The following is a 72,089-nucleotide window of genomic DNA, read 5'->3' as shown; positions in this document are numbered from 1 at the left end:
ACTCCCTAAATTTTCCTACCTATAGTGAAAATCTCTGCTCCTTTGTCATGCCATTTGTCTCTCAGCTACATTCACTCATTTTTGTACAAAATATATCATCTTCCACGCTCTCCACTCCTATATCTTTCTCACTACCATTGATGATCCTTTGGCTAACCTGTCTATTGCCCCAGCTTCACAGTTCCTTGACTTCCTCTACTCCCAAATCATCCACCCACTGAACCTTGTCATCATCCAGAACTACTCTTCCTCTGAAATCTTAAGATCCACTATGCTACTCTGACCACAATTTGTCTGCCATTCCACCTTTTTAACAGCCACGCTTTAAGCTCTGAAATCTCTATACAACTTTCCCTGCACACACCCACATATTCACACAGCTTCTCTTTCTCTAGTTCCAAAAATCCTCCTGAAAATATACTCTTCCCTGGTTAGACTAAATCCCATGGTTTATAACCTGAATAAATTTCATCAGTAATCTCACAACCCACTTAGCCCCTCAAACCTTCCACTACTCAACAATCATTACCACCACATTCAAAGATCTAATGACAAATCCAGTGTGTGTGTTCCTTGCTCTCACTTCTTGGCAGCTGAGCACACCTGGAAAAAAATAAAACTGAAAAGTAAAAACACTGTATTTTCAAGTTAGATCAGTGATCACTACTGCCCATCAACCTCCTCTCAGTCTCTAATGAAGGTTACAACCTTCCTCCTGTTTCTTCTGGTCCCTGGCCCCTCTCACTCCAGAATGCCCTTACTGCCTTATTCACAGAGAATAGATGGAAACCAATACAGAAACTCAATTTCCTGCCTTTCCAAAACCTCAAAAACATGCCTTTCTAACCAGCCTTAACTCTGATATCAGAAATGATGCCCCTTCTCTTGTTCATGCCCAGTCCTTCCACACATTCTCTATAGCACCCCTTGCTTCCCCATTTATCCCTTTTCTCTCCTATATTTTCAACCTGTTGTTATCAGCTCCTCCCCTGCAGACAAAATAAACATGTTCAAATCTCTCATCCTAAAAATATACATGTACCACCTGTTATCTATTCTACTTTACACCAACAAGATCTTTGACATAATAGTGGACACTCAGGTTATCAACACTTTCACCAATTACATTACTGGCCCTCTGCACTTTACCCTACATGATTATACACTTAGTATACACTAAACCATACCTACTGCCCTGGTTTCCCTTAAATTCCTAATCTAACAGAACCCTCTAAGTCTGTATCTGATATAACCACATAAAGAAATTTCATATATTTATTAAAAGACAAATGCAATACATGTTCATTAGTATACAGTAGTTCGTGGCAGAGAGAAACACCAAAAAGGAGATAAGCATCTTCAATCATCATTCCACTCTCCCAGAGATAACTATTAAATCTATATTCTAAGCTCCAGAAGAAGCCAAGCAATCATCTCGCTACCTCTCATACTCCTAAATCTTCAAAAGAAGAGGAATAAGAGGAATTCTCAGATTACTCAGGGATACACAACTGGGCCTCAGTGTCAACTGGTGGAGCTTTTCAGAAGAGCAAAGCTCAAAAAAATTTTGTAGTGACAAAAATTTTGGTGTGGCCTGTTGAAGAAAATATTATTATGACAGTGGTTAAAATGGTAAGAAAAGACTATTATAAAGGACAATTGTGATCGGTACCATAGGTGTCAAGATTACTGTGGTACGGAAGAGAGACTGGACTCACTATAAACACAGTAGTGACAGCTGGGGATCTACAGCAAAGATTGGGGGGCAGGAAACCAGTGGATAAAACTTTCAAAGAGTGGGCATAAAGGATAGGAGGATTCCTGCTAAACTGACTTAGGATTCTTGCTGAAGGCAGCCCAAAGTGATCACATATCAGGGAGATGGGTAGATTCTTGCTAAAATTATTTAGCAGGATTTTTTTGAAAACTGGACTAGGCAGGCCAAAGACAATGACCGAGGATGAAATCTAGCTGAAAAGAAGGCTCAAAGGAGCATGACTAAAGTTGGTCAAGGATAGAGTCTTTATTAGCCCTCTCTCACTCTTCAGCTCTCCTTGAGGAATGTTCTCCACTGAAATATTCTCTATTTTAGACTTGTGGAAAATGATAATATATGCACATATGGAATTACAGATATGCAACACTATATATATGATGTCATGTTATACTGCACCCTATGTATGCGAATGGTGTGTGGGAGAGTTGTGCACATAAATATATATATTTTACAATAGGTTATAATATATGTAAAACACACGCACACAAACACAGGGTGCAATGTAACATGACATTATCTCTTTACTGGACAGCTACACCTCTCTCCTCCTCCTCAGTCTCCTACTGCCCGACTCCCAGCCACCTACCCAGGCCATCATCAGTATTATCACCAGGGTACTGATTATCTCATCTGCTTAAGAGAATTCCATTACTTCTCTATCACAGCCTTCAGAGTGAAATTCTAGTTCCATGACCTGACTTTTGGGGCTGTCAACATCCTGGCCCTTGTCCATGTCTCCAGTTTCATTTCTCCTCCCCTACATAAACTTATCATGGTTATAACCAACTACACATATGCCTTTCCTTAAATACATCAAGACACCCCCACTTCTTCCAGTTTCCTCTGCTGGAACATCCCTCATAGTTCCTCTTCTTTCCTACTTCCTCTACTCATCCAGTATTAAGCATTTTCTCTACTTATCAAAGCATTTTCAGATGCCCCCTCTGTGCGCCCACAGACTGTCACCTCCCAGTTGCCTATGTCCACCATAGTACTGATCATACTCTGTACAGATTGTCTGTGTATTTACTCATATCCTCACTTAATGAATTTTCATCAAGGACAGGAAACCAGTCAAGGATTACCTTCACATTCCTTGTACCAGATACATGGTAGTAAGTGTTCTATATATTTTTGCTGAATGAATGACTATATAAACAAATGAATGCCATGCTTAGCTAATTTTTGATGGACTGCTGGTGGAGTCTCTCAAATGTATTCAAAACAGTGAGGAAAGGCAGCAACAAAAGATAAGGCAACATGACTAAAAAAGTTATAATAATCCCGAGCACTCATCACTTGGTTTCTAAGTATCAGTCTCTACTGAAAGAATACATGATTCCTTACAAAATGGCTGATTCAAGAGTGGGGCAAGGAGTATGCATGATAAGCCTAAAATATCTTTTGTCAGAAAGCAAGGAAGCCACTAACTAATGAAATCATGTGAAAGGAAACAGGAAAGGGCTCCTAGCTTCTAAGATGACACAGTTTCAGCATCAAAAAAATGATCACAATGGATGAATATAAAATACATAAAAATCCATGAATTCTTAATGACATTAAAGAAAACAATGAAGGTCTCCAGGAAACCAACTCACTACTCTAAAAACTGATAAATGAAAAAAGAAGCACTTACCTGACTTACTTTTTATGAAATAAATTTCAGGACAGAAAAATAGCTGATAAAGGAAAGGTCTTCTTTATAATGCCAGCCAATAAATGCAGAAGGACTGATAGAATTAGACCACTATTTTTTAACCTCCATTAAAATAATGAATTTGAACAATTAGCTTTCAATAGTTGCTAAAACCAACAGAAGAAAGGTTGGGTAGGAAATTTTACAATGGAGCTATTGGGCTGAAAGCACAAATCAATCCTAGCATCAGTTAAAAAAAATGAAACCAGGAGAAAGGATTAAAGATGGCAATGTGAGAGGAGAGACAGAGGCTTCCCCCTAAAACTGGATACAATTAGAAAATTTAATTGGCGCAACTAATCCTGAGAGAGGAATGGGAAAGAGGACAGCGTCAGACTGCATACACCTGGAGAAAAGAGCAGACCTCATCAAACGGGGTACCATACCAGAGATGTGGCTCCATGGGACCCGAGCCCCTCCCCCACCCCAGCTCACCGGCGGGAGGAAGAGAAACGGAGCAGGGAGGGAGTGGAAGGCTTGGAACTGCTGAATACCTAGCTCCGGAGATCTGCGCTGGGAGCACAAAACTACATTTCATGGTGCTTTCATGAGACTCACATGACTAACGGGTTGGAAAGTTAATACAGGCAGAGTTCCTGGGGAGACTGGGATTCCGGCTGCTTGTGGAAAGCAGGGATCCATATCTGGCTGCTCTGGGACTAAAATATACCTGTGTGACCGGCCCACTGGCTCAGGCAGTGGAGACAGGCACAGTAGCCAGGAAGCAGAGAACAGCTCTTTCCTCTCCCTCAGGCACTAGTGCCGCTCCCCTGCAACCCCCGACATTGCTTCAGGGGCTGAGCAGCTCCAGAATAGAGCTTCTGGACACTAGAGGGTGCCATATACAAACATGAAACACCAAAGGAACCTTGTCTAGAGTAAAATTATTAATACACCTCCCAAGAAATATTTAACTGATATGGACCTCGTGATTCTTCCTGAAAGGGAGTTCAAAATAAAAATCATCAACATTCTAATGGAGGTATGGAAAGACATCCAAGAACTCAGGAATGAATTCAGGTCGGAGATACAATAGCTGAAGAACACGATGGAGGGTATTAAAAGCAGGTTGGATACGGTGGAGACAATAAATGAAATAGAAACTAGAGAAGAGGAATACAAAGAAGCTGAGGCACAGAGAGAAAAAGGGATTTCTAAAAATGAAAGAATATTGAGAAAACTGTGTGACCAATCCAAGAAGAACAATATTCACATTATAGGGATACCAGAAGGAGAAGTGAGAGAGAAAAGGATAGAAAGTGTCTTTGAGGAGGTAGTTGCTGAAAATTTCCCCAATCTGTGGAAGGAGATAGTGTCTCAGGCCATGGAGATCCACAGATCTCCCAACACAAGGGACCCAAGGAAGACAACGCCGAGACACATAGTAATTAAAACATTTTACTAAAACATAGTAATTAAAATGGGAAAGGTCAAGGGTAAGGACAGTCTGTTAAAAGCAGCCAGAGGCAGAAATAAGATCACATAAAAAGGAAAGCCCATCAGGCTAACATCAGACTTCTCAGCAGAAACCTTACAGGCCAGAAAGGAGTGGCATGATGTATTTAATGCCATGAAGCAGAAGGGCCTGGAACCAAGATTACTTTATCTGGCAAGACTGTCATTTAAATTTGAAGGAAGGATTAAACAATTTCCAGATAAGCAAAAGCTGAGAGAGTTTACCTCCCACAAACCATCTCTGCAGTCTATTTTGGAGGGACTGCTATAGATGGAAGTGTTCCTAGGGTTGGATAGCTGTCACCAGAGGTAGTAAAGTGATGGTAGGGAGGGTGGAGCAGCTGATTGCAAGCCAAATGCAAAATTAAATTGACTATCCCCAAAGTCAATCAAGGGATAGACAAAAAGTACAGAATTTGATACCTAATAATATAAAGAATAAAGGAGGAGAAATAGAAAAGAACCTTTAGATTGTGTTTGTAACAGCATACTAAGTGAGTTTAATTAGACTCTTAGATAGTAAGGAAAGTAACCTGGAACCTTTGGTAACCACGAATCTAAAGCCTGAAATGGCAATAAGTACATATCTTTCAATAATCATCCTAAATGTAAATGGACTGAATGCACCAATCAAAAGACATAGAACGGTTTTTGGCTGATGCTAGAGCCTGAAAGAGAGAAATAGCCCCAGATTGCAGCTTGATGGACTGAATGCGTTCAGGCCATCACAGCCATGACCTTACTGGCGGAAGAGAGCAGGAAATTAACTTGGAAGAACCCTCATGGTCAGGACACCTCACCAGGTTCAGGTCATGCTTACTTAATCAGTGGGCTGGGCACTGGCTAATGGATTCTCAAATTTTAAAATATGAAGCAAGTTTACTTGAAAAAGATGGAATATGTGCTGGCCATGTCTTCTAACGTATCTTCTCTGAAGCTGAAAGGACTCCTCACCAAGACTCCCCCACTTGAGTTCTTCACTCATTGCTTCCAGCATAGAGACCTGGTGTTAGTAAAATCCTGGAAAGAAGATCAACTCCAGCCCAGCTGGGAAGGCCCCTACCAGGCACTCCTGATCACGGAGACTGCAGTGAAGATGGCTGAAAAGGGGTGGACTCATTACACCAGAGTCAAGAAACGGACTGGGGGAACTGGGGACAAAACAGAATTGGCAGGTGCCCCAGGTGGTGAACCAACCCTTAAGGCTGAAACTAAAAAGAACCTAAAAATGTTCATTTTTATCATTCCAACTCTGTATTTCACAGGCAAGTCAGAGGAAGCCCTAGAATGGAAAGGAACTCCTGGTTATCCTGTCAAACTGGTAATCAGTATTACTAAAATCTCAAGCCCCAAACCATTAGGTTTGATGCTTGTCAGGTTCTCTCTTGCAGTGACTTAAATGACCAAAGACAGTTTTCTGGAGATAATAAGTATCTCTGTCCTGAATGGACAAATCTTAATAGAATAAAAAAAGGCAAGTAGGCCCCCATGTCCAAGGTGGAGCAGTGTTTGATGGACTACCCAGTTTCAAGGGTGGACAGCCCCTCATGCAGTAGAAAAATCTTTAAAAAGAAAGCTCTACTTAGCTAAAGGAATTCCTCCTGACAATTGCCAGGATAGACAGGTTTATTAGCCTACATAAACCACAAGACATACTTGGTGCAGATGTCATTGGAGTAGATACTGTGGGAAAGTTTGGTCTTAATTTAATCAAAGGCAAGACTTCACCCATAGTGACCACTCCCAATCCTGAGGGAAATATTGAACCAGAGCTTCTCCAAAATGACACTAGACTAGTTACTGTAACAGATATAAAAGACCTAAAACAGACTCTTGAAATAGAGACAAGTTATGGAGACACCAATGCCTGGGTAGAGTGGGTTAAATTTTCAGTACTCGCTTTGAATAAAAGCGATTGTTACACATGTGCTGCTGGATGGCCACAGGTGCAGGTGGTCCCATTCCCTCTCGGCTGGGACACAGACCCCACTGGGATGAACTGCATGTTGGCCCTGTGTCAGGACAAAGATGCTTGGGGAAATGAGACTTGCAAGGACTTGTCTTTACTCTTTCATGCACTAAAAAATCAGACACGAAGTCAATCCCCTCTTTTTCCATAGAGAAGATGAATCACTCCTCATGCCTCTCTAGGCAAGGGGAAGGTTTCAGAACTCCTGTGGGGAACATACTGACTTGTACCCATGTCCTAAATGTCTCTAAAGAGGAGAACTTCTCAAAATTACACATCCTCCAAGTGGATGTTTGGTGGTACTGTGGAAAAGGGAACCTATGCTACTTGTTGCCACCCAACTGGACTGGGACTTGTGCTTTAGTCCAATTGGCCATTCCATTTACCGTGGCATTTCTCACAATACCCAATGAAAAAAAAATGTCCATAGAAGTCGCAGATCATTACAATTCACCGCTTAAGCTAATGAATTAGTGGAAAACTGGTACCAGTAACCCTTTTATAGACTGGTTGGAAATATGGTTTGAAAAATAGAAAGGTATAGTTGCCTCTGTTTCAACATCCCTTGTTATAGTTGCAAGACTTAACTGCTGTAGGATGCTGTATCATTCCTTGTGTGACAGGCTTGACTCAAAAGCTTATAAAGGCAGCCATAAACAAATACCTATGACCGACACCCAAAATAATCTTAGTAGAAGAAAATTTGAACTATGAGGAAGTAAGTAAAAAGCTATTAAAGAAATTTGAGAAAGGACCAAGCGTAAATTAAAATAAATTACTGGGAACAAAATCAGAAATTCTTAAATAAAAAGAGGGGGTAACGGTTAGGAAAGAGTATAAAATGTAAATGTGATTTATTCCCACTAGGATGTTTAAACATTTTAACAGTAAGGTATTAACAAAGGGCCACGTGGTGGAAGCTGCTCAGGCTGAGAGTGAGGGTGGGGGAATTGATAAGGGCTTGGCTATACCTGTTTGAGTTTTTTAAACCTATGAATAATAATAAGACAAATGTAAAGGAAAGATACAACAGACTTAGGCAACGTCCAGAGAAGACTGTGAACCCTCTAGTACTCAGCCAATGAGGAAACAGGGGAGGGACTCGTGTACTAGGAGATAAATTATTGGCGCCAAACTCCCAAGGGGTGCCTGCCCACCAGACACCCGATCTTGCAAGACCGTCATTAAAGCCTCGCAACGCTGTTTAAAAAAAAAAATGCAGAGTCACTGAATGGATAAAAAAACAAGACTATATGCTGCTTACAAGAGACTCACCTCAAACCCAGAGACATGCACAAACTAAAAGTCAAGGGATGGAAAAAGATATTTCATGCAAACAATAGGGAGAAAAAAGCAGGTGTTGAAGTACTAGTATCAGACAAAATAGACTTCAAAACAAAGAAGATAACAAGACATAAAGATGGACATTACATGATGATAAAGGGCTCAGTTCAACAAGAGGATATAACCATTATAAATATATATGCACCTAACACAGGAGCACCAGCATATGTGAAACAAAAACTAACAGAACTAAAGGAGGAAATAGAATGCAATTCATTCATTTAAGGGGATTTCAACACACCATTCACGCCAAAGGACAGATCCACCAGACAGAAAATAAGTAAGGACACAGAGTCACTGAACAACACACTAGAATAGATGGACCTAATAGACATCTATAGAATTCTACACCCAAAAGCAACAGGATACACATTCTTCTCAAGTGCACATGGAACATTCTTCTGAATATACCACATATTAGGCCACAAAAAGAGCCTCAGTAAATTCAAAAAGATTGAAATTCTACCAACCAACTTTTCAGACCACAAAGGTATAAAACTATAAATAAATTGTACAAAGAAAGCAAAAAGGCTCACAAACACATGGAGGCTTAACAACACACTTCTAAATAGTCAATGGCTCAATGACCAAATTAAAATGGAAATACAGCAATATATGGAAATAAATGACAACAACACAAAGCCCCAACTTCTGTGGGATATAGCGAAAGTAGTCTTAAGAGGAAAGTATATAGCAATCCAGGCATATTTAAAGAAGGAAGAACAAACCCAAATGAATAGTCTAACATCACAATTATCAAAATTGGAAAAAGAAGAACAAAAGAGGCCTAAAGTCAGCAGAAGGAGGGACATAATAAAGATCAGAGAAGAAATAAACAAAATTGAGAAGAATAAATGATAGAAAAAATCAATGAAACCAAGAGCTGGTTCTTTGAGAAAATAAACAAAACAGATAAGCCTCTAGACAGACTTATTAAGAGAAAAAGAGAGTCAACACACATCAACAGAAACAGAAACGAGAAAGGAAACAGCACAATGGACCCAACACAAATACAAAGAAATATTAGAGAATACTATGAAAACCTATATGCTAAGAAGCTGGAAAAACTAGAAGAAATGGACAACTTCCTAGAAAAATACAACTTTCCAAGACTGACCAAGGAAGAAACACAAAATCTAAACACACCAATTACCAGCAAAGAAATTGAAGCGGTAATCAAAACACTACCCAGGGAAAAAACCCCAGGCGAGACGGATTTACCTCAGAATTTTATCAGACATACAGAGAAGATACAATAACCATTCTCCTTAAAGTTTTCCAAAACATAGAAGAGGAGGGAATACTCACAAACTCATTCTATGAAGCCAACATCACCCTAATACCAAAACCAGGCAAAGACCCCACCGCAATAGAAAATGTGAGACCAATATCCCTGATGAACCTAGATGCAAAAATACTCAATAAAATATTAGCAAACTGAATACAAAACTATATCAAAAGGATCATACACGACGACCAAGGGGGATTCATCCCAGGGATGGAAGGATGGTACAACATTCGAAAATCCACCAATATCATGCACCACATAAACAAAAAGAAAGACAAAAACCACATGATCATCTCCACAGATGCTGAAAAAGCATTCGACAAAATTCAACATCCATTCATGATAAAAACTCTCAGCAAAATGGGAATAGAGGGCAAGTACCTCAACACAATAAAGGCCATATATAATAAACCCACAGCCAATATCATACTGAACAGTGAGAGGCTGAAAGCTTTTCCTCTGAGATTGGGAAAAAGTCAGGGATGCACATGCTCCACACTGTTATTTAACATAATACTGGAGATCCTAACCATGGCAATTAGACAAAACAAAGAAATACAAGGAATCCAGATTGGTAAAGAATAAGTCAAACTGTCACTATTTGCAGATGACATGATAGTGTACATAAAAGACCCTAAAGACTCCACTCCAAAACTACTAGAACTGATATTAGAATACAGCAAAGTTGCAGGATACAAAATTAACACAGAAATCTGTGTCTTTCCTATACACTAACAATGAAATAACAGAAAGAGAAATCAGGAAAACAATTCCATTCACAACTGCATCAAAAAGAATAAAATAACTTGGAATAAACCTAACCAAAGAAGTGAAAGACCTATATCCTGAAAACTATGACACTCTTAAGAGAAACTAAAGAGGACACTAACAAATGGAAACTCATCCAATGCTCTTGGCTAGGAAGAATTAATATCGTGAAAATGGCCATCTTGCCCAAAGCAATATACAGATTTGATGCAATCCCTATCAAATTACCAACAACATTCTTCAATGAACTGGAATAAATAGTTCAAAAATTCATATGGAAACACCAAAGACCCTGAATAGCCAAAGCAATCCTGAGAAAGAAGAATAAACTGGGGGGGATCTCACTCCCCAACTTCAAGCTCTACTACAAAGCCATAGTAATCAAGACAATTTGGTACTGGCACAAGAACAAAGCCACAGACCAGTGGAACAGATTAGAGACAGCAGACATTAACCCAAACATATATGGTCAATTCATATATGATAAAGGAGCCATGGACATACAATGGGGAAATGACAGTCTCTTCAATAGATGGTGCTGGCAAAACTGGACAGCTACATGTAAGAGAATGAAACTGGATCACTGTCTAACCTCATACACAAAAGGAAATTTAGAATGGATCAAGACCTGAATGTAAGTCATGAAACCATAAAACTCTTAGAAAAAAACATAGGCAAAAATCTCTTGTACATAAACATTAGCGAATTCTTCATGAACATATCTCCCTGGGCAAAGAAAACAAAAGCAAAAATGAACAAGTGAGACTATATCAAGCTGAAAAGCTTCTGTACAGCAAAGGACACCATCAATAGAACAAACAGGTATCCTACAGTATGGGAGAATATATTCATAAATGACAGATCCGGTAAAGGGTTGACATCCAAAATATATAAAGAGCTCACACACTTCAACAAACAAAAAGCAAATACCCCAATTAAAAAATGGGCAGAGGAGCTGAACTGACAGTTCTCCAAAGAATAAATTCAGATGGCCAACAGACACATGAAAAGATGCTCCACATCGCTTGTCATCAGAGAAATGCAAATTAAAACCACAATGAGATGTCACCTCACACCAGTAAGGATGGCTACCATCCAAAAGACAAACACCAACAAATGTTGGCACAGATGTGGAGAAAGGGAACCCTCCTACACTGCTGGTGGGAATGTAAATTTGTTCAACCATTGTGGAAAGCAGTATGGAGGTTCCTCAAAAAGCTCCAGATAGACTTACCATTTGACCCAGGAATTCCACTTCTAGGAATTTACCCTAAGAATGCAGCACTCCAGTTTGAAAAACACATATGCACCCCTATGTTTATTGCAGCACTATTTACAGTAGCCAAGAAATGGAAGCAACCTAAGTGTCCATCAGTAGATGACTGGATAAAGAAGATGTGGTACATATACACAATGGCATATTACTCAGCCATAAGAAAAAAGCAGATCCTACCATTCGCAACAACATGGATGGAGCTAGAGGGTATTATGCTCAGTGAAAAAAGCCAGGTGGAGAAGGACAAGTACCAAATGATTTCACTCATCTGTGGAGTGTAAGAACAAAGGAAAAACTGAAGGAACAAAACAGCTGCAGAATCACAGAACCCAAGAATGGACTAACAGTTACCAAAGGGAAAGAGACTGGGGAGAATGGGAGGGTAGGGAGGGATAAGGACGAGGAAGCAGAAAGGGGGTATTATGATTAGCATGTATAATGTGGGGGTGGGGGAAAGGGGAGGGCTGTGCAACACAAAGAAGACAAGTAGTGATTCTACATCTTACTATGCTGATGGACAGTGACTGCAATGGAGTTTGTTGGGGGGGGACTTGGGGTAGGGGAGAGCATAGTAAACATTATGTTCTTCATGTAATTGTATATTAATGATAACAAAATAAAAAATTTTAAAAAAGGCAATGACAAGTATTGACAATATTCTAGAGCAACTTAAAACAAGTTTTTCTGTAAGGAATTTTTTAGTACAATCAAACTGGAAAGCTGGTTGGCAATATCTACTAAAGCTATCACATACATAATCTATGATTAAGCAAATCTACTCTTAAGCATATGCCTAACAGAAATGTGTGTACATATCACCAAAAGACATGTACTAGAAGGTTCACAATAATATTTGCAGGCCAAAAAGGGAAACAACCAAAATGCTTTTCTATTGCATATTCACAGAATAGAATATATAGCAAGGAGAATGGATTAGTACTACATTTAATAACAAGGGTGAATCTCAAAAACAAAACTTGTCAGGCACAAAAAAACTACCCACTATATTTTTATAAAATCGAAACAGGCAAAATAATCATACAGTGATAGAAGTCAAGTTTGTGATTAATTTGGAGTTTGGTTGTGACTGGTAGGTGATATATTGAAGGGCTGTTCAGATGCTGATTATGTTCTATTTCTTAACCTTGATGCTGGTTACACAGGTATGTTTGTTGTGAAAATGCTTTTGGCTGTAAACTTATATGTGCACTTTTCTGTGCATATTTAAGTTTAGTTAAAAATAACACCTGCGGGACTCACAGAACCAAAGAATGGACTAACAGTTACCAAAGGAAAAGGGACTGGGGAGGATGGGTGGGAAGGGAGGGATAAGGGGGAAAAAGATGGCATTACTATTAGCAGATATAATGTAGGGGGAGCACAGGAAGGGCGGTACAACACAGAGAAGACAAGTGGTGATTCTATAGCATCTTACTATGCTGATGGACAGTGACTGTAATGGGGTATGTTGGGGGGACTTGATGGAGGGAGTCTAGTAAGTATAATGTTGCCCATGTAATTGTAGATTAAAGTGCCAAGAAAAAAAAATCAGGGGTACTGATATTATTATCAGACAAACTTGAAGTCAAGGTGAAAAGAAATGAAGAGGAAACATTTCATATTGATAAAAGAACTACAATAAGAAGATAAAATGATCAGGAGCTTTTTTACATGTAACAACATAGAATCAAAATATGTAAAGTATAAGGAGACATTGACCACATATATAGTGGGAGATTTCAACATACTTCTCTCAGAAACTAAAATATTAAAGTTAAAAAAGAAAAAAAAATAACACCTGCAAATCTCAAATGGGTTAGCCAGAATAGGTAAATCAAAAAAATGGTAAAAAATAATACCTCAATTTAAAAATATGGGTGAATGGATGGATGGATGGATGGATGGATGGATGGATGAATGGATGGATGGATGCATGGATGGATAGAGAGCAAGTGAATGAACAAATGAACTACTACAGCAAAAATTAACAACTTGAATTTCGGTTCACAGGATAAAAGTGTTCACTGTATTCTTCTTTCAACTTAACGCTTGTTTAAATTTTGTATTAAAAAATCTTCAAGCAAGAAGAGTCATTATGTCTCTCAATTCTCAATATTTATAACTAGGAAGTAATGAAAGCATCTGATATAACCTGACTTTTAAAAGGAAATTTTAGGAAATTTCTACACCCAGATTAGGTCTTATAAAATAATGAAATATAATATTCTATATATTTTCCATTTATTAATAAAAAGAGAGAGACAGACTGACTCACAGACATAGAGAAGAGGAAACCAGGCCAGGATTGACTGACAAACTAACTCCATGAACTCCACCACCATTAGCAAGTTACTATCCACCTCTGAGTCTCAGTTTTATCATTAGTAAAATAATACTGACCTTAGAGGATGGTTTTGAAAAGGGAGCCAATTTAAGAGCTTGTCTGTTACAAACACTGAATTCATTCCAATTTACTATCCCAAACATTTTGTGGGCAACGTAGTATTAATGAGCAGTGAAAGACATAAGCAAATACGTAGGATAGGACACAATCCACAACAAATAATACACTGAGCAAGAGGTGAGGATGGGGAGAAAGATAAGTCTTCCTGGAGAGGCCGATAAGAAGTAATTTACCTAAGTGACAGCAAGATGCTAGTCAGGAGACAGAGAATATGGGGAATTTATGTGAGCAGATTAAATTATTTGAGTACACTGAGTGCTGCATTATGCTATGTAGAAAAGTGAGGGGGAGGCCAGTATAGAAAGCCGAGCAAACAATAAATGTAGAGACACTGACATATATATATATCCTGTTTTCCCACTAATAGCTGTATAATTTGTGCCCTCACTTCCTTTAGGTTTCTGCTCAAATGCCACCTTACCAGGGAGACCTTCCTGACCAACATATCTAAAATAGCACAGACCTTCCCCATCACCACCTTTATTTATTATATATTCACTTATTGCCTGTCTCTCAACTATAGTTTTAAAGACTTTTTGTTTTTATTTTCCACTGTTGTACTCTCAGAGCTTAGGACACTGTCTGGCACATAGAAATTATTCAATAAAAAATTATTGAATAAATAGAAGGATGAATGTGCAATGGGTTGAAGCTAGTGTGATATTTAAATGCTTTGTAATTACATTTGAATAGAGAACAAAGAGTGATCAGCAATACCCTCTGAAAAAGTTCCTAAGTGTTTTAGTATCATGAAATCTCTGCCTCACTGTTTATTCTAAAAGAACTGAAAATTATACCTGGCCTAGAAAAAATAATCACCTATTTTGGCAAAAATAACACACCAGTTATAGGAGAAGGTAATGAATTGTTTATTCAATGAGATCCTTGGTTAAATTCCTTTTCAGAGCCTGAAAATCCCTGACTCTCATAAATTTAATTATCATTTCCCCTTTCTTGGGTAAAGAACTGAAATAATACATTGTGATAACTAACTAATGTTCTCACAAAACAAAACATGAGAAATGGAAAAGAAATACACAGTTCACATAGCAACAAATTTCTAAAAAAAGACAAAATTCACACCTCACCAAATACACAATACAGTTAACCCTTGAACAATGTAGGGGTTAGGGGCTCCCATCCTGACACATGTATGAAAATCCATGTGTAACTTTTGACTCCCCTAAAACTTTAATAGCCTGCTGGACTGGAAGCCTTACCGATAACATAAGCAGTTGATTAACACATGCTCTGCACATCATATATGTCTCACACTCTATTCTTACGATAAAGTAAGCTAGAGAAAAAAAATTTTTCCAAATAGTCTCAAATCTTTAAAAATAATTTCCAATATATTTACTGAAAAAAATCTGTGTATGTGGACCTGTACAGTTGAAACCCGTGTTGTTCAAGGGTCAACTGTTCTTGCAAAGCTCCTACGAAAAATCTTTGAAAAAATTTTCAGCTTGTTCAATGTTGCTACCAGAGACCAGAATTCATATGAAGTAAAATATCTATGATGGACGTAGTACCTGTCAACCATTTCTATTCTATGAAATATTCTAAACAGGATAGGAAAGCTTCCACCCTGTAAAATTGACACCAGGCTATAGGCAAAACCCACTATGTTTACCTCTCTAAAACTTGGGGATTCAGTTCTATACCATTTTTTTAAATGTATCATGGGTAGAGGACTGAAACCAGTGCAATATCTGATGTATAATTTTGTTGAGAGTAAAAACAAAATTTGAAAGGACATAATAATTTGAACAAGTCCTTATTCCTCTTGATTTCTGGGCTTTGTTTTTGTTTTTGTATTTTTATAAGAACAAAAATAGCCTTGACCTTGAAATTAAAGTCACACCTTAATTTGTAAAGTATATAATTCATTTGCCTTTGCATGAGGGGACAGAAGAGAGCAGAAACCTTCAGGCGGAGAAAATACTGGGGTCGGAAGAAAAAAGGGCGAAAGTAGGTTCGTAGCGGGGGAAGGGGGTTGCAAAAGTTCTGAGGCTAAAAGGGAGAGGTATGGAAGGTAGGTGTAAGAGGCAGGAAAGAAATCTGTGGTAGAGGGAATGATCCAAGCTCAGAAAAATAAGGAAAAGGATCAGGGATAAAGAGGAGAGGTGAAGATGACGAGGGGCGAAAGAGTCATAAGAGTCTGAATGGGGAGGGAATGACAGCCAACTACCTCAAAAGGAGTAAAGAGGAGATAGTCGGGAAACCAGAAGCGTCGGAAGTACCCTTCATACACTGACTTTCCGAATGAATTCTCCTTTACACCCCAAGCTGAAGCAAGCAAAACTTCCCTGGGGTGTCTGCGGATTCACTTGCGATAATCACCAGTCCCTTTCTTTACACTCACCTTCGCAAAGAAGGTGACTACGCCACAATGGCGTGACCGGAAGTGCTATTTTCTCTGGTTTGGCGGAAGTTTTATCTTGCCTCTCTAGCAAGCTCACCGACATTAGTGATGTAAACCGGATGGGATTGGGAATCAGTAACTACCAATCCTAGCTCTTGTCTTACCCGGAACTGCAGTATCTCTGTCAAACTCTGCGTATCCAATTTGTCACCTCACCTTGTTGATTTAGCCTTTAAAATATTTCCTTTATCCCTAGTCCCTTAACTCTTTGGATGTCTACAGTTACATATTTACTATTCTGGTTTACTGTTTTCCGGCATACCATTTGAAAATAAAAAGTTCATTTTTATTAGTGGTATACCTCTATTTCAAGATTTTTGAAAAATCTTAAATTGGAGCCATTTTTATCTTGTGATGGTATTAAGATTGAGTTACATGCCATACTCAGATATCCAAATAAAAGTGAAATCATTTAGAAAGTATTCTTGTGTGGGTAAAATTGTAACATTTCCAGATTATCTCGCCTGGCTTTAGGGCCTTTGCATATCCTCATGGGTGGAAAGAAGTTCATCTCCATGTCAATGGGTAATTACCTGGGGAACCAAGGGCGTGTCTGAACCTGAGAGTTTAAAGGGAGGGGCTTGCGTGCTTCTTCCAGAGCACAGAGAGACAGCGCTGGACTGCAGTGTGTAAGCAATAAACAGGTTTTAAACTTTATTTCTCCCTTTGACTGATTTCAGTTTTTAGAGGTATTTTGCCCCGGGATTTCCTTTCGAAACCCAGATTTACACCTGGCGGAAGTCGGTAGGGTTCCTCTGAACCTGAAATCCGTCATAATGGGTGCGACCTTTGGGAGGACTCCTCCTGTGGATGGTGGGGAGGCTCAAGTGGATGCAGCGCCAGAGGGTGCCGCTTGACTTGTCAATATCCCCCCAGCTGTGAGGCTTCCAATTTGGGAACCCCTACTGGGGAATTGGTCTAGGGTAAAGTACCTCCTAGAGGAGTCAGGCATTCTTCAGAACTGGGGTAGGGTGGAAACACTGGAAGCTGCAGAATTAGCCCTCTGTGAGTTGGAAGACTACTTGGAAACCTTAGGGGGCTGTGTAGCGGCTGGCATTGTAGGGTCTCTTTTCATCCAGATAATGGAAAATGTTATAAAAGAGAAAGAGAGGATTATCAAGGGGGTTAGCAAGGAGAGAGAGGGACTTAGGCATGAGAGAGACACACTTGAGCATCACTTGGAGGAGCTGGGCGATAACCTGTGGGATGCTGTTAAAGAAGAGAGACAGTTACTGAAAAGACAGGTCATGCTCCTAGAAGACTCCTTAGCAGCAAGGGGGGAGGCGGCAGGAAAAGCCACGTTGCAGGAGCCCCGGAAATGGTGGAGGAGGAGCCGTTGGTGAAGCCCAAGGGAGAAGAGGAGAAGGCAGGGCCATTGGTGAATCTGCTACCCAGGCCACAGCCAGAAGTACCATCTTCTCCTGTTTTAAAGGCCCACCCAGCTGTAATTAAGAAAATAAAAACAAAACAACCGTGGGCTCCTCAGGGGGAAGAGCAGCCCCCTCCCCAGGTTATGGAGCACTCCATGCTCCACTCCTATACCCAGGATGAGGTGGTGGACATGAGCGTCCAGTATAGGCAGAGGCCATCAGAATCTCTGCCTACATGGCTTTTACATCTCTGGGATATGGGGGTGGAAAACATTGTTGTGTCGGGTACTGAGATGAGTAGAATGGCTTACCTAATGACTCACCCTTCCCACCGGCAGTGGTTGCAAAATGCCCATCACGCTTCAAGGAATCAGATACTCAAGGACTTACTGAAAGCTGCCATCAGGATAGTTTGGCCTAATCAGGTGACTTACCATATTTTCCCAGTAGTTGGAAAACATATGCAGAGCTCCAACAGTTGCTATGGGAATTGGGTATGAAAAATATCATCTATAATATGGACCCCCAGGGCCCTGATGAGGTGTTCACTATAGGAATGAGAATATTGGTGCTGCATACAGCTCCCACATCTGTCTTGGATCCTGAGTGAATCCTCTTACACCCCACCTAGGGCAACCCATAAGTGAGAATACTCATATTTTAGCAGATCTGGGGGAGGTTGAAACAATAGAGCATGGAAGGAAGTATGGGCCACAACTGAAAGAAGTGCAAAAGGACCTGTGAAGGTCTCAAGGACCCAGATATGGCTTGATTTGATAAAGGCTGGGGTGGTGAAAGGAAAACTTGATGGGCAGCCCAATGGGATCTTGTTAGAACTCTGGCACCAATTAAAGCCAGAGCAGCAGTTCCAGCCGCTGAGGTCCAGGACACGGAAACCAGAGTCAAGGCCTCATGCCTGGCCTGTGTTCCTGCAAAACTTCCTGGGAGACAGTACTCAGGCTCTACCTAGGCCGTCACCCCCACAGGAGGATGATTGGGCATCGCCGTTCAACTGAGGGGGGCTTCAAAGTCCCCACCTTGGGGGTACATGGTAGGGACCAGAGGTCACATGTAGAATTAGCAATTCATTGGTCTCCCATGAATGTACAATGCGTCCCGGCGCTGCTGGACACAGGAGCTGAGTGTTCTTTGATTCATGGCAGCCCTGAGCATTTTCCCAGGCCCCCTGCTATGATAGATGGCTATGGGGGTGAGGCTATTAGAGTGAAGAAAGCCCAAATCTCATTGGGGATAGGGTGTTTACCCCCAAAGGAGTATACAGTCTGTGGTTACAGACCTGTGGTTAACAGGCCTGTGGTTACAGACCACTGCAGTTGAGTTCCGACTGAGGGTACGTGTAGTAAAGGCAGTTCTGAGGAGACATGCTAAGCACCCACCTGTAGCTCTGCCTGGACCTTGGTGGGTGACAACTATTAAGCAGTATAAATTGCCTGGGGGGCACAAGGAAATTGGAGAAACTATAAAGGAGTTGGAGAGGGTGGGCATCATAAAGCCCACTCATAGTCCTTTTAATTCCCCAGTGTAGCCAGTGAGAAAGCCAGACAGCTCCTGGCATATAACTGTGGACTACAGGGAATTGAATAAAGCATCACACCCTCTTTGCATGCTGCTGTTCTCTCTATAGCAGACATTCTGGACACCCTCAGCCATGAACTGGGAATGTATCATTATGAAGTAAACCTTGCTAATGCTTTCTTCTCTATTGATATAACACAGGAAAGCCAGGAACAGTTTGCCGTTACATAGGAAGGCCAGCAGTGGACATTCACTGTCCTTCCACAGGGATATCTCCACAGTCCCACCATCTATCATGGACTTGTACCCCAGGACTTGGCCACATGGAAGAAACCACAAACAGTGCGGTTGTATCACTACATTGATGATATTATGCTCACATGTGATTCTCTTTCAGATTTAGAAGGGGCAGTTACTAGACTGTTGCAACATCTACAGGAAAAAGGATGGGCTGTGAACAGCACCAAGGTTCAGGAACCTGGTTTGTCTGTGAAATTCTTGGGGGCCATATGGTCAGGTAAAACTAAAGTTGTTCCTGAAGCATTTATAGACAAGGTCCGGGCTTTCCCCACCCCTACCACTGTGGCAGTATTACAAAAGTTTTGGGGTCTTTGGGGCTACTGGAGTGTGTTTATCCCACACTTGGCACAAATTGTGAAGCCCTTATACTGGTTAGTATGCAAGGGCATCAGGTGGGACTGGGATGAGACATGTGCAGCTGCTTTTACTGCTCTCAAGCAGGCAGTCAAGGCTGTACAGGCCTTGAATGTAATGGACTCATCATGGCCCTGTGAGCTAGATGTTCATGTAACCAAAGATGGTTATGGATGGGGTCTTTGGCAGCAGCTTGAATGGACATGCCAACCTATTGGATTCTGGTCACACCTATGGAAAGGATCAGAGGTCTCGTACACCTTGATAGAGAAGCAACTGGCTGCTGTGTACCACACTTTGCTGGCTACGGAGCCCATCGCCGGAACAGCTCCAACCAAGGTAATAACCACCTATCCCATTGCGGAGTGTGTGCGAGACTGGACCCAAAGGCCGTGGAGTAGTGTGGCACAGACACCTACACTGGCCAAATGGGGTGCATATTGCAGCAGTGCAGCGCCCTCTCTACTAGTCCCTTAAGTGGAGAACTCCAATGCTTATTGGGGCCAGTGACCTATGCCAGTGGAAAGCAGGAAGAACTTGTTTTTGAGCCATTGGTAGCCGAGACTCCTTATCAGGAGGGAAAAGCCCCTATAACTGAAGATGCTTGGTACACAGATGGCTCTAGTTGTGGGCAGCCCCAAAGTGGAGGGCTGTGGCTTTCCATCCTAAGACTGAGACAATATGGATGGAGGATGGAGAGGGGAAGAGCAGTCAATGGGCTGAGTTGTGGACAGTATGGCTTTTGATCACCCGGGAGCCTTCCCCCATAGTTGTCTGCACTGACAGCTGGGCCATTTTTTGGGGCTTGACCCTGTGGCTACCAGCATGGTATCATGCCAACTGGATGGTTGGTCAACAGCCCCATTGGGGGCAAGAGTTTTGGCAAGACCTATGGGCCTCTGGCCAGACTAAGACTGTTACTGTGTATCATGTGACTGGCCAGTTGCCTTTGGCATCCCCAGGGAATGATGAAGCAGACACATTGGCCCAGGTACACTGGCTAGAAGGAAAGCCTTCCTCTGATGTGGCCCAATGGCTACACCAGCGTTTGTTGCACGTGGGGCAAAAGACAATGTGGGCTATAGCCCATAGGTGGGGCTTGCCATTGACCTTTGAAGAAGTCAGCAGATCCCAAAAGGAGTGCCTTGTGTGCCCTAAGAGGGACTTACACCATGTCCCACAGCAACATGGGGCAATAGCTAAGGGGCCAATACCCCTTGTCAGGTGACAAATAGACTATATTTGGCCTCTGCCCATATCAGAAGGATGTCAGTATGCCATGACTTGTGTGGACACAGCTACTGGACTATTGGTTGCTTTTCCTGCATGTCATGCAGATCAGCAAACCATCAAGAGGGGCCTGGAGCAGCTCTTTACAGCCTATGGCTGGCTGCAGGTGATTGAGAGTGATCAAGGCACCCACTTTACTGGACATGCATTACAAGAATGGGTGCAGCAATTAGGAATAAAGTGGAAATTTCATGTACCATATAATCCTACCGGGGTAGGCATGATAGAGAGGTACAACGGTTTGTTGAAATCTGGCCTGAAGTCAGACACTAATAGTCTACAGGGTTGGACTGTTAGCCTATGGACAGTGCTACAGAATTTGAATGAGAAGCCACGTAAAGGAGCTTGCTTTGAGCCCTGTGGATATGCTCACACATCTTGCTGCTTCTCCTATACAACTGTATGTCCAAACCAAAGAAGAGTTGTTGAACCCAGGATATGGCCAGCTGAGCAACCTCCTGCTCCCAGCCCCTACTTCATTAAGTCCTGGAGACACTGTTAAATGGACCTGGCCATGGACATTTTGACACATGGACCAGCGATGGATGGCCCTTCTGGCACCTTGGGGGAAAGGCCTGGAAACTGGCCTCCTGTGTATTCCTGGAATAGCAGCTGAATGGTCCCCAAAGGTCACAGTAGTGTACCCAAAACGTCCAGGAGGTAAGAACATCTTGCGGGGAAGTTTTATTTTATCTTTATGGCCAGTGCATGTACCTCCTGTAGCCTTATATATTGATCCATCTGTAACTCCCACAGGTGGTGGGGGGTGTGTGAAAGTCTGGTATATTAGACGAAATCCCATTCCTGCCACTGTTTTATCACAAGACCACTCTCTTGCATGTATCCTACCTGATGGACAAGATTTCCCTATGCTGTGTCATTAAAATATGTATCTTATTCCCCTTAAGGTTATGTTCTCCTACAGTCCTTGTGGCCTGAATGCACCCCCTGGCTGCAGTTGCCACATGATTGCTGTGAACCTTTAGCTACTGCCTGCCTATGGAATTTATGAGCTGTGGGCTTAATCTGTATAAGACTCTGAACCTAGCTGAATTCTCCAGCCTGAGGATTGTCATAATTTTATTGCTGTTGCTATTGTTATGTCATTAGTCTGGTCACATTGCTCCAGTTTTCTCGCCCAAGGACCATTGTAGAAGAAAGGGAATGAATAGATTGTAAAGTGAGATTTCTGGGGAGGTGTGGCCTGTGGGTAAAATTGTAATGTTTCCAGATTATCTCGCCTGGCTTTAGTATATTTGCATATCCTCAAGGGTAGAGAAAAGTTCATCTCTATGTCAGTGGGTAATTACCTGGGCAACTGAGGGCATGTCTGAATCTAAGAGTTTAAAGGGAAGGGCTGGCTGGCTTGCTTGCTTGCTTCCTCAGGAGCAGGGGGAGAGAGATGGCACTGGACTGCAGTTTGTAAGCAATAAAAGGGTTTTAAACTTTATTTCTCCCTTTGACTGATTTCAGTTTTTAGAGATATTTTGCACTGGGATTTCCTTTCCCCAGACTTACATCTTGTATACTTAAATACACAAGAAACAAAGAAAAGGACAACTGACAAAAAGTTTCAATAAGAATAATAATCTTTTTGTGGTTATATACAAATTTTAGGATTGTTTGCTCTAGTTCAGCAAAAGGGGGTAATTAGTTAACTACTCTTACAGTGGTGAACATTTAATAATGTATATAATTATCAAATTACTATGTTTATCTGAAACTACTATAATGTTGTATATCAGCTATATTCTAACACAAATTTCAAAAAGAATAATCCTTACTCTGGTTAAAAGTTCAGTATTGGATTAACTATTGCCACTGCCTTCAGAAAGCTCTTCTGGGCCCCAAATCTGTACCCTAGTTGTCCTCTTTTGTGGTTATTTTCAGTCAATGCACAAGTATATTCTGAGCATCTACTATATCTCAAACACTATGCTACACCCAGAAGCATCGCACTAGGAACCCACAGCCTATGGGCTAAAGGTGACATCTAAACGCATAAGAGCCTAGCATTAAAAAAAGTGATTATCAAATGTTTGTTAAATGAGTAAATGATCAAAAAGTAGTCAGAGCAGCAGAAAGTATTTACTTTTGCTGGGTTTTTTCTCTTTTTTTACAGTTTATTTCAGTATTTTGACTCATTTTGTCATTCAACAGATTTTGAACAACCACTCAGTGTACGGTTCTGTTCCTGATATTGCTCCTATAAAGAAGAGTAAGACACAGTCTCAGATTTCAAGACTGAGACAGTGGGAGAAATGAACACACAAAGAACCAGCAACACTCTAATGTGACAATAGTAACTGGTAAAAAGGACACAACATAGGAACTATGACTATTGCACTGACTGGTGAATACTAAAAACCTAACATAGACCTTATCTCCCAGAGGGTGCTCAATAAAGACTTGCTTGATGTTGAATGAATGATTGAATGGATAAATAAAAGCAAAGAGTGGCAGTGAAGTTGCAGTAAAGTGTGAAAGGAGCAGTGATGAGAGCTGAAGCTGGATGTAAGAAGAGGCCAGAGAAACAAGGACCTTGCATGCCATGTTATGGAGTGTGAGCTTAATTAATAAGAAAACAGAAAGTTAGAGAAGGATTTTAAGCAAGAAAGTATATAGTCACGTTTCAAACCAGGATATAGAAAATGGGTTGTACTGTTGCAATATGGAGGCAGAGAGATTGGTCTAAAGGATATCGTGGTAATCAGTGAATACAGAAAATTAGAGGCTTATGCTATTAAGAATTAATTGTATTTGGCAATTGAGCTGGAAAAAGTAGCCAATGGATTATCAGAAATCCAGAGGCATTAACACCTGAGCATTTTCCTTAATTCCCTCCACATTCAAAATTTTGATTAACTCATGCAACAAATATTCATGGAACAGTTAATATGCATCTGGCTCTGAAGATAGAATCATAACCAAAATGGATAAAATTTCTGCCCTCACTGGAGTTAAACTCTTGTGTCAGGTAATAAAATACTTAAGAAAATACATGTTAAAAGAGGACAGGTGCTATAAAGAAACAAAATAGATAATTAGGATAGTAATGTACATGGGTGAGGGGAAGGGGGTTGCCCTTATAAAAGGGTTCGCTGTAAGGGTGATGTATGAACAGTATTTATAGACTTCAAACACTTCTCTCAGTCACCAGGACCATTGTTTTAGTTCAGACCCTCCATATTTCTCCTCAAATAACTTCTTACTATGGTGTACAAAAGCCTTGGTAGTCTAACTCTCTCTCTCTCTCTCTCTCTAGCTTCATCTTTTGCCACTCAACCTCTCCCACCCTAGTTTAATTTTCACACAACTGCTTATAATTTGGAAAGTGCACCAAGGTCTTAAATCTCTTTATTTTCACACTCTGCTAACTAATATTCATCTTTCAAAGATCAGCTAACATTTTCTTTCATGAAAGCTTGCTGACGCTTCCTACTATTCTTTAACCTAACCCAGACAGCTGCTCCTTTTCTCAGTTTCTGCCACGTATATCCTCTTCTTGTCACTTTCTTTCATTCACTCAATGAACATTTGTTGGTCAACTGCTGTGTGGTTGTCACTGCTCAAGGCAGTAAAGATGCATGGAGAAATAAAGGAGTGAAAAAAATCCTTGCACTTTTGGAACTTGCATTTTAGTGAGGAAGACTAGCAGTAAACAAAATAATATAGTAAATATGGAATATATAAAATAGTAGTTCTCAACTCTGTGTGCCCCTCAGAATCACCAGGAGAGCATTTGTTCTTTTTTTTTCAATATCTGATCTCTAACCCAACCAAAATTAATCTAAAGTTTAGGGGTGAGGTCAAGTATTTGTATATATCCTTAAATCTCCTTAGACTATTTTTGATGTGATAGGGAAAATTTACAAGGACAGCAACCTAGCTGTTAAAAGACAGCTCCACTCTGTCTCGCACCCCTCCCTCCTCAACATAAACAACACTACAAGGATAGTAATTTACGAGGTGGCTCCCCTCCACCTCGCCCCCCTCCTCAACACAAACAAAAAAACACTGCCTTGGCTTCCCACTCCACCCAGCACCGGTTCCCAAGGTTCACTCCCTAAACTCCCACCCCCTTACCTGCTCGCTTGCTGTGCACGTAGGAATGTTACAGATAAGGAAGCAGAAACATACAAATTGCTCCCTTTTCCTTTGTTCTGGGCTCAGACTTTTTGGGAGATTACTCCCCTCTGAACCACTAGTGTGAAATAAAGCCTCAACACTCTAAGACCTCTGAGTGCCTCTTGGTTTTTCCATCGGTGATCCAGTCCAGGCTTTTTTTCAGCATTTTCTGTAACATTTGGTTCCCTGACCAGGAAACACAACCGCGCTGGCTCTTTTTGCCCCCAGTTTGGCACAATGGTGGGGAGGTGATGGAACAGGATCCTGATCGCAATGGAGAAGGCGCACCCTGCCTGATCTTTTGGCAGTCTCCCGCCCGGTTGCCCTGGGCCAGCCCTGCTCCGCTGTTCCCGCTGGACTCAAGGAAGCTTGGCATGTGAGGACCTGGTTCTGACGTCGAATCCGGTAAGGCCCCGGGGCACCTGACCCAGCCAGTCCCACCCATTGGGGTAGAAGGGAAGCCTGATCACCTCCCAGAGACTTATTAGAAGTCTCACAGGTGGACATTCCCAGGGGGGGAATGTTTAAACTCTGGTCTGCCTCTGTGTGTGTGTGTGTGTGTGTGTGTGTGTGTGTGTGTGTAGGGTGGCTGAAATCATTAAGTCTGCACTGAATCTGTGATTCCATGGCCTGCGCTACGGAATCTGCATGGGCCCTCATCCGCTTTCGTGGTCAACCATCACAGCATATTGATGATTCAGCTTTGGCTGACCTGGCCTGGGACTTATACAGGTGCACCTTAGCCAATGCTGGCTAAAGTCTCTGCGAGGAGGTGAACAGACGGTCATCTGGACCGGTCTCTCTAGATGAGGCACCCCTCCCTTGTCTGTTGTTAAGGCACCGTCCATGGACACGTCATGGGGTCAGGGCATAGTAAACCCACAGTCCTTGAAACTATGATCAAGAATTTCAGAAAGGGATTTTCAGGAAACAACAGAGTAAAATTAACTCCTGGCAGTTTGAAAACCCTGGGTGAATCTGTATTGCCCACCTTTAGTGCAGGGTGGCCTCCAGAAGGAACTGTAGATGTCCAACAATCCACTGAGCCTGGTGGGTCATCCCTAGAGATCCAGGTTGTCCTAATCAGTTCCCATACTTTAACTCCTGGTTAGAAACTACCCAGACTCTTCTCCCTTGGGTGTGATTTGCTTGCAACAGGCAAGGACAGAGTAGGGTCTTAGTTGCCTCAACAAAGAAACCTGCAAAGAATCAACAGAAGCCTGAGCCTCCACAAATTCTTGCTGGTGACCTGGAGGAAGAGCTAATATTGCCCCCGCCTTATGTGCCTCCAAGGACATCAGCACCCAGCCCCTGGTCCCTGATACCACGCAGCCATCAGCCTCCCTGCCAACTCCAGAACCAGTGAACCCACTCTCCCCCAGATCAGCAGCCAGACTGCACCCTCAGCTGAGAGCAGGTGCCCTTCAGATGCCAGTGCAAGAGATGCAGGAGCCCGAAAGACATAATAAGTATGGGACCATCCAGCCCAGCCAGTCCATGTTTTACTATCAGCCCTTCTGCACAACTGACACCCCTTCAGAAAAGCCACAAGCCCTGGTTGATCTTATACAATCTCTTCCAAATCCACCAGTCAAACTAAAAAAAAAACTGTCAACAGCTTCTCTGCACCCTGTTCACAATGGAAGAGAGGAGGCAGCTGGGGTCCTTGGTCGGGGGTGCACAGGCTGAAATTGCTGTCCCCGGGGAGCACCCCAAGAGGGACTTCACCACCCCTGAGGGACAGCCTCAGATCCACCAATATCAGGACACCGTCCTCCAGGGGATCAAAGCTGGGTTGAAAAGCCTATGAACATGACTAAAGTTTTTTCAGTCACTCAACAACCAGGAGAGTTTCCAGGGGACTATTATGAAAGACTGTGTGAAACTTACCACATCTATACTCCTTTCCACCCTGAGTCACCAGGGAGCCAACAGATTGTAAACACCTCATTTGTAGCCCAAGCTGCCCAGACATCAGACTAAAGCTCCAAAAGCTTGAGGGCTTCACTGGGATGAATATCACTAAGCTGATTGAAATTGCCAACAAAGTATACATGAACAGAGAAGTTCAGGCCGACAGAGAGGCAGAAAGAAAAATAAGGAAAAAGGCCAGTCTCCTGGCAGCTGTCCTGAAAGAGAGAGGTGGGCAGAAGGCAGAGAGAAGCCAGCCAACTAGAGGGGGAAAGCCCAGGACCCCTTTAGCCAAAGACCAGTTGGCTTACTGTAAAGAAAAAGGGCATTGGAAGAATGAATGCCCCAACAGAGGCAAAGCCCTGAGGCCGAGTCGCTGCCGGGAGGAGCCACACAGGGAAAAGGCTCACTGGCCTGGCAGGAACAGACTCAGATTGACAAGGACCAGGCTCTCTCACTCTCGGCCCCCATGAGCCCATGGTCAGAACTAAAGTAGGGGGCCAAAACATGAATTTTATAGTTAACACAGAGGCAGAACACTCTGTGTTCACTCTCCCTGTAGCCCCCTTCAGTGAAATAGACTGCAACTATTCTCAGAGCCACAAAGACAGTGGCAGTACCCCCTGTCACAAGAGGTGAGAGCAAGCATCCAGAAACACCTGATCAGACCGAGAGAGGCAGGCATTCTAACCGAGTGTCAGTCACCCTGCAACACCCTGCTTCTACCAGTCAAAAGGCCAGGAGGAGAGTACCAGCCTATTCAAGACCTGCAAGCCATTAAATAGAGTGACTGTTTCTTTACACCCGGTGGTCCCAAACCCGTACACCGTCCTCAGCCAGATCCCAGAGTCTGCCAAATAGTTCACTTGCACAGACATAAAGATGCCTTTTCTGCCTCTGGTTGGCCCCACAAAGCCAGCTCTTATTTGCCTTTGAATGGACTGAACTGGATATGGGGTGGCAGATGCAGTTAACATGAATGCAGCTTCCACAAGAGTTCAAGAACTCACCCACTCTCTTTGGAGAGGCATTGACTGCAGACCCTGCCAGCTTTCTGAGAGATGTCTCATGCTGTGCCCTCCTGAAGTACGTACATGACCTCCTCTTTGCCAATGACACCTAGGAAAATTGTGCAAAAGGCACAAAGGCCTCCTGCAACTCCTGTCAGACTCAGGATACCAAACCTCATAGGAAAAGATGGTACAAATCTGCCAACAGCAAGTCTGGTACTTAGGCTTCCTCCTCATCCAGGGAGAAAGGGCACTAAGGTCAGAGAAGAAAAAGGTCATTAACTCCTTGCCCCAGCCTAGGATGAGGGGGGGCATGTGAGAATTCCTAGGGGCCGCCGGGTTCTGCAAAAATCTGGATTCCCGGGTTCTCAGCAATGGCAAGGTCCCTCTGCAACCTCCTGGGGAGGCCAGACCAAAAGCCCCTGTCTGGACAAAAGAGACAAGAGCCACCTTCCTGGAAATAAAAACTGCTTCAGAACAGGCATCAGCCCTAGGCCTGCCAGATATAAAAAGGCCCTTCAATCTCTTTGTACATAATGAAGGTAGCAATTCTGCACTGCAAAGAACATCAAAAGGAAAACAACCCTATAGCACAGGGGAATCAGATGGCAGATGAAGCTGCCAAAGCAGCAGCCAGTAAGGAGGCAGGGAGAGCTCCTTCCCTCACTATGGCCCTAACACCCCCGGTAGAAGCCCCTCCACCCAGGTAAACTGAAAAGGAGAAAGACTGGGCCATAACTGAAGGAGCCACTGAAAGGGCAAGCTCCCAGATTCTATTTCAGCCAATTGGGACCCAGATCCAACCTCAGCCAATCAGGACCTGGATCCTATTTCACCCAATCGGAGCTTGGTCTCTCTCCTCTCCATTCAGCAAAGAGCTCACACACCACCCTTAGACCCTGCCAATTGACCAGAGCCACGACCTATCACCCCACCAACTACCCCTAGATCCAGCCAATCAGCCGGAGCCACGACCGTCATCCCACCAACTGTCCTAGAACCCCATAAAACCTTTGTGGTATTGAAACTCGCTTTCTCTGGCATCTTGCCACTCGTTGGTGCAGATGAGAGATTGAGATCGAGCTAGCTCGAATAAAGGCTCTTTGCTTTTGCATCGGTGTTGGCTCCTTTGTGGTCTTCGGGGATTCGCGACTTTGGGCACAACACCGCTTTAACTGAAAACGGATGGTGGATGTTGCCAGACAGACATATCTTTGTCCCAACTGCAACCGGGAGGCAACTAGTCAGCAAATAACACCAGCTCACCCACCTAGGAAAAACTTCATTGGAGGCCCTCCTCAAAAAGCAATACTACATCAGCCAGTTGCCAGCACTATGCCAAGCAGTGAGTGAACAGTGTGTAACTTGTGCCAGAAATAATGCTCGGTCTGCGCCACGACTCCCACCTGGTGTCCAAAGAACGGGAGTTGCACCCTTTGAAGATGTTGAGGTAGACTTCACGGATATCCAGCCAAGCTGGGGAGTCAGATACCTTCTAGTAATAGTGTGTACACACTCTGGCTGGATCGAAGCCTTCCCAACCAGAACAAAATGGAGCCGGGAGGTAGCCAAAGTCCTCCTGAGAGAAATTGTGCCGGGGTTTGGCCTACAGTCCACAATCCAGTTACAATGGGCCTGCCTTTGTAGCAGATATAGTGCAAATGTTAACTAAATCCCTCAATATTACCTGGAAACTTCACACTGCATTCAGACTACAGAGTTCAGGTAAAGTAGAGCGAATGAATTGCACCCTCAAAAGAACCCTAGCTAACTTTTGCCAAGAAACAGGCCTCCCATGGCCAGATTCACTGCCCCTGGCTCTCCTGCATGCTCACTGCACAACTGGAACTCGAGGTTTTTCCCCTTTTGAATTAGTATATAGACACCCTCCCCCATGTCTAGGAAGCCTCCCAGGGAACCTACACCAAATAGGAGATAAGGGAGTATGAGAACAGCTCCAAGCCTTGGAAGCCACCCTAAATAAACTATAGCAATACACCATAGAGCCCAGATCTCTCTAGGAACCCCAGTACATTACTTCCAGGCTGGGGACTCAGTCTGGGTTAAAGATTGGAAAAAGGACCCTGTAAGACCGGGGAAAGGAAGTCCAGGACAAAATACTCTAAAAACCAAAATCAGTCAAAGGGAGAAACAAAGTTTAAAAACCTGTTTATTTCTCACAAACTGCAGTCCCAGTCCGTCTTTTCTTCTCTGCTCCAGTAGCAACCACACCCGCCTTCCCTCACCTCAGGTACAGATAAGCCCTCTGTTGCCCAGGTAATCATCCATTGATATGAAGATGAATTTCTTCACCCCTGAGGAAAGATGCAAATGCACTAAAGCCATACTTCTTTCCACCTCTGAATGCCTATTGATATGCAGATATACTAACCGCAATAAAATCTTGATAAACCTCAATCCAGGATTCAGCCTATGCAGATTAAGCAAATGTACTTTACAGCACAATCTTTCACTAAGCACAAAATACGTTTCTACACTTGTTTACTCATTCCTAACAATCATGCTAGATTGCTCACAAAACTTTTACCAAACATTAGACAAAGTCAAGCCTCTCTTTAAACATTTTCTTGACAACAGCAACACAATCATAATTCTCAAGGCAGAGGATTCAGCTAGATTCAAAGTCCCATGCAGATTAAGTCATGCGGTAGCTGCAGCCAGGGTGCACATCCAGTACACAAAGACCGTAGAAGCAAATAACCGTGATTGTCCTGGGCCAGTTTGCTGTTATTACAGAAATACACATAAGGCCAGCTTCCAGGCCTTTTCTCCAAGGTGCCAGAAGAGCCAGCCATCATTGGTCCATATGTTGAAATATCCAGGGCCACGTCCATTTTAATCCTAATTGCTGCACCCGTCCTTGCAACACATGTCCGATAAAGTGGGTGCCTCGATCGCTCTCTATAACCGGCGACCGACCACAGGCTGCAGAGAGATGCTCTAGGCTCCTCTTGGTTTGCTGATCTGCACAACGTGCAGGGCACTCCTTCCGGGCTTGGCCGACTTCTTCAAAGGTGAGAGGCAAGCCCCACTGACAAACCAAAATCAATGGGGCCCACATTGTCTTTTGCCCCATGTGCAACAAACACTGATGTAGCATTTGGGCCAGATCAGAGGCAGGCTTTCCTCTAGCCAGTGCATATGGGCCAATGTGTCTGCTTCATCATTCCCCGGGGATTCCAAAGGCAAGTGGCCAGTCACATGATATACTGTAGGTGTCTGTGCCACACCACTCTGTGGGCTTTGGGTCCAGTCTTGCACCCACCCCACAATGGGATAAGAGGTTATTACCTTGGTCGTAGCTGTTCTGGCGATGGGCTCTGTAGCCAGCAAGGCATGGTACACAGCAGCCAGTTGCTTCAAGGTGACCCGGACCTCTGCTCCTTTCCATGGTTGAGGCCAGGCTCCAGCCGGCAGCGAGAAGCGTCAGTGGCAGAAGCAGTAGCCTTAGGCTCAGGCCACGGGCTGGGGTCGGCATGGCCAGCAGCGGTGGTGGCTCTTCCACGACCACACGAGTGTAGGCACATGTCCCTTGGTGTGAGTGCTGCTTCTCCCCATCATTTCTACGGGCGGCCCTCCCAAAGGTCGCACCCATTATAACTGATTTCGGGTTCAGAAGAATCCTGTCGACTTACTCCAATTGTAAGTCCAGGGAAAGGAAATCGGGAGAAAAATACCTCTAAAAACCAAAATCAGTCAAAGGGAGAAATAAAGTTTAAAACCCATTTATTTCTCACAAACTGCAGTTCCAGTCCGTCTTTCTTCTCTGCTCCAGCAGCAACCACACCGCCTTCCCTCACCTCTCAGGTACAGATAAGCCCTCTGTTGCCCAGGTAATCATCCATTGATATGAAGATGAACTTCTCCACCCCTGAGGAAAGATGCAAATGTACTAAAGCCACACTTCTTTCCACCTCTGATATGCAGATATACTAAATCCAGGCGAGATATTCTGGAAATGTTTCAATTTTACCCACAGACTCCCTCAAACCTCAGTGGTCTAGCCCTCACATTGTTGTTCTACCTACTCCTACTGCCCTCAAGGTTGCAGGCATCACTCCGGGGGTCTGTCATTCCAGAGTGAGCAGGGCCCATCATCCTGATGAAGAAGCACATCAGTGAGAGGCCCAGCCAGACCTCCAGATCCTGTCTGCCTCTGCATCCAACGATTGCCCTCTGACTAATGGACACTTGCGCACCGTGGATCATGGCTATCGTCGGAGTGGTGTCTTTTATTCTGGGCATTGGACTCTTTGCTGTTGCACCCATGGACTGGACTATTCCTCAAAAAAAAGAGTTGCCCTTTCTATTATCTATTGGGTAATCATTAAGTTGTTTTGCTGTGCTTACCTGTCTCTCCTAGCTGAATTCAAGTCTCAGCCTGCATTTCCAAAGTACCTCTCTGTAATGTTTAACTGTACAAAAGTTATAAAGTGCATAGTAGGCCTGAAGGGAGCTACCTCCTTTCCCCCTGTAAGATTTCCTAGGGGAAGAGTGCTGTTATTCTGTAAATCAATCAGGAATAGTGACCACAAAAATCAAAGAACTGAAGGAAAAAATATTAAAAAGGGGAAAGGAATTAGAGACAGGGGGGATCTGGGGACTCCGCCAGTGGTCCTCCTAGGTACTTCTGAAAGGAAGGAGCGACACACAGCAGCAATTCACCGGAGAGTTCCACTTTATTGGGGAAAAGTACTAGGTTATATAGGGAGGGACATAATCTAATTGAGGTGTCACTTCAATGGGACTGGTGGCTATTGGCCAGGTGCCGGGATTGGTGGGGGGGGGGGGGCGAGAAGTGATTAGGCCTAGGGTGGCGCCTGCGGAAACTGAAGACCCGGAAGAGAAGGAGGAGGTTCGCCATATTACGGGTGGGGGCCCTTCATTCCCCCCTTTCTCCTCTATGGGGTTGTGGACGTTGTTTTCTCTCTGACTGCTTCCTGCTGAACAGGGGCAGAGAAGGGAGTGAGGGCTTGAGGACTGGGAGGAAAGGGTTGATAGGACTCCCCACAGTAAGGACAAGTAGATGTGGACTTCTTCAGATTGGAAATTAATGAAGGTTCCCTGTAACCATAGGTCGAGGACTTGTTGATTCCAATGGTGCCAAGAGGATATGGGTGTCAGGAGCCAGGCGTCTGCGGCCATTGTTTCCAGGAACAATTTTCAGTGGAGAGAGGGGTCCATCTCAGCGTGTGGTGAGGAGGTCACATGAGGTGAGGGATCTTCTGTGGCCAGAAGCTGATAGTTCCTGAGTAAAAGCTGGTTGAAAGTTTGATTAGAGATTTTTCCAACTTGGGATTTGATGAACTTTATTATACAGGGTAAGAAGAGACAGGCGAGAATAATGATTATTATGGGGCCTGCAATGGTCCAGAGCCAGATAAGGAGGGGGTTTGTTAGTATTGAAGAGAATGGGTTGGAATTGGAAGCAGAGTGGAGGCTGGAGGCAAGGTCAGTGAGTTTGGTAATGTCAGTTTCTACAATGCCGGATTCATTGATGTAATAGCAGCACTCTTCCCGAAGGAAGACGCAGGTGCCGCCCTTCTCAGCTGTAGGCAGATCTAAGGCCCGCTGGTTTTGAAGGGTGACTTTAGCTAGCGAAGTGACCTGTCTTTGGAGAGAGGCCAGGGAATCGGCAGTGGATGTCAAGCCTCCCTCAAGTTTGGCGTTGAGATCTTTAGTTGCCCACAGAGAGTGACCCAAAGGCCCTCCTGAAAACCCTGCCCCAATGGCTGAGTTGGTCAAAGAGATACCAACCATGACGGGAAGGAAAGCAGCCCTTTTTGTGTGTGAGGGCAAGGGAGGTTGGAGCTCAAGAAATTCTGCCATGCTGTAAAGTGTAAGCTGTGGGACTAGGGTGATGAGAATGCAGGGTATATTAGAGTTGGGAGGCAGTGAATTGAAAAGACTGCCATTACACCAAGAGACGTGTCCTGGTTGTGTAAAAGTTTTAGAGTTGGAGGTGGGGGTGTAGATAGAGAGGCAGTGAAGTGCGCTGGAGGGGGGTGGAGTTGGGCCTACACAGTGGTGGATGGTGAGATTATCTGCATATTCTGGTTCCCATAGGAGTATGTCTGCCAGGGGGCGGAGGGGTTGTCCTTCTGCTTGGAAGGAGTAGTTGGAAATATTAAGGGGCACGGCTGCCAGCAGTGGGCGCTGTAATGATGCACACAAGAAACAATTGGCGGTGTTGAGGGTGTGGTTGAGAAAGATGATGGTGTCTTGAATGAGCTGTAACAAAGAGTAGGAGAAATTAGACGAGGGGCAGGGATAGGAAGATGAAGAGGCGCCATCAAATGTTTGAATAATGACTTTTTCGGAATGTCCGATATCTGATGCAACTTGAGAGATTTGGGAATGAGAAGGAACATACTCTCGAGAGATATGAAGGGTACCATAGGGGGTCAAGGACCCCCCGTAGTAAACTGAGGCTGTGACTCCGGCGGCCCATCGAGGATCCCAGGGATTAAGGATTGATAAGGAGAATGAGCTGTTGGGATATTTTATGAAACGGTTGGAGGAGTAATACTGTGTGTACCGAGAGTCACCCATGTAGTGAATGGCGCAAGACCAGTAGGGACATCCCCCATAAGTGTCTGGCCACTGCCTGCGTTAGGCTTGTTTTTGGTCGTAGAGGAAGCAGAGGTAGGGAGTGAAAAGGGGGCTGCTAGTGAACACTTCAGTGGAGGGAGGAAAGTGAAGGTACAAAGGCTTGGAGCAGCCTTTTAGAGGGCAGTCTGATGTGGTAGTGAGGGCAGTGGTTTTTGTTTGATGCTGTGTGTAAGTCTGTCTGACCTTGAATTGCCATACAAAGGAGGCTGAGGTGACGGGGAAGATGATAGAAATGAGGAACGAGAGCGAGAGAGCAGTAAAGGAAGAAAATGTCATGATTCGGGTATGGATGGAAAAGGGGGTGAATGGGAGATGCGGAGTTTCAAAGGATCAGAGGGATGGAGCATGGAAGAGTAGACAGCGTCTTGGGCTGTATCCGAAGGACTCTGGGTTGGGTCTTGGGTGTCCAGAGGAGGTGGGTCCTGGGTGTTTGGTTTCAACCTGAAGATATGAATCCAAGGGGTGACAGAGTTATCAGGCAGTGAGAGCTTAATGGCCGAGGGGGTGCAGAGAATGACTGGGTGTGGACCTTCCCATTTTGGGGTGAGGAGGCTTATTTTCTGGAGGCTTATAAAACACTAGTTGACTGGGTCGTAAGACAAGAGGGTTTTGGGAAGCGGATGGGTCCGGGAGGAGCCAATCCTGATATTTCCATAATTCGGTGTGGAGGAGAAAGAGTAGTGGAAGGGCCATGTTGGGAGGAATTGGTCCTTTGTGGGGAGGGAGCCCCGGGGGTAAAATTGGGCGGCCATACATGATCTCAAAGGGTGACAAGAAGGAAGGTTTTTCTGGGAGGGTCCGAATGCGGAGTAAAGCCAAGGGAAGTAAGCGAACTCAGTCAAGGTGTAATTCCAGAGATAGTTTGGTCAGAATGTCTTTTAGAGTCCTATTGGCTCTTTCTACTTTCCCCGAAGCCTGTGGTCAATAAGGACAGTGTAGATGCCAGGGGAGTGAGAGCAACTTGGAGAGGTTCTGAATGATTTGGGCAGTGAACTCAGGGCCGTTATCTGATTGGAGGAAAGTGGGCATCCCGAACCTAGGAAAGATCTGGGTGAGGAGGATAGAGGCAACTGTGGAAGCTCATTTGTTAGTGGTGGGCAAAGCTTCGACCCATCCTGAAAATGTATCTACTAACACGTAGGTATCTGGTACTCTGTATGGGGGGGCATGTTAGTGAAGTCTATTTGCCAATCTGCGGCGGGGACATTACCCCTTGCTTGATGAACTGGGAAGGGTTGGGCCTTGAGGGGGATATTAGGGTTAGTGCGTTGGCAGATGGTGCACCTGTGGGTGATGTGGTTAAGTAGGGTTTTGTTTTCAGGAGAGAGAGAAAAAAGGATTGTAAAAAATGGATCAAGGATTGAGGGCTAGGATGAAACAGATCGTGTAAGAAGTGGAAGAGGGACTCTTTGTCCTGGGAACAGAGGGTGTCTTGTGATAAGGCTAAAACCGCAAGGGCAGACGGATCGTTGTCTGGTGCGTCTTCTGATAGGGCAACCGACCGGGCTACTCTGCCAGCTTTGTTGTTACCCTTTGTAATGGGGGAGTCATCTTTTTGATGTGATTTGCAGTGGATTATGCCCAGTTGGTGTGGGAGTTGTGGAGCCCCTATAAGTTTGGTAATTAAGGCTGAATTAGTGATGGAATTTCCTTTTGTGGTGAGGAGGCCTCGTTCTTTCCATACTGCCGCATGGGACAAGAGAATGTGGAATACATATTTGGAATCAGTGTACAGTGTGAGAGACGTATCCCAGGCTAGAGTGCAAGATCTGGTGGCCGCAATGAGTTCGGCCTGTTGATTGGTTGTACCGGGGGGTAGGGCTTGTGCTTCAATGACGTCTTTGAGGGAGACTACTGCATATCCTGCATAGTGGGTGCCCTCATGTTTAAAAGAGGACCCATCAGTAAACCAGATGAGGTCAGAGTGTGAGAGGGCTCCTTCGGAGATCGTGGAGTGGCATGGAAGGAAGTTGTGAAGGGCTTCCAGGCAATCATATGAGGGAGTATGAGGAGAGTAGGGTAGAGGAAGAAGAGTGGACAGATTCAGGAGCAGGCAGGGGAGGAAAGAACTGTCTGGATTTTGGAGGAAAGAGGACATTAAGGTCATGAGTCTGGAGGGAGGGAGAGTCTGTAAACTTTTGTAGGTTAAGAGGTCTTTTAGGTGATGTGGGGACAGAATGGTAAGGGGTGCCCTGAATGTCAGTTTATGAGCTTCCTTCTGCAAGAGCTGTCCAGCAGCTAATGCCCGTAGGCAGGGGGCCCATCCCCGAACTGTGGGGTCTAATTGCTTGGAAAGATAAGCTACTGGGGCAAAGGATGGGCCATAATATTGGCCTAGGACTTCTAGAGCTTGACTGGATCTCTCATAGATGTATAATGAGAAGAGCTTTGACAAATCAGGAAGATGGAGAGCTGGGGCTTCCACAAGGGTTTGACGGAGCTTAATGAAGGAGTGTTGGGGTGAGGAGGATAATGGTTCTTCAGGGGGACCCTTGCTGAGGTCATATAGGGGTCTTGCCAACAGGGAGAAGTTAGGGATCCATGCTCTAAAATACCCAGCCAGGCCTAGAAAGGAAAGGATTTCTGTCTTGGTTTTGGGAACTGGCAGTTCAGAGAGGAGTCATTTTCTGTCCAAGGTAATGGACTTTCTTTGTTGAAATAGAAGGAATCCGAGGTAAGTGACAGAAGGGGAAGAGATTTGAGCCTTGACAGGGGATACCCGGTAACCTCTGGAAGCTAGAAGGTTAAGTAGGGAGGCAGTGTCAAGTTGAGACTGTTCCCATGAGGGACTGCAGAGTAGAAGATCGTCCACATATTGTAATAAGGTGGACTTGGAGTGATCATGATGAAACTGTTTGAGATCCTGAGCTAAGACCTGTCCAAAAATATGGGGACTATCTCGGAAAACTTGTGGCAAAACTGTCCAAGTGAGTTGTTCAGAATGTCTTTTGTATGGGTCCATCCAGGTGAAGGCAAAAAAATCTTGGGAGGAGGGGTCCAGAGGGATAGAAAAAAATGCATCCTTGAGATCTAGGACTGAGAGATGGCAGGCTGAGGCAGGGATCCGTGATAAAAGGGTGTATGGATTTGGAACTAAGGGATGGATAGGGACGATGGCCATGTTAATGAGTTGGAGGTCTTGGACTAGGCGGAAAGATCTGTTGGTTTTTTTAACAGCTAATATGGGGGTATTAAATGGAGAGTGAGTGGGTCTGAGGTAATTTTTGTTTAAAGGGTCCTGAATGATGGGTTGGAGGCCTATGAGGGCCGAAGTGGTTAGGGGGTATTGGGCCTGATGGATATACTGTGAGGGGTCCCGTATTTTTATAGAGGCAGGAAGACATAGAGCCACGGAGGGGGAACTGGAGCTTTCATTGGGTAGAGGGGGGTCGTCAGCTATGAGGGCCATAAGAAAGGGAGTACTGGGGGCTGTGGGAGTGGATATAGTTATGGAAACATGGAGGAGAGAAAGGATGTCCCGTCTTAGTAAAGGGATGGGACACTGGGGAATAACCAGGAAGGAGTGGGGAAAAGGTATGGGATTGTCCTGGATTGTGCATAAAAGGGGAGGGGTTTTCAATGGGAAGATCTGTTTTCCTCCTACCCCGGCTATAGGAGTAATGGCTGGCGTGGTAGGGTCCTGGTATTCTCGCAAGACCGAGAAAGTGGCTCCTGTATCTAGGAGGAAGGAGATGGGGCAACCGTCTACTGTTAAAGTAACCCTGGGCTCCTGTTTGGTGATGGAAATGGTCGGGTGAGAAGACCCCGGGCCCCATCAATCCTCCTCCACCAGTTCCACTACGGCGGGCTTAGGATGGGTGTTGTTCGTCCAGCCTCCCCTTCGGGTGGTTGGGCAATCAGACCCCCAGTGGCCCTCTTTGTGGCATCTGGGGCATGGAGTGGTAGGAGGTCTGGGGGAGGGGCATGCCCTTGACCAATGTCCTTCTTTTCCACAATTGAAACAAGCTCCAGGGGGGGGCTTGTTTGTGGAAGGGTGCCCAGGTTGTGGTTTTATCAGCTGGGCCAACATCTGAAAGTTGGCCTGATCAGCCTTTTGTTTACATTATTCTTTCTCCTCCTCGCGGTTATGGAAGACTTTAAAGGTCACTGTTAGGATCTCAGTCTGCGGGGTAGCGGGGCCCTGATCTAACTTTTTGAGTTTAGCTTTAATGTCGGGGTAGCTTTGAGCCAGGAAGTATGTCATAAGGACATGTCTTCCATCTGGCGTTTCTGGGTCTAGGCTGGTATACTGTAATAGGGCTTGGGTGAGTCTATCTAGGAATTCGGAGGGAGTTTCTTCCTTTTTTTGAATTATGTCCTTGAGCTTTTGAAAATTGACTATTTTACGAACTGCCTTTTTCAGACCTGCTATTAAGCAGGAGGCAAAAATATCCCGAGAGCAGAGACCTACAGCGGTGTTATAATCCCAGTCTGGGTCTTGTTCGGGGACAGCGGTGGGGCCAGTGGGATAGGCAGGGTCAGTCCTGTGGGTTTTGGTTGCGTGTGTTTGGGCGAAGTCCCAAACTCGTCTACGCTCTTCAGGAAGGAGGGTATTGGCTAGTAGCATGAAAATGTCATGATGTGTGAGGCTGTAAGACTGGAGGGTCCATTGAAACTCCCTGATATATGTTGTGGAATCAGTGGGAAAGGAACCAAGGCGTTTTTCAAGTTGGTCCAGATCCCCTAAGGAGAAAGGTACGTGAACTCACACGATGCCTTTGGGTCCAGCCACCTCTTGGAGGGGGGCAATAATTTGGGGAGGCCCCCGGGATCGAGTCTGAGGGGGACTGAAGAGTTCCAGCTCAGTCTGTGGAGGAGAAACAGGTGATGAGGGCAAAGATGGAGGAGGACCCCGGGACCTAGTTAAAGGGGGACTGAAAAGCTCAAGCTCAATCCACAGGGGAGGGGCAGGTGAGGGGGGCGAAGGCAGAGGAGGTGAGGTGGGGGAGGAGATGGTGGGAGAGGAAGGGAGAAGGGCTGTTGTAGGAGAAGATGGGGAAAGGAGTGGGTGGGAGGCCTCTGCGGGGGAGGAGGTGGAGGCAGTGGCGTCGGCGGTAGAGGGCGGAGGGGTTGTAGGAGGGGGAGGGGCTGAAGGAGGAAGCCTGTATGGTGGAGGTTCGTTGGCCAGGTCAAAGGTAATCGAAGAGGGACTGGGAGTGAGTGGAGGGGAGGGAGGTGGCCTGCAGGCTAGGAGAACTTGGGGCAAGGAACAGGTGATGCAGAGGCCAGGATTTTGGGCTACGAGGTGAAAAGCCTCGATATAGGGAATCTCCTTCCATTTTTTCAGGTGCTGGCAGTAGTTAAAAAGATCGCGAGTGATGTTAGGATAAAGAGTTCCCCCTGCGGGCCATTGGTTGTGATTGTCTAGGGGGTATATCGGCCAATCTTGGGAGCAGTATTTACAGAGAAGTTTTGGTTTTATATCAGGCATCAGGGAGAGGGTGGCTAGATACTTGAGCAGGCATTCAAGAGATGAATCTTTAGGGAGGGATGAGGAGGCTCCCATGGCTAAAGGACAGAGAAGGAGACAAACAGGGGAAAACGAAAGGAGATCCTCGGACTGGGAGCAGACTGCAAGGAGACAAAGGGCATCCCCAGTGATCCTTGGTGGTTTGCAGAAACTCGTATATGAGTCGGAATTTCTTAGGAAGTGTGGGTCGTCACCCAGACTTCCCTAAGAAGGCAGAGTGCCGGAGTCAGGAGGAACCTAGTACTAGGAATTTTTGGCGGAAGGAACGGAAGGAGGAGGGGGGAAAAAGGGAGCGTTCTCATCCACAAAGGAGTCACCTCGTTTATGTCTGTTGGAAGAGGGGCCTGAGGGTCCACCGCAGCTGTGAAGGCCTGAGGCGGGGGGAGTTCCCTCCTCGTCCCCGAGTGTCAGGGCCTTGCTGGATAATCACGATGGTCAATGGCGCTGCGATAGCTTGGGGAAGAGTGGCTCACCATGAGGGAAACTTTACCCAAAGAGTTTCAGCACTAATGAAAGGAAGGGGCGGTGAGTGCATTTATGACTGTTGGAGGAGGGGCCTGAGGGTCCGCTGCAGCTGTGAAGGCCTGAGGCAGGGAGAATTCCCTCCTCATCCCCGAGCATCAGGGCCTTGCTGGACGATCACGGTCAATGGCGCTGCGATAGCTCGGGGAAGAGTGGCCCACTCCGGGGGGAAAACTTACCCAAAGGCCAAAGAGGTGTGGTGAGTGTGAGGAGCCAGCGCCGGAAAACGAGGGCAAGCTGCTGCTGGTGTCAGGGGAAGATGGGGCCCAGTTGGGGTATCCTGTCTCCCGGGTTTTGGCACCAAAATGAAACGAAGGAGCGACACACAGCAGCAATTCACCAGAGAGTTCCACTTTATTGGGGAAAAGTACTAGGTCATATAGGGAGGGACATAAGCTGATTGAGGTGTCACTTCAATGAGACTGGTGGCTATTGGCCAGGTGCCGGGATTGGGCCTCGGGTGACGCCAGTAGGAACCGAAGACCCAGAAGAGAAGCAGGAGGTTCACCATCTTATGGGTGGGGGCCCTTCAACTTCCACTGGCTGGGCCCCTCATAGCCATCCTCCTCATCGTCACTATTGGCCCCTGTGTACTAAATGCCCTCATAAAGTTCATAGAAAACACTGTTACGAATTGAGCCACTACCCATATACTGGCTCTGCAAGGCTATCAGTCTGTCATAAATCAGGATGATACCCCCTTAAAATGAAGTGTTTGAAGGGGCATCAGAGGGGGGACTGATAGGGAAAATTTACAAGGACAGCAACCTAGCGGGTGGCTCCACTCTGTCTCGCACCCCTTCCTCCTCAACATAAACAACACTACAAGGACAATAATTTACGAGGTGGCTCCCCTCCACCTCACTCCCCTCCTCAACACAAACAAAAAAACCCTGCCTTGGGTTCCCACTCTGCCGAGCACCAGTTCCCAAGGTTCACTCCCTAAACTTCCACCCCCTTGCCTGCTCCCTTGCTGTGAATGTAGGAATGTTACAGATAAGGAAGCAGAAAGATATAAATTGCTCCCTTTTCCTTTGTTCTGGGCTCAAACTTTTTGAGATATTACTCTCCTCTGATCCCACCGGTGTGAAATAACGCCTCAACACCCCAAGACCTCTGAGTGCCACTTGGTTTTTCCATTGGTTTTCAGTATTTTCCATAACAGATGCACAGAGGGGATTGAAAACCACTGCTCTATAGGCTACACCTCAGGAAAAAGGACATGATCCTAGAAGGATGGTCTGAAAAACTAGAAGGAATGGAAAGCAAATAAAATGGTAAACATGTATGTCAATCTTAAAAACAAACACTGTATGTATAAAAACATAATAATCAAGAATGAGTTACAGGGTTGAAGAAAATTGTGATTCAAAGATTCTGAACAGAAGTATCATATAACTCAAGAAGAGATGGAGATCAGAATTAAACTGGGAAAGAGGTTAATATATTTTTTTAAGTTCAGACAGTGTTGAGTTAAATAATTGTTATAAGAACAGAATATAGTAATTTATCCACCATTTACCCCATAGTCCCAAGCACATAAACTGGAGAGAATTATGCCTGGACTCATCTGGGCTTTCCCCACTTTATTTCTAAACATTCCTACCCTCCCCCAAGGCAACAGGAGAAGCGGTACTCCACCACAATAAAAGGCACAACTCTCTGCACCATACTGCTCTCTCCCTCTCTCTGGGGGCAGCCACTTTCTCTTTCAGATAATAAAATCTCTTGCGTGGGCCCGTGTCTCCTGAGTCGTTCTGGGTAAGGAGGGTCGCAGCGAGATACCCTTTCAATTGTAATATTCAAAAGTTACCACTAAAAGGCTGAAGCATAGTGAGATTTAAAAACAGAATAAAAATGCATAAATTTAAAACCACAAAGAAATAAAATGGAATAGGAAAAAATATTTTTCAGTCATTAAAAAAAAGGATGCACATACCTATATAAACACAGACATATGGATTGATGGATAGTGTTTGCCTCCAAGGTAGTGATGAGAAGTAGGTGAGGATCTCATAGCCAGAGGAAATTTATTAATAGTTATCTCGCTGTTGGGTTGACAGATGGTTCAGAAATATTCATTACACCATTGTTATTTATAATTTACACATATATTACATGCATTATTTTGTATATATCATATAGTTTTAGAAAGTTATAAAGAATAATTTTAAAAACAATTACCAAAAAATAAGACAATATGATATAGAATGAAAACTTTAAAAAATGTTTTAACCAAAGATTTTTTAATTGAAATATCATAGATATACAGTATTATAGTGGTTTCAGGTATGCAACATGGTGATTTGACAATTATATGCAATACTAAATGCTCACCAAGATAAGTGTATTTACCATCTGTCAACAACCAAAGAAGTTAAAATATTATTGACCATATTCCCTATACTGTACTTTCATCCCTGTGACTTAATTTATTTTGTAATTGAAATTTTTTCCATCTTTATCCCCTTTACCTATTTCACTTATCCCCCCACACCCCACCTCTATGGCAACTACCAGCCTATTCTCTTCATTTATGAGCTTATTTTTGCTTTGTTTATTTGTTTATTTGTATTATTTTTTATATTTCACATATAAAAGAGATCTTATGGTATTTTTGTATCTCTGACTTATTGTCACTTAGCATAATAAACTCTAAGTCTATCTATGCTGCTATAAATGGCAAGGTTTCATTCTTTTTAATGGTTGAGTAATATTCCATTGTTTATATGTTCCACATCTTTTTATTCATTCATCTATCAATGGTCACTTAGGTTATTTCCATATCTTACCTATGTAAGTGATGTTGCAATAAACATAAGAGTGGAATGGTGATTTTGTTTTCTTCAGGTAAGTTCCCAGAAGTGGAATTACTGGGTCACGTGGTATTTCTATTTTCAGTTTGAGACCCTCCATACTGCTTTCCATAGTGGCTGCACCAATTTACATTCCCACCAACAGTGTATGAGTCTTCTCTTTTTTCCAAATCCTCACCAAAAGTTATTTACAATAAAAACATTTCACCTTCTGCTTGGCCCCTAGCTACCTAGTGAGTTTCTTACTCCTTCTTTCAAAGTATATTTATGGCTATGAATATACATATGCAAGCAAACACATGTTTTTTCTTTTTTACATTTTTACCAAACAATAGCAAATGATGCAAACTATTTTGCACCATGATTTTTTCACTTAAACTATATATGTATGCTTCATTCACCTTGGTAGATAGAGATTTATGATTTTTTTAAAATTACATAAGTAAATTACTTTTTTGGTATTACAGCACTATTAGTATTAACACATGCATAGATTCATGCAACCACATCACAATCAGGATACAGAAAAATCCCATCATCCCCAAGAGTCCCTATGGTATCCTGTTTTGTCACATAGTCTTCCCTGCCCCTAAACCCTGGCAAAGACTGATTTGTTCTCTTTCAATCTAATTTCTTCTTTTCTAAAATGTCATAAATGGAAGTTAGAGTATGTAACCTTTTGAGACAGGCTTCTTTTACTTAGGATAACACTTTTGAATTCATCCAAGTTGTTGCATATTTCAATAGTTCATTAGTTTTTATTTCTGAATAGTTTATATTTGCATGCATGTATCAAAAATTGTCCATTCACCAGTTGAATGACATTTGGGTGTTTTTCACTTTTGGAGATGATTAAATAAATGGCTATAATGTTCCTATTTACGCTTTTGTATGAACATTAGTTTTAATTTCTCAAAAGAAATGCCTAGTAGTAGGACTGTTAAGAAATGGTTATGGTGTATGGATGTTTAAATTTATAAGACACTGCTAAAATATTTTCCAAAGTGGATATACCATTTTGCATTTCTACAAGAAATGTGTGAGTTCTAATTGTAAGTTCCACATCCTTACAGTACTTGGTATTCTTCACATACATTTTTTGTGTGTGTTAGCCATTCTAACAGGTATGTAGTGAAATACTTTTGTGGTTTTACTAGGCACACCATTTGTTAAAGGGACTGTTATTTCCTCCATTGAAACTGCAACTTTGTAAAAAATCAATCCATATTTGTATTGGTCTATTTCTGAACACTTGACACTTTTCCACTGATTCTATATGTTGCTCCTTCACCAATACTACACTGTCTTGATAAGTAGTATTAAAGTAAATCTTATTCTCAATCCAAATTTATTGTTCTTTTTCAGAATTGACTTAGCTATTCTAATTTTATTGATTTTTCCTATAAATTATGAAATCAGCTTTTCTATAAATACAAAAAAAATCCTGCTGTGATTTTGATTTTGAATGAATTTGTGTTAAATCTATAGATTAATTTGGGGATAATTGCCATCTTACCAAGTATATTCTACAAATCCACAAACACTAGATGTCTCTCCATTTCTTTAGCTGTTCTTAGATTTTTTAAAATCAGTGTTTTACAGTTTTCAATATGTAGACCCATATTTTTTGTTAAATTCACACTTAATTGTTCCCTTTTTAACTATCATAAATGGTACTGATTTGTTTACTTTTGTTTAATTGCTGAAGCTATGGTAAATGTTTTTAAATTTCATTACTACTTTATAGATATTTGATTAATTTTATGTGTTGAGTTATATCCTGAGTTTTTGTTATAAACTCACTTGGTATTTCTGCAGGGTTTTGTTTTGTAGATTCCTTGGGAATTTTTTCTAGATAACTTTTTCGTCTGCAAATATGGAAAGTATTTTTTATCCTTTCCAATTAGTTTCATGCCTAATTGCACTGTTTAGGACTTCCAATATGATGCTGAATATTAGTGATGAGAAGTACTTCTTAGTTTTGTTCCAGAAATTAGGGGAAAGCTTTCAGTTTTTCACTATTAAGTATGAAAGCTGGAGTGGCTATAATAATATTAGCAAAAATAGACTTTAAAACAAAAAGTTTATTGACAATAAAGATAAACCATTTATAATGATGAAAGAATATATCCACTAAAATTGTAAATATAGGCACCTGAAAACAGAGCCTCAAATGAAAGAAGCAGAAAGTTACAGAATTGAAAAGAGTTATGAAGAATTCAACTGTAATAGTTGGAAGCTTTAATACTCCACTTTCAGGAATGTATAGAAAACCAAAGCAGAAGAACAACAAGAAAACAGAAGATTGAATAACACTGTAAAAAATGGCTTAATTGACATCTAAAGAATACTCCACCCAAAAAAAGGCAGAATACATATTCTTCTTAAGTACACATGGACATTCTCCAGGACAGACCATATGGTAGGCCATAAAACAAGACTCAATAAATTGAAAATCAAAAAAAGAAAAAACTGGTTCTCTGAAGACTTTTCCTTCAAATCTTCAAATCTTTACCTAGACTGACCAAGAAAAAAAGAGAGAAGGCTCAAATTACTAAATGAGGAATGAGAGAGTGGGCATTACTACTAGCATTAAAGAAGCAGAAAGAATGTAATAGAATACTATGACCAACTGTTTGCCAATAAATTAGACAACTTAGGTGAAATGGACAAATTCCTAGAAAGAAATAAACTGCTGAAACTAACTTGATAAGAAGTAGAAAATCAAAATAGGTCTATAATAACAGTAGAGATTGAATTTGTGACTTAAAATACTTCCCACAAGAAAATGTCTGGGTCCAGATTCACTTATAAATAATTTTAAATAATTAATTTGAATCAATACCAATTCCTTACAAACTGTTATAGAAAATAGAAGAAGAGAAATATTTCCCAAATTCTACAAGGCCAGTATTTTCCTATTAACAAAAACAGACAAAGGTATGACAAGAAAAGAAAACTACAGACCTTTATGCAAAGTGAATAAATATTACCAAACCAAATCCTCCAACATATATAAAGGATTATATTCCATGACCAAGTGGAATGTATCCTAGAAATGTAAAGTTGGTATAAGATCTGAAAATTTATTAAAGTAAGATGCCATATCAATAGAATAAAAGACAAAAACTACTTACATATGAACAGACACAGAAAAAAAAACATTTAACAATATCCAATGTGGCTTAATGATTTAAAAAATATCAAACTAGGAATAGAACAGAATTTCCTCAAAGGTCTTGTATAAAAAACCCACAGCTATTATCATGCTTAATGATTAAAAGCTGAATTCTTTCTCCATAAGATAAACAATAAGATGAGGATGTATACTCTCTCCACTTCTATTCAACATTGTACTAGAGGTTCTAGTGAGGGCAATTATGCAAGAAGAGTAAAATAAAAGACATCCAGATTGGAAAGGAAGAGGCTGTTAACCTTAAAAATAGAAGTCAGTTAATTTATCAGCAAAAACAGGTTTATTCAGGAATAGCAGAGAGCTCCAATTTGGAAAATGCAAGGTATAGCAAAACCACAGGTATGTCCAGAGAACAAAAAAGACCTCTCTTTTATAGAGGAAGAGGCCCGAGTTGTGAGGGCTGTTCTAAGCAAAAAGTCCATTGGAGGAAACTGGGAGTTGCATGTATATCATGGCTTTTCACTGGCTGAGTTGTGACAGTCTCCCATTGGCTGGGCTGTTGCTGGGCCCTCCTGCTGGGTAGTAAAGTAGGCTTCCTCAAGTGGGACCAGCAATTGACAAGAAGTGGTGGAACAGATCTTTCCTTGCGCACCTCCAGATGCCATGTCAGTGGTTTCCTTTTATTAGTTTTACAAGGTAAAACTATCTCTATTTTCAGAAGACATGATTTGGTTTATAGAAAATGGTAGGAATTTACAAGAAAAACCTATTAGAAATGATACATGAGCTTAGCAAGTTTGTAAAGTACAAGATCAATATACAAAAATCAATTGTATTTTTAAACATTAGCATTGAACACTCTGAAAATGAAATCAAGGAAACAATTCCATTTACTAACAATCAAAAAACATAATTAGTAGTAAATTTAATAAAAGTTTAAAAATTATACTCATGCTACAAAACATTATTAAAAGTAATTCAGAAAGAACTAAATAAAAGAAATGAAATTACATTTCATTCATCAGAAGACTTTTTATTGTTCAGATGGCAATACACTCCATATTGGTCTACAGATTCCATGCAATCCCTATCAAATTCCGAACTGGATTTTTTGTAGAAACTGACAAGGTAGCCCTAAAATTCATATGGAAATTCATGGGACTCACAGCAGCTTAAACAATTGTTTAAATAAGAGAAAGTTGAAGAACATAAAATTCCTGACTTCAAAACTTTCTACAAAGCTAGAGCAAAGCATTATGGTATTGGCATAAAATTAGACATACAGATAAATGGAATAGAATGGAGAGTCCAGAAATAAACCCTTGCAGTTATAGTCTATTGATTTTTATCAAGAGTGTGAAGGCAATTCAGTGGGTGAAAGAATAGTCTTCTCAGTAGTCCTTAGCAACTGAATATCCACATGCAAAAGAATGAATTTGGATCCTTACTTTGTACTATACACAAAAATCAGCAAAAAAAATTATCATAGGCCCAAAAATAAGGGCTGAAGGTATACAAATCTTAGAAGAAAATATTGCAGTAAATCATTGTGACTTTGAAGCAAAACTCCCTTGGATATGAATCAAATAATAAAAAGTAATAAATAAAATTAAACTAATTAAAATTAAAACATCTAATGTTTCAATTAATGCAATCAAAAAAAGTGAAAAGAAAACATTCAAAATGGGAAAAAATGTTTGCAAAGCATGTATCTGATAAGGAACTGGTATGTGTAATGTATAGAGAATTTATATGACTTGAAAATAAAAAGACATAAAATCCAAGTTAAAAAATGGACAATGGACCTAAATGGACATTACTCTGAAGGAGAAATACAAATGACCAGTAAGTACATGAAAAGGATGCTTAACATCATTACATCAGGACAATGCACATCAAAACCATGAAGAAAGGAATTATGAGGACAACCCAGCCAGTCATTCAGACTGTCCACCAGCCTAGCCCTGGAGACCCGGAGACAGACTTTTAGGGGAACACTATGGTAATAAAAGGATGAAAAAAGAAAAGGAGCCATCATGCCTTCCTCAGTATTGGGCCTGAGATAATTCTGATGATGAGCAGGGCAAGAAAACCTATGGACAAAAGAAACTTCTTTGAGTTCACTCGAAGCCATTTTAGGTGAAATTTGGCAAGGACTTAAGTTTCTGAAGACTAGGTGGGATGAGAATCAAAAAAGTATTTCTCTAAAAATGTTATTTTATTTCTTGGCTGCTTAAGTCTGGAAACATGGAAAATTGGTAATTGGCAGACAAGAAAAAACATAAACTCAGGAAAAAATACCACTGATTTAAAAATAAAGTTTTTGAATTGCTGTCTAGACAAGACACTGAAAAAGAAGAAGTCATTACTTTTTCTACCACACGATGATGCTTTCTTGATCAGAGTTATGGCCATAATTCCATTAGCATCACTCATTTTTGTACCATCTATTGATATTCTACTATGCGAATGGTAAATAATTGATCAAAAGGAGATTTGGGTGGGTTTTAGTGTCAAACAAGGAAAACCTGAATACTGAGGCCCAGTATTGTTGAATAAAAAGTGTTTTTCAAAGATGTGGAGAATAAGACACACTGTGCACTGTAGGTGGGAATATAAAGTGGTATAGCTACTGTGGAAAGCAGTATGGGGTTCCTCAAAAAATTAGTAATAGAACTACCATATGATCCACGAATTTGACTTCTGGGTATTTATCTGAAGAAAACGAAACACTAACTTGAAATGAAACCTGCACCTCTATGTTCATTGCAGCATTACTTACAAATAGCCATGATGTGGAAACAACTTAAGTGTCCACTGATGGATGAATGGATAAAGAAAATGTGGTACACACACACACACACACACACAGGAATATTATTCTGCCATAAAAAAGGAAATCTTACCATTTGCAACAACATGGATGGACTTTGAGGGCCTTATGCTGAATGAAGTAAGTCAGGCAGACAAAAACAAGTACTGTATGATCTCACTTATATGTGGAATTGAAAACATCAAATCAAATCAAAACAAAGAGAACATGGATAAAGAAAACAGACTGGTGGTTGCCAGAGGCAGGTAGGAATAATGGGTGAAAGGGATCAAAAGGTCCAAACTTGTAGTTACACAGTAAACGACTCCTGGGGATGTATGCACTATGATGACCCTAGCTAACAATACTGTGCTGCATATTTGAAAGTTGTTAAGAGAGTAAATGTTAAAAGTGCTCATCAAAGAAAAAGTTTTGTGACTATATGTGGTGACAGTTGTTAACTAGGCTTATTGCGGTGACCATTTTGCAATATGTGCAGATGTCAGTCACTATGTCTTACACCTGAAACATATGAAATTGCATCTCAATAAAAATAATAATAAACTTTTAAAAAGGGAAAAAGAATGGCAGGAAATGAACTAAGCATCCATTCTGAGAAGTTAAAAAACAACAAGGGAAACTCAAATAAATACAAAGAATCATTAAAGATAAAAAAAAAACAGTCATACAACAGAGCATTCTAACAAAGCATTTCACGGGTCCTTTGAACAGCCAGTAAAATGGATAAACCTCTCGTAGCATTGTGAAGAAAAAGGAGTAAAGGCAAAGATTACTAATACCAGGAATGAAAAGGAGGTTACATCACTAGAAACCTTTATGCCAATAAATCTGAAAACCTAGAGGAAGTGGACACACAGTAAAATACAACTTAATGAAACTGAGAGAAGACGACTTTTAATAAAAACATGCTTGAATTAAAAATACAAAATAAATGGAATCAATAATTTCCACAAAGGAATCTCTAGGTCCAGATAGCTGCACAAATGAATCTGTTGATATTAAAATATGAGATAATTCCAATATTACACAAAATTTTCAGTGAATAGAGAATACACTACCCTCTTGCATTTCATAAGCATACCATGGGTACCAAAACTAGACAGGACAACTTGAGAAGGTTAAATTACAAACCAATTTGTCCCATCAACATAGATGAAAATATCCTAAGCGACATACTTGATGAAAAAGCCCAGCAACATGTATAAATGATACTGTATCCTGACCAAGTTGGGTTTATCCCAGGAAAGCAAGATTGGTTTAGCAATAGAAAACAAGTCAATGTAATTCACCATCTTAACAGACTAAAGGGAAAAAGAAAATTAAATATGATCACCTCAATAGATGCCGACATGTATTTTGTTAAAAGTCATCGTTCATTCACGATGAAACTTCTGGTAGAAAAAGAGGAATCGAAGAGGCTCTGCAAAGACTATTAGGTATTATTTTTCAGGGAAAGGAACTTTCTAGGTATGTCACAAAACCAGAATTCATAAAAGAAGAAGGTGATAAATTTGAATACGACAAAACTGAAAAGAGCTTTGGCTAGTAAGCTCAGTCTGTGTGAGGTTAAAAGTTAGAACTCAAAAGACAAAGTTCAACAAATATTTCCCACCCATATCATAGACAAAGGGCTAATTTTCCTCATAAGGGAATAGTCTCTTATTGACCCACTTTTGAAAAAAGGAACAAAGACTACTGTATTGTTTGTGATAACACTAGCTACTGTTAACAGATGAACTCCCCAATTTCAGTGGCCTAACACTCGAGAAATGTCTCTTGCCCACGTAAATTCCAAATGGAAGCAGGGTGAGGCTTGGCTCTGCTTTCTGAGATAATTCAGGCACCAGGCTGACAGCAGCTCTGTCACCTTCATCATCTGGCTTCACTGGCCACTCTGGTGTCAACATTTTGCCAACAGTTGAGGGAAGAAAGGGAATAGGAGGATCTCACAGGTGGCTTCTAGGAGTCATGCTGGTCAGGGTTGTACATCACTTAGGCCCACATCCCCTTGACCAGAACTTATTCCACCAGCCACCGTCATCTGCTGGAGGGCTGGAAAACTCCATGAGGAAAAGGAAATGAGTTTTGAGAGCAGCCAGTCAGTCTCTGCTAGTGGTATGACAAATGTGTTCATGGGAGTGATAGTACAAGTGCCTCTATGTGTTTTTAAAATGCCAGCCTCACAGGTAATAAGAGAAATGTGTATTTTAATAAAACATAACATACCATCCATTCTCTATCTTATCACCAAATATACAAACATGTGAGACACACTGTTTTGGTGAGGATGTGGGGGAACAGAAATGTCCCTGCATTGTTAGTGCGGATGTAAATCCATATAGCATCTAGAGAGGGCAGCTAGGCAATATCTGTCAAAAGTATGTGTGCCTTTACCCTTTGATTCAGAAATCCTACTTCCATGACTTTATCCACTGGGTGTACATCTGTATGTGTGGAATGAAGTTACATGTAAGATTATTCAATGCAGCATTGTCTGTAATAACTTAAGTTTGTAATAATGCAAGTTTTGTAGTAACAAAAGTGTCCATCAGAAGCAGGCTGGCAAAATAATAAAATAATAAATATAGATAAACAAATAATAAAGTAAAAGAATAAAAGGATACATCCATACAAAAGGGTACCATACAACTATTTTGAGAAGAGGAAAATGTTAGTTAGCTTAGTGGGTAAGTGTTCCTCCTGAAACTACATTGCATGGGTCCAATCCTGATCCTTCCCAATTTTAGCCATATTACTTTGGGCAAGTTGTTTAAATTTCTATATGCTGTTGTTTCTTCACCAATAAATGAGGATAATATTTACTTGACTGGGTATGATGGGGGTTAAATTAATCCATAGGTTTAAAGCACTTATAACAATGGCATGATCAGCACTTTCAACTTTTGCCCTCATTATGATCACACAGAAAAGATCTCCAAGATACATTAGAAATGAAAGAACATAGGCCGAGAATGCTGTTTGGTATTTAACCATTTGTATAAAGAGGGGAGTGGTTGAAAAATACGTAAACATGTGTATATGCCTAATGAACTTCTGGAAAGAAGGGTATGTGAGAATCTGGTGGAAAGGAGAGGTTGCCTTTGGGGAGGAGAAATGGATGCTTCCACAACTGGGGTGCGATGCATAGTTCTGACTGCGTGCTTTGAAACATTTGAATTTCATGCCATGAGTTCATGTGTCATCCATTAAATTTTTTTTCTCTTCGTTAAAGGCAAGAACATCTAAGAAAAGGTAGTAACACAGGCTTTGAAGCTATACAATCCGAATTTGTGACTTTCTTTACCACACAGTTCCAGTTGCATAATGAGGCGCCTCGTGCAAATTGAAAACGTGGGGTTTCTCATTCAAAAAGTAGGGAAAAGGTTCCCCCTCCCTTTTCCTTCCACAGTTTCTCTTTGGACCTGTACATTGTGTTTTGTATTTGCTGTTTAATGTCATGAAAATCCTCCCAGGTGCCTAGGCAACCCACATGATGACCTGGCACCCTCACCTTGACCCTCTCTCCACCTACACCCTGCCCCCCCCTCAACACACAGAGGGTGGAGTGCAGCAGCAGTCCTGTGCACAGGCTGTGGGGGGAGGCTGTGGGGGGAGTCTGGGTGGGAGGGTGAGTGAGTAAGCAGCAGAAAACCTGTCTCAGCGAGGCTGGTGGGTGGTGGGACTGCAGGGCAGGAGAGTCAAGGTTCCAGATCCCCAGCATATACTGCATTGTCCCCTCAGACATCACTTACAAAACACAAATTCAAATAAAAACATTTAAGAATTTCAAGAAGGCAGTATTAACCCACAAGCCCAGGGACCCTCCCAGCATGGGTCCTGTGGGACTTATTACACTGGTTGCAGGTCCTTACAGCTGGCCCTGCCACCATGTCTTACCTGTGTGCCATTAGTTAACTTCACAGGGGCCTCAGTCTCTTCATCAGTAAAGTGGAGATTTAAAAATATCGTAGGTTTCTTTGTGAGATTTCTGTGAGATTTTATATGCAATGTGCTCTAGCATAATATTTGGCAAAGTGTAACAAATCACTACATGTTGAATATAATAATTATATTATTAATGATACTATAATCTGTGTTATGTTATCAATTAACAGTTAACATTACATCAGAATTTTCAATTATTTAACATTTTATTAAAATACTGTAAAGCTGATATAATGAGCACATGCAAACATCACAACAGATAGAACCACAGGCCACAGCAGATTAAATAGGGGTATTCCTCCTTCAGTTCTGGATGAGGAATATGTCCAGTGCATCCATAAGGCCCAAATACGTCAGCTGTTCACCTGTCTGCAGATAGTACCAGCAAGTTCAGGACAAAGTCTCTGACCACTAGGAATCCATCTTGGAAAATGTTGGTCCTGGTGAGACACATGCTGTACCCAGAAGCTGGGTCAAGTACCTGAGTTCCTATGGCAACCAAGTATAACAGGGAGGTCCATTTCCCACAGAAAATGCAGGGTGAAGCTCTTTTTAAGAGGTAGGCCTGGAAGTTGGTGGACAGAGTTTTTGCCTCTCTTCTAGGTATTTTCCTTCTGATTTGCCCCAGTCCCACACTGTCTACATATAAAAATCACCCTCTTAGGGTGCCATTTTCATGCTTCCATGGAGCACCAGGGTCCGTAGGTTCAGGCATCTCTTGTGTTAACAGCCCAGAACACCATCTTCCTTGCCTCCACCTGTCCTTCCTTCCTCATGGGGTTGGCTGTCTCTTCTTTTCACTCATCAAAGTGCCACCATCCTTGTACATACTCTTTCCATCAGAGTTATCCCAGGGCGTGTTGCATTTCCTCTCCTGGTTAATAGGGTGATGGGGCAGGGGACCAGTAGCTGCAGGGTAATGTAGCTGCAGGGGAATCAACACATCTGAAATTATAGCATGTTTGTAGGCTAATGGGAATCACTCAGGTATGGTGTGAGGCAGTGATTCGGAGGTAGTTTTCTCCATGTGACCAGCCAGTTCTCCAAATGTTGATCTCTGCAAAAACACAGTATTGGCAGAGGAATTCCACTTTGGGCCCTGAGTGTTCCTTCATGTTTTGGCTGGATATGCCAAGAATTCAAAGCCTGTGCCACTCTTTACTCATGAGATTTCTCCTGGTAGGTACCAATAGCAAGTCCACATAGTTACCTGTGATTCTGACCTACTGACCATAAATTGGAGGTTCCCTTGAACCTTTCTCAGGTTCAATTCATTTGTTAGGGCAGCTGACAAAATTGTGAAAACATTTACTTAGTAGATTACTGATTTATTATAAAAGGATATGACTTAGGAACAGCAAGATGGAAGAGATGCATAAGGCAAGGTATGTGGGAAGGAGCACAGTTTCATCTTTTCTTCTGTAATATTCTGCTTTCTGTGGGTGTACCACTCTCCTTGCATATGTAGTTGTTCATCAACCTGAAAGCTTTCTGAACCCCATACATTTGGGTTTGCACAGAGGCTTTATTACATAGGCAAGTTAGATTAAATCATTGACCTTTGGTGACTGAACTCAGTATCCACCCCTTTACCTTTGGGGGTGTGGGTAGTACTGAAAGATTCAACCCTCTAATCAGTATTGGTTCCCCTTGTAATCCATCCTAAGGTGCCTTCCAAAAGCCACCTTGTAAACATAATCTTAGGTATGGTTGAAAGCGGTTTGTTATGAATAACAACAGACAAGGCTCTGAAGCTATTTCAGGAACTGAGGATAAAAGACCAGATATAACAAAACTTGTCCCTATGGCTCTTATATAGGACATTTCAAGGATTTTAGGAGCTATGTGCCAAGAACAGTGGACAAAAAACAAATACATATTTATTACAAATAACAATGTTGCATCATTTCTGGCCCTCTTCCTTCCTTTCTGTAGATGCATATTTCCATTTGGTATTATTTACTTCTGCATAAATCATTTTATTTAACATTTTTTGCAGTACAAGTCTGCCAGTAATTATTTCAGCTTTTATTATGTCTGAAAAATGTCTGCATTTTACCTTACTTTTGAAAGATATTCTTGCCAGGAATAGAATTTTACCATGATATTTTTTTTCCTTTCCATACATTAAAGGTGTTTTTCTACTATCTTCTTGCTTGCATTGTTTCCAAGGAGAAATCTGCTTTCATCATTATCTTTGTTACTCCCTACATAACTTGTCTTTTATCTCCTGGTGCTTTTAAAATTATCTCTTTTTCACTGGTTTTAGGCAAATTGGTCATAATGTGCATAGATGTAGGGTTTTTTTTTCCCATTTTTCTCAGGCTTGGAATTCATTTGTCTTCTTGGTTCTATGGATTTACAGTTTATATCAATTTTAGAAACTTTCAGCAATTATTTCTCCATTTTTTCTGTCTCCTTCTCTTCTATCTTCTCTTGCAGACACTCCAATTATCCATCCATTAGTCACTTGAGTTGTTCCACAGCTCAGTGATACTCTGCCCATTTCTTAGGATTTGATTCTTTCCCTGTGTTCCATATTAGATAGTTTCTACCATCAAACACATTAATCTTTTCTTCTGTACTATGTAACCTGACATTAATATCATCCATCATATTTTTCATCATACGAACTTTAGTTTTCATCTGCAGAATGTCTATTGGGATCTTTTTTATATATCATATGTCTCTACATCACTTTTTGAACATATGGAATAGAGCTGTAATTCCCATTTTTTTTTATTTTGCTATCTTTAATGTACAATTACACGAGCAACATGGTTACTATACTCCCCCCATCATCAGGTCCCCCCCACATGCCCCATTACAGTCACTGTCCATCAGCGTAGTAAGATGCTATAGAAGTACTACTTGTATTCTCTGTGTTATACTGCCTTCCCCATGCCCACCCCCCACATTATGTGTGCTAAACATAATGCCCCTTATTCCTCTTATCCCTCCCTTCCCACCCACCCTCCTCAGTCCCTTTCCCTTTGGAAACTGTTAGTCTGTTCTTGGGTTCTGTGAGCCTGCAGCTGTTTTGTTTCTTCACTTTCTGCTTTGTTCTTATACTCCACAGAGGAGTGAAATCACTTGCTACTTGTCTTTCTCTGCCTGGCTTATTTCACTGAGCATAATACCCTCTAGCTCCATCCACGTTGTTGCAAATGGTAGGATTTGTTTTCTTCTAGTGGATGAATAATATTCCATTGTGTATATGTACCACATCTTCTTTATCCATTCACTTATTGATGGACACTTAGACTGATTCCGTTTCTTGGCTGTTGTAGGTAGTGCTGTGATAAACATAGGGGTGCATATGTCTTTTCAAACTGAGCTCCTGCATTCTTAGGGTAAATTCCTAGCAGTGGAATTCCCAGATCAATAGTATTTCTATTTTGAGTTTTTGAGGAACTTCCATTACTGCTTTCTACAATGGTTGAACTAATTTACATTCCCACCAGCAGTGTAGGAGGGTTCCCCTTTCTCCACATCCACACCAACATTTGTTGTTGTTTGTCTTTTGGATGTTGGCCATCCTTACTGGTGTGAGGTGATATCTCATTGTGGTTTTAATTTGCATTTCTCTGATGATTAGCAATGTGGAGCATCTTTTCATGTGCCTGTTGGCCATCTGAATTTCTTCTTTGGAGAAGTATCTGTTCAGCTCCTCTGCCCATTTTTAAATTGGCTTATTTGCTTTTTGTTTGTTGAAGTGCATGAGCTCTGTATATAATTTGGATGTCAACCCCTTATCAGATATGTCATTTATGAATATATTCTTCCATACTGTAGTATGCCTTTTTGTTCTACTGATGGTGTCCTTTGCTGTACAGAAGCTTTTTAGTTTGGTATAGTCCCACTTGTTCATTTTTGCTTTTTTATCCCTTGTCCGGGGAGATGTGCTCATGAAGAAGTTGCTCATGTTTATGTCCAAGAGATTTTTGCCTATGTTTTTCCTAAGAATTTTATGGTTTCATGACTGACATTCAGGTCTTTGATCCATTTTGAGTTTACCTTTGTGTATGGGGTTAGGCAATAATCCAGTTTCATTCTCTTACATGTAGCTGTCCAGTTTTGCCAACACCAGCTGTTGAAGAGGCTGTCATTTCCCCTTTGTATATTCATGGCTCTTTTATCATATATTAATTGACCATATATGCGTGGGTTTATATCTGTGCTCTCTATTCTGTTCCATTGGTCTATGGTTCTGCTCTTGTGCCAGAACCAAATTTTCTTGATTACTGTGGCTTTGTAGTAGAGCTTGAAGTTAGGGAGCATAATTCCCCATGCTTTATTCTTCCTTCTCAGGGTTGCTTTGGCTATTCAGGGTCTTTTGTCGTTCCATAAGAATTTTAGAACTATTTACTCTAGTTCATTGAAGAATGCTATTGTTATTTTGATAGGGATTGCATTGAATCTGTAGATTGCTTTGGGCAGGATGGCCATTTTGACAGTATTAATTCGTCCTGTCCATGAGTATGTGGTGTGTTTCCATTTATTGGTATATTCATTAATTTATCTCATGAGTGTCTTGTAGTTTTCAGAGTATAGGTCTTTCACTTCCTTGGTTATGTTTATTCCTAGGTATTTTGTTATTTTTGATGCAATTGTGAATGGAATTGTTTTCCTGATTTCTCTTTCTGATAGTTCATCATTAGTATATAGGAATGCAACAGATTTCCATGTATTAATTTTGTATCCTGCAACTTTGCTGAGTTCAGATATTAGATCTAGTAGTTTTGGAGTGGATTCTTTAAGGTATTTTATATACAATATCATGTTATCTACAAACAGGGACAGTGTTTCTTATTCCTTACCAGTCTGGATGCCTTTTTTTTCTTTGTGTTGGCTGTTTGCCGTGGGTAGGACCTACAGAACTATGTTGAATAAAAGTGGGGAGAGTGGGTATCCTTGTCTTGTTCCTGATCTTAAAGGAAAAGCTTTCAGCTTCTTGCTGTTAAGTGTAATGTTGGCTGTGGGTTTGTCATATATGGCTTTTATTATGTTGAGGTACTTGCCCTCTCTGCCCATTTTGTTGAGAGTTTTTATCATGAATGGATGCTGAATTTTGTCGAATGCTTTTTCAGCATGTATGGAGATGATCATGTGGTTTTTGTCCTTCTTTTTGTTGATGTGGTGGATGATGTTAATGGATATTCAAATATTTTACCATCCTTGCATCCCTGGGATGAGTCCCACTTGATCATGTTGGATGATCTTTTTTGATGTATATTTAAATTTGGTTTGCTAATATTTTGTTGAGTATTTTTGCATCTACATTCATCAGGGATATTGGTGTGTAATTTTCTTTTTTTGTGGTGTCCTTGACTGGTTTTGGCATTAGAGTGATGTTAGCCTAGTAGAATGAGTTTGAGAGTATTCCCTCTTCTACTTTGTGGAAGACTTTTGGGAGGATGGGTATGAGGTCTTCACTAAATGTTTGGTAAAATTCAGCAGTGAAACCATGTGGTCCAGGAGTTTTGTTCTTAGGTAGTTTTCTGATTACCAATTCAATTTCCTTGCTGGTAATTGGTCTATTTAGATTTAGATTTTCTGTTCCTTCCTGGGTCAGCTTTGCAAGGTTATATTTTTCTAGAAGTTGTCTATTTCTTCTAGGTTATCCTGTTGGTTACCATATAATTTTTCATGGTATTCTCTCATAATTCTTTGTATTTCTGTGTTGTCCATAGTGATTTTTCCTTTCTCATTTCTGATTCTGTTTATGTGTGTAGATTCTCTGTTTTTCTTGATAAGTCTGGCTAAGGGTTTATCTATTTTGTTTATTTTCTCAAGGAACCAGCTCCTGCTTTCATTGATTCTTTCTGTTGTTTTATTCTTCTCAATTTTATTTATTTCTGCTTTAATCTTTATCATGTCCCTCCTTCTACTGACTTTGGGTCTCATTGTTCTTTGTTTTCTAGTTTCTTTAATTATGAGTTTAGACTGTTCATTTGTGATTGTTCTTCTTTCCTGAGGTATGCCTGTATTGCAATGTACTTCCCTCCTGTAATTGCTATTTAAATGTCTATGTCTACTAATTATAATATCTCTATTAGACTTGGATCAGTTCCTTTTGTTTGAATTATCTCCTCAGTGTACTGTTGGGGAGGAAATTTCCTCTTACCCTTAAGTTTCTTCTACCTGGCCTTAGAATCAAACTGAAATGAGACCAATTAACTGGAGAAAAAAGCCAAAGATTAATTATGTACATATGCTGGTCCAATAATATAACTGAGAACCAAATAAATGACCAAGACATGCAGCTTTTATGCATTTTAGACCCAAAAAACCACATAAATCTGAAGGATTGACAGGACAAACAAAATTTAGGTTTGGGAGATTCAATTAGTAAGGAATTCTAAACAGCATTTGGTCTAGGGAAATTAATTAGTAAGAAGTAACAAGATTTGTTTATCGAGCTCTCTCCACTCTAAATACTCTATCTCTTCTTTGTCCCAGGTGCAGGGAGGGTACCTTTCACTGAGGAGATTTATTTCCTGGTTTCAAGGTGAGGGAGTAAGAGTGGGGGCCAGAGAATACCTCCTGTATTTCTTTTCTTTTTTTTCAGGATCCCTTCTTGAATTTTATTTAGAAGACTTTTTTAAAACATTTTTATTTTGGTATCATTAATCTACAATTACATGAAGGACATTATGTTTACTAGGCTCTCCCCTTTGCTATGTCCCCCCCACATCCCCGTTCACAGTCACTGTTCATCAACATAGTAAGATGCTGTAAAATCACTACTTGTCTTTCTGTGTTGCACAGTTCTCCCCATGCCACCCCTACACTATACATGCTAATCATAATGCCCACTTTCTTTTTTTTCCTGCCCTTATCCCTCCCTTCCCACCCGTCCTCCCTTTCCCTTTGGTAACTATTAGTCCATTCTTGGGTTCTGTGCTTCTGCTGCTGTTTTGTTCCTTCAGTTTTCTTTTGCTCTTATACTTCACATATGAGTGAAATCATTTGGTACTTGTCTTTCTCCACCTGGCTTATTTCACTGAGCATAACATCCTCTAGCTGCATCCATGTTGTTGCAAATGGTAGGATCTGTTTTTTTCTTATGACTGAGTAATATTCCATTGTGTATATGTACCACATCTTTATCCAGTCATCTTCTGATGGACATTTAGGTTGCTTTCATATTTTGGCTATTGTAAATAGTGCAGCAATAAACATAGGGGTGCATCTGTCTTTTTCAAACTGGAGTGCTGCATTCTTAGGGTAAATTCCTAGAAGTGGAATTCCTGGGTCAAATGGTATTTCTATTTTGAGCATTTTGAGGAACCTCCATACTGCTTTCCACAATGGTTGAACTAATTTACATTCCCACCAGCAGTGTAGGAGGGTTCCCCTTTCTCCACAACCTCGCCAACATTTGTTGTTGTTTGTCTTTTCAATGATGGCGATCCTTACTGGTGTGAGGTGATATCTCATTGTGGTTTTAACTTGCATTTCTCTGATGACAAGCGATGTGGAGCATCTTTTCATGTGTCTGATGGCCATCTGAATTTATTCTTTAGAGAACTGTCTATTCAGCTCCTCTGCCCATTTTTTAATTGGATTATTTGCTTTTTGTTTGTTGAGGTGCATGAGATCTTTATATATTTTGGATGTCAACCATTTATTGGATCTGTCATTTATGAATATGTTCTCCCATACCGTAGGATACCTTTTTGTTCTATTGATGGTGTCCTTTGCTGTACAGAATCTTTTCAGCTTGATATAGTCCCATTTGTTCATTTTTGCATTTGTTTCCCTTGCCCAGGGAGATATGTTCAAGAAGAGGTCACACATGTTTATGTCTACGAGATTTTTGCCTATGTTTTTACTAAGAGTTTTATGGTTTTGTGACTTACATTCAGGTCTTTGATCCATTCTAAATTTCCTTTTGTGTATGAGGTTAGACAGTGATCCAGTTTCATTCTCTTACATGTAGCTGTCCAGTTTTGCCAGCACCATCTATTGAAGAGACTGTCATTTCCCCATTGTATGTCCATGGCTCCTTTATCATATATGAATTGACCATATATGTTTGGGTTAATGTCTGCTGTCTCTAATCTGTTCCACTGGTCTGTGACTCTGTTCTTGTGCCAGTACCAAATTGTCTTGATTACTGTGACTTTTTAGCAGAGCTTGAAGTTGGGGAGTGAGATCCCCCCACTTTATTCTTCCTTCTCAGGATTGCTTTGTCTATTTGGGGTCTTTGGTGGTTCCATATGAATTTTTGAACTATTTGTTCCAGTTCATTGAAGAATGCTGTTGGTAGTTTGATAAGGATTGCATCGAATCTGTATATTGCTTTGGGCAGGACTGCCATTTTGACGATATTAATTCTTCCTAGCCAGGAGCATGGGATGAGTTTCCATTTGTTAGTGACCTCTTTAATTTCTCTTAAGAGTGTCTTATAGTTTTCAGGGTATAGGTCTTTCAATTCTTTGTTTAGGTTTATTCCTAGTTATTTTATTCTTTTTGATGCAATTGTGAATGGAATTGTCTTCCTGATTTCTCTTTCTATTAGTTTACTGTTAGTGAATAGGAAAGCCACAGATTTCTGTGTGTTAATTTGGTATCCTGCAACTTTGCTGAATTCCGATATTAGCTCTAGTAGTTTTGGAGTGGAGTCTTTAGGGTTTTCTAAGTACAATATCATGTCATCTGCAAATAGTGACAGTTTAACTCCTTCTTTACCAATCTGGATTCCTTATATTTCTTTGTTCCATCTATTTGCCATGGCTAGGACCTCCAGTAGTATATTGAATAACAGTGGGGATAGTGGGTATCCCTGTCTTGTTCCGATCTCAGAGGTAAAGCTTCCAGCTTCTCGCTGTTCAGTATGATGTTGGCTGTGGGTTTATCATATATTGCCTTTATTATGTTGAGGTACTTGCCCTCTATACCCATTTTGTTGAGAGTTTTTATCATGAATGGATATTGAATTTTATCAAATGCTTTTTCAGCATCTATGGAGACGATCATGTGGTTTTTGTCTCTCTTTTTGTTGATGTGGTGGATGATGTTGATCGATTTTCGAATGTTGTACCATCCTTGTATCCCTGGGATAAATCCCACTTGGTCATGGGTTACGATCCTTTTGATGTATTTTTGAATTTGGTTTGCTAATATTTTGTTGAGTATTTTTGCATCTACATTCATCAGGGATATTGGTCTGTAGTTGTTTTTTTTTGGTGTGGTCTTTGCCTGGTTTTGGTATTAGGGTGATGTTAGCTTCATAGAATGAGTGTGGGAGTATTCCCTCCTCTTCTATTTTTTGGAAAACTTTAAGGAGAATGGGTATTATGTCTTCTCTATATGTCTGATAAAATTCCGAGGTAAATTCATCTGGCCTGGGGGTTTTGTTCTTTGGTAGTTTTTTGATTACTTCTTCTATTTCGTTGCTGGTAGTTGGTCCGTTTAGATTTTCTGTTTCTTTCTGCGTCAGTCTTCGAAGATTGTATTTTTCTAGGAAGTTGTCCATTTCTCCTAGGTTTCCCAGCTTGTTAGCATATAGGTTTTCACAGTACTCTCTAATAATTCTTTGTATTTCTGTGGGGTCCGTCGTGATTTTTCCTTTCTCATTTCTGATTCTGTTGATTTGTGTTGACTCTCTTTTCCTCTTAATAACTCTGACTAGAGGCTTATCTATTTTGTTTATTTTCTCGAAGAACCAGCTCTTGGTTTCATTGATTTTTTCTGTTGTTTCATTCTTCTCAATATTATTTATTTCTTCTCTGATCTTTATTATGTCCCTCCTTCTGCTGACCTTATGCCTCGTTTGTTCTTCTTTTTCCAATTTCGATAATTGTGACATTAGACCATTCATTTGGGATTGTTCTTCCTTTTTAAATATGCCTGGATTGCTATATACTTTCCTCTTAAGATTGCTTTTGCTGTATCCCACAGTAGTTGGGGCTTTGTGTTGTTGGTGTTGTTTGTTTCCATATATTGCTGGATCTCCATTTTGATTTGGTCATTGATCCATTGATTATTTAGGAGCGTGTTGTTAAGCCTCCATGTATTTGTGAGCCTTTTTGCTTTCTTTGTACAGTTTATTTCGAGTTTTATTCCTTTGTGGTCTGAAAAGTTGGTTGGTAGGATTTAGACATTTTGGGATTTACTGAGGCTCTTTTTGCGCCCTAGTATGTGGTCTCTTCTGGAGAATGTTCCATGTGCACTTGAGAAGAAGTGTATCCTGTTGCTTTTGGATGTAGAGTTCTGTAGATGTCTATTAAGTCCATCTGTTCTATTGTGTTGTTCAGTGCCTCTGTGTTCTTACTTATTTTCTGTCTGGTGGATCTGTCCTTTGGAGTGAGTGGTGGGTTGAAGTCTCCCACAATGAATGCATTGCATTCTATTTCCTCCTTTAGTTCTGTTAGTATTTGTTTCACATATGCTGGTGCTCCTGTGTTGGGTGCATATATATTTATAATGGTTATATCCTCTTGTTGGACTAGCCCTTTATCATTATTTAATATCCTTCTTTATGTTTTGTTACTTTATTTTGAAGTCTATTTTGTCTGATACTAGTATTGCAACACCTGCTTTTTTCTCCATGTTGTTTGCATGAAATATCTTTTTCCATCCCTTAACTTTAAGTCTGTGCATGTCTTTGGGTTTGAAGTGAGTCTCTTGTAAGCCGCATATGGATGGGTCTTGCTTTTTTATCCATTATATTACTTCGTGTCTTTTGATTGGTGCATTCAGTCCATTTACATTTAGGGTGATTATTGAAAGGTATGTACTTATTGCCATTGCAGGTTTTAAGTTTGTGGTTACCAAAAGTTCAAGGTTAGCTTCTTTACTATATTTCTATCTAACTTAACTCGCTTATTGAGCATTTATAAACACGGTCTGATGATTCTTTTTTTCTGTCCCTTCTTATTCCTCCTCCTCCCTTCTTCATATGTTGGGTGTTTTGTTCTGTGCTCTTTTTAGGAGAGCTCCCATCTTAAGGAGTCTCTGTAAGATGCCCTGTAGAGGTGGTTTGTGGGAGGCAAGTTCCCTCAACTTTTGCTTCTCTGGGAATTGTTTGATCCCTCCTTCATATTTAAATGATAATCGTGCTGGATGCAGTAATCTTGGTTCAAGGCCCTTCTGTTTCATTGCATTAAGTATATCATGCCATTCTCTTCTGGCCTGTAGGGTTTCTGTTGAGAAGTCTGATGATAGCCTGATGGGTTTTCCTTTTGAGGTGACCTTTTTTTTCTCTCTGGCTGCCTTTAATACTTTTTCCTTGTCTTTGATCTTTACCATTTTAATTATTATGTGTCTTGGTGTTGCCCTCCATGGATCCATTGTCATGGGAGTTCTGTGTACCTCTGTGGTCTGAGAGGCCATTTCCTCCCCTAGTTTGGGGAACTTTACAGCAATTATTTCTTCAAAGACACTTTCTATCCCTTTTTCTCTCTGTTCTTCTTCTGGTACCCCTATAATGCAGGTATTGTTCCATGTCGATTGGTCACTCAGTTCTCTTAAAATTCTTTTATTCGTGGAGATCCTTTTATCTCTTTCTGCATCAGCTTCTCTCCGTTCCTGTTCTCTGTTTTCTAGTCCATTAATGGTGTCTTGCATCTCATCCATTGTGCTTTGAAATCCTTCCAGAGCTTGTTTTATTTCTGTATTCTCACTCCTTAGTTCTTGCATTTTTCTCTGCAAGTCTATCAGCATGGTTATGAATTTTGTTTTGAATTATTTTTCAGGAAGACTGGTTAAATCTATCTCCCCAGGTTCCTTCTCAGGGGAAGATGTAGATGATGTCGAAGCTGACTGGGTTAGTCTTGTCTGGATCAAATTCTTTTGCCTTTTCATGTTGATAGGTGCAATAGTGTGCTATTGACTTTCTGTCAGCTGGGAGAGCCAACGCTTTCCTCTTGCTCCTGGCCTTTCTTTACTGGGACAACTGCGAACCCTAGTGGCTTGTGTTGGGCAATTGCATGTAGACTGGCTCTCTGTATCTTGTCTGGTGGGTATGGAGGAAGCTCCCTTGCTGTGGGAGTGACCAGCCTCACACTGCTGCTCTGCTATTTCGGGGCCCTGGAGGGGTAATGGACCGGGGGCTCTTTGGCTGTTTACCTCCATGAGGGGTCTCAGAGCTGTTGCCCAGGGGTTTAGGGCACCCAGAGTTCCCTGGAATTTCCAGCTGCTCGGGTGTGAACTGGTATGCTTCCTTCTAGCTGTGGTGTCCCTGTCTCTTTAAGACTTTCAAAAAGCACGTGCTTTTCTTTGTCACAGGGTCGCTGGCTTTGGGACCCGCTCAAAGATCTTGCTACCCTTGTTTCCCTAGTTTCCAGCACCCAACACATGCACTGTGTCTGTGCTCTGGTGTGGATGGTTAGGGCTGGGTGATTAGCAGTCCTGGGCTCCCTCTCCCTCCATGCTTCAACTCCTCTCCTCCCTCCAGAAGCTGGGGTGAGGGGAGCTTGGGTTCTGATGGGCTGCAGCTTGTATCTTACCCTTTTCACCAGGTGCTGGGTTCTCGCAGATGTGGATGTAGCCTGGCTGTTGTCCTGTGTCTTCTGGTCTCTCTTTAAGGATTAGTTGTATTTGTTGTATTTTCAAAAATATGTATGTTTTTTGGGAGGAGATTCCCACTGTCCTACTCATGCCACCATCTTGGCTCCACCTCCTACCTCCTGTATTTCTTTTTCATGTTTCTCAAGTTGCTTCAATTCAAAGTTATCAATATGCCAAAGTGGCACATTTTGGGGCAGCCTGCCCTTTATCTCTACAATAGTTTGTATTTTTATTCTTTTTACATTCTTTGTAATGTTTAATTGGATACTAACTAGACGTTGTAGATTTTATCTTGTTCAATGTTGAATATGTCTATACTTCTATAAATATTCTTGACATAGTTCTGGGACATAGTTAAGGTTCCTGGAAATCGTATAATCTTTTGAGATCATGCTTTTACATTTTGTTACAAGCCAGTGTAGTGTTCATCCAAGGCTCAGTTATGTCCTACTACAGAAGCTACCTTTCTACTACTCTACCCAATGCCTCATGAATTTTGCAGTTTTCTAGTGTGGCTACTGGGAAAGGAAATTTCTGGCCCTACATTTGTCCCAGAAACTAATAGCTCTAGTCCTTTTGCAGTGCTCTACCTGGCCTTGGGTACTTTTTTCACATGCATATTCTGGTCAGTCTTCAGCTGAATGCTAAAGAGGACTTTTGGTATCTTTAGGTATCCAGAGTTTTACCTCTGTGCAGTTTCTCCTCTTTAATGCTTTTTCCTGAAAATTCTAGCTACCTACATCTCTCTGGACACTCAGCTCTATCTTCTCAATGTAGGAAGTTCCACTAGACTTCTCCTTAATTCTCCCTCCCTGCACCATAGCTCAGAAAATCTCTCAAGGCAATAAACTAAGGCAATTTTTGAACTCATCTCATTTGTTTCCATTGCTGGATCTCTGAATATCCAGTGTCTTGAAAAATGATATTTCCTATTGTTTGAAACATCATTTGGTAGTATCAGCTATGAGTAAATCTGATGGCCTTTTTACTCTATATTGTCCATAAGCAAAAGAATCTGTTCTTTTCTACTTACTGTCTTTTAAATAAAGGTATATAACCTTTGGATTGCCAGATCATAGAATAGTGACTGGCATGTATAGGCATATGTATGTAAAATGGAAGTTCCTGTGGCCAGGTTCCTCACCTGACCCTAATCTACTTGCCCACGGTGTATGTGCAATGATGTGATTGGCCTACTGCATAGGCTCATGCTTATACACCTGTTTTGTATTAGCCATTAATGTCTGTGTTGTTATATAAAAAGCTCTACCCAGTGCTCTCTCCTGATGTTGGCTGGTGGAGATGGAGGCTGAGGGGAACTGCAGACTTTCTGGATGAAGATGTGATTCTAGTGCTCTACCTGCCACAATGAGAATAAAGCTTGGTATAAGACCTTTAACTCTTAATGTTCTGTTGTTGTTATTCAGTCTCAGCAGATCCAGAGTGAACTTGCCCAGAGCTGAATTCCCCTCCAGTGAGACCTTTGGCATAGTTTACAAGATTCGCTGCAGACTGAAAATGAAATAAGCTCCCATCACGGGAGAAGTACTTCAGTGGACTGCCCCTATGGATGGAGAGATACCTGGGTATCTCACAATGGGCATGTGGTCCAAGGTGGAGATCAACCTAGAGGAGTGACCCCTCCCCAGAACTGGGAGGAGGTAGAGGTGATGCCTGAGGTAGTGGCAGGGGCCCTCTACAAAATAAAGAAATCCTTGGAGACACAGTTCCTGTATGGGAGCAGGAGCTGTGGGTTGGATATTTCTCACAGTGTTAAAAAAGACCATGAAGGAGAAGTATGTACTTCTGAAAGAAGCAAGATAAGAGGCAGCATTAGAATGTGAGATGTGAGGCGCTGTGGAGAAGGTAAAAGATATATTGGTAACTGAGATGGCAGTGCTCTGCGAAGAGGTGAGAGAACTGCCATCAGCCCCAGAAATGGTGGAGGATACATCAGAAGAGGATGAGGAGGTGAGGTGGTGCCAGAGGTACCAACTCCTTCTCTATTGAAATCTGACCTGGCTGTAGTCAAGAAAATAAAGACACAGCAACCACAGGTTCTTCTGAGAGAGGTGCAGCCCTCTCTCCAGGTTGTGGAGCACTCCATGCTCTGCCCCTATACACAGGCAGATCTGATGGATTTGGGCTCCCAGTTTTAGCAGAAACTCTTAAGAGTCCATATCAGCCTGGCTTCTGCATCTTTGGGATGTAAAGGTGGATAGGATCATTTTGTCTAGATCAGAGATGGGAAAGCTGGCTTCCCTGAAAACTCATTCTGCCTTGCAGCATTGACTGCAGAATGCACACCAGACCCCAGAGAGCCATTCCCTTCTCGAATGGCTGCTTGCCAGCATTTGCACTGTATGGCCTAATCAGGGTGGCTTCACATCTTCCCCCTCTAGATGGCAGAAGTATGCCAAGCTCCAACAGGTGTTACAGGAGTTGGACATGATAAAGGCCATTTATAACACAATGAATCATGCCCTGGGTGAGTTGTTAACTGCAGGGATGAGGAATATGGTGCTGCAAATGGCTCCCTCATCCCTCCTTGAGCCCTTTGTGGTCATTCTTGCCCCTCACTTAGGGTAGCCCAAAAGTGATTTTACCCATACTGTGGCAGATTTGTGGTACTATACTGAAGCTGAAGAGATGCAGGCAAAGGAGTGTAGTTCACTACTGAGAGGAAGTGCTTAAAGGGCCCCATGAAGGTCACACGGACCCAGATGTGGGTTGATTTGATAAGGGCAGGAGCAGATGAACAGAAATTGGATTCGAAGTCAAATAAAACCTTACTGGAGCTGTGGCAACAATTGAAGCCATAGCAGTGGTTTGGGCCATTGGCTAAGGCAAGAACCAGGAACCAGAAGTTGGAGACAAAGCCACTAGTCTGGCCTGTGCATCTGTGAGACTTCCTGTTCAAGACTGAGCTGACCTCACCTGGACCTTACAGGAAGCTAACTGGGCTATACAGTTTGACTGAGGGGCGGGTTAAGACATCTGCTTGAAGGATGAGGTGGTGACCGGAGGCCACATGTTGAAATACCAATTCATTGGTCCTAAGTGAATGTACAGTGTGTCCTAGCTCTAGTAGACACAGGAGCTGAATGCTCACTGACTTATGGCAACCCTGAGCAGCTCCCTGGGACCCCAACTGTTATATAGATGGATATAGGGATAAGGCTATCAGAGTGAAATGAGCCTGAATACTATTGGGAATAGGGTGTCTACTGCCAAAGGATTATACAGTGTAAATCTCTCCCATTCTCAAATATATTTGGGGGATAGATATCCTGCAGGGCTTATGGTTAGGGACCACTGCAGGTGAGTTCAGACTGACGATATGTGTGGTGGAGGCAGTTCTTAGGGGACATGTTAAGCATCTGCCTGTAGCTTTGTCTGTGCCTCAGCATATGACTAATACCAAGCAATAAAAATTGCATGGAGGGCATAAAGAAATTGGAGAAACCCTCCAGGACCTGGAGAAAGTGGGTGTTGTAAAACCCATGCATAGACCTTTTAATTCCCTGGTGTGAACAGTAAAAAAGCTGGATGGCTCCTGGCATGACTGAACTACAGAGAACTGAATAAAGTCATACCCCCTATGCATGCTGCTGTCCCCTCTATTGCAGGCCTTATGGACACCCTCAGTCACTAAGTAGGGATCATTATGTTGTGGATCTTGCTAATGCCTTTTTTTTCCATTGACACAATACAGGAAAGTCAGGAACAGTTTTCCTTCACAGGAGAAGGATGGCAATAGACTTTCATTGTCCTTCCACAGGGATACCTCCACAGCCCGACAATCTGTCACAGACTTGCAACCCAGGACTTGGCAGCATGGGAGAAACCACCAGTGGTGTGGCTGTACCATTATATTGATGATATCATGCTCATATCTGATTCTCTTTCAGATCTAAAAGGTGTAGCATCTAGACTGTTGCAACATCTACAGGAGAAAGGAAGGGCTATGAACAGCACCAAGGTTCAGAGACCTAGTTTCTCAGTCAAATTCTTGGGGATCATCTGGTCAGGTAAAACTAAACTTATCCTAGAAGCAGTCATAGGTAAAGTCCAGGCCTTCCCTACCCCTATAACTGTAGCATTATTATAAGAGTTTTGGGTCTTTTAGGCTACTGGAAAGTGTTTATCTCACACTTGGCACAAGTTCTGAAGTTCTTATACCATTTGGTACAAACGGATGTTAGGTGGGGCTGGGATGAAACATGTGCATTTGCTTTTGCCACTACAAAGCAGGTAGTCAAGGCTGTGCAGGCTTTGAGTGTGATAGACCTGTCAAGGCCCTGGTAAGCTATATGTCCATGAGAATGAAGATGGTTATGGCTGGGGTTTCTACCAGTGGCTTGAACGAACTTGCCAACCTATTGAATTCTCATCACAATTCTAGAAAGGAACAGAGGTACAGTACATGTTAATAGAGAAAAAATTGGCTGCTGTGTACCATGACTTGCTGGCTATGGAGCCCATTATTGGGGCTTGATTCTATGGCTACCGACATGGTACCATGCCAACTGGTTGGTTGGTCACCAATCCCTTTGGGGGCAAGAGTGTGGCAAGAATTACGGACCTCTGGTCAGACTAAAACAGTTACAGTATATCATGTGACAGGCCATTTGCCACTGGCATCTCCAAGCATGATAGAGAGGTGCAATGGTTTTCTAAATCTGGCCTGAAGTCAGATACTAATAATCTACAACATTGGTCTGTCCACTTATGGACAGTGCTATGGCCTTTGAATGAGAAGCCCTGGAAGGGAGCATTGACCCCCATAGACAAGCTAACACACATTGTGGCCTCCCCTATACAACTGCAAAGTGAGAACTAAGAGGGAATTGTTGAAGCCGAAGTTTGGCCATGAGAATAATATCTTGCTGCCAGCACTTACTGCAATAAACCCCATATACTCAATTCAGAGGACATTTTGACACATAGACCAGCAATGGCTGGCCCTTCTGGCACCTTAGGGACAAGGCCAGGAGGCTGGCCTCCTATGTATTCCTGGAGTAATGAAAGAGTGGTGCCCAAAGATCACAGTAGTGTTCCCTAAATGGCCAGAAGATAAGAGTATCTTACCAGGGCATTTTGTTTTATCTTTATGGCCAGTGTATGCACCTCCAGTAGCACTATACATATATACCCCTTGGTAACCCCCACAGGGAGAGGGGTAAAAATATGGTATACTAGACACAGGTGGAACCCCTTCCTGTCATGGTCCTATCACAGGGCCACTCTCTTGCATGCATCCTACCTGATGGACAAGACTTGCCTGTGGCGTTGTCATTAAAACATATGTCTTATCACCCTTAAGGTTTACCTCCTCTAAAATTGTGTATTGGGCACATACCCTAGCAAAAAGTCTACTCAGGGGGTATATGGAGCTCCCTATCAATTCTAATACAGGCCTCTAGTAGGAAGTGTGAACTACGAACTGGAACTGGTTTGAATGCAGCTGGAATGACCACTTGATGGCAATAGATCTCCTCATGCTTGTGGAAGACTATTATTAAAATTTTTGTTGTTATCCTCTTTTGCTGTTATAGAATCTGGTTAAATGTTTCAGCTTCCTCAACAGGGACTATTGCGGAAGACTGAGGGTGCACAGACTGTGAGGCAAGAATCTGAGAGTGGTGGACTGTAGGAAAAATGGAAGTTCCCATGGCCACGATGCTCACCTGACCATAATCTACTTGTCCATTGGACACGTGCAATGAAGTAAATGGCCTACTGCATCGGTACATGCTTGTACACTTGTTGACAATGAGCCATTATTGTTTGCATTGTTATGTAAAGAGCTCCACCTGGTGCTCTGCCCAGCTGAAGGGAACTGCAGACTTGC

Source organism: Manis javanica, chromosome X (assembly GCF_040802235.1).
Source record: "Manis javanica isolate MJ-LG chromosome X, MJ_LKY, whole genome shotgun sequence".
In the NCBI taxonomy this organism is placed as follows: domain Eukaryota; kingdom Metazoa; phylum Chordata; class Mammalia; order Pholidota; family Manidae; genus Manis; species Manis javanica.
Note: the sequence above shows the minus strand (reverse complement) of the source record.